This window comes from Haemaphysalis longicornis, unplaced genomic scaffold, assembly GCF_048455015.1.
Source record: "Haemaphysalis longicornis isolate Haplotype H1 unplaced genomic scaffold, Haemaphysalis longicornis Haplotype H1 scaffold_9, whole genome shotgun sequence".
Taxonomy (NCBI): Eukaryota; Metazoa; Arthropoda; class Arachnida; order Ixodida; family Ixodidae; genus Haemaphysalis; species Haemaphysalis longicornis.
The window spans coordinates 158082385-158154473 of NW_027526460.1; the positions used below are offsets into that span (position 1 = coordinate 158082385).

Genomic DNA, 72089 nt, shown 5'->3' on the forward strand with positions numbered 1-72089 from the left:
ATGAGGCAGGCATGCGCGAAGCGGGTAGCCAGAAGAAGGCTGAGCCAGGGAACGGAGGCGATGGGGGCTGTCCAGCGGAGCCAGACAACACGCCACCGATCAGCAACAACTAGGCAATAAATGGGACGGGCTTGGTGAGCACAGTTAATTTCAATTTGCCGTGCCCACTGAAGTAGAAGCGTTGGAAACCATGCTTTACAGCTGCTGTCATTGGTGACGTAGTCGACCGAGGCGTCACGTAGTTTTCGCACGGTTGATAGGCCAGTTGATCAAAAGGTGCTTCGATTCGGGGGGAAGATGAGCGAGGCTTGCGCGAAGCGGGTAGCCAGAAGAAGGCTGAGCCAGGGAACGGAGGCGATGGGGGCTGTCCAGCGGAGCCAGACAACACGCCATCGATCAGTAGCACCTAGGCAATAAATGGGACGGGCTTGGTGAGCATAGTTAATTTCAATTTGCCGTGCCCACTGCAGTAGAAGCGTTGGAAACCATGCTTTACAGCTGCTGTCATTGGTGACGTAGTCGACCGAGGCATCACGTAGTTTTCGCACGGTTGATAGGCCAGTTGATCAAAAGTTGCTTCGATTCGGGGGGGAGCATGAGGCAGGCATGCGCGAAGCGGGTAGCCAGAAGAAGGCTGAGCCAGGGAACGGAGGCGATGGGGGCTGTCCAGCGGAGGCAGACAACACGCCACCGATCAGCAGCACCTAGGCAATAAATAGGACGGGCTTGGTGAGCATAGTTAATTTCAATTCGCCGTGCCCACTGAAGTAGAAACGCTGGAGACCATGCTTTACAGCTGCTGTCATTGGTGACGTAGTCGACCGAGGCGTCACGTAGTTTTCGCACGGTTGATAGGCCAGTTGATCAAAAGGTGCTTCGATTCGGGGGGGAGGATGAGGCAGGCATGCGCGAAGGGGGTTGCCAGAAGAAGGCTGAGCCAGGGAACGGAGGCGATGGGGGCTGTCCAGCGGAGCCAGACAACACGCCACCGATCAGCAACACCTAGGCAATAAATGGGACGGGCTTGGTGAGCACAGTTAATTTCAATTTGCCGTGCCCACTGAAGTAGAAGCGTTGGAAACCATGCTTTACAGCTGCTGTCATTGGTGACGTAGTCGACCGAGGCGTCACGTAGTTTTCGCACGGTTGATAGGCCAGTTGATCAAAAGGTGCTTCGATTCGGGGGGGAGGATGAGCGAGGCTTGCGCGAAGCGGGTAGCCAGAAGAAGGCTGAGCCAGGGAACGGAGGCGATGGGGGTTGTCCAGCGGAGCCAGACAACACGCCACCGATCAGCAGCACCTAGGGAATAAATGGGACGGGCTTGGTGAGCATAGTTAATTTCAATTCGCCGTGCCCACTGAAGTAGAAACGCTGGAGACCATGCTTTACAGCTGCTGTCATTGGTGACGTAGTCGACCGAGGCATCACGTAGTTTTCGCACGGTTGATAGGCCAGTTGATCAAAAGTTGCTTCGATTCGGGTAGGAGGATGAGGCAGGCATGCGCGAAGCGGGTAGCCAGAAGAAGGCTGAGCCAGGGAACGGAGGCGATGGGGGTTGTCCAGCGGAGCCAGACAACACGCCACCGATCAGCAGCACCTAGGCAATTAATGGGACGGGCTTGGTGAGCATAGTTAATTTCAATTCGCCGTGCCCACTGAAGTAGAAACGCTGGAGACCATGCTTTACAGCTGCTGTCATTGGTGACGTAGTCGACCGAGGCGTCACGTAGTTTTCGCACGGTTGATAGGCCAGTTGATCAAAAGGTGCTTCGATTCGGGGGGGAGGATGAGCCAGGTATGCCCGAAGCGGGTAGCCAGAAGAAGGCTGAGGCAGGGAACGGAGGCGATGGGGGCTGTCCAGCGGAGCCAGACAACACGCCACCGATCAGCAGCACCTAGGCAATAAATGGGACGGGCTTGGTGAGCATAGTTAATTTCAATTTGCCGTGCCCACTGAAGTAGAAGCGTTGGAAACCATGCTTTACAGCTGCTGTCATTGGTGACGTAGTCGACCGAGGCATCACGTAGTTTTCGCACACTTGATAGGCCAGTTGATCAAAAGTTGCTTCGATTCGGGGGGGAGGATGAACCAGGCATGCGCGAAGCGGGTAGCCAGAAGAAGGCTGAGGCAGGGAACGGAGGCGATGGGGGCTGTCCAGCGGAGCCAGACAACACGCCACCGATCAGCAGCACCTAGGCAATAAATGGGACGGGCTTGGTGAGCATAGTTAATTTCAATTTGCCGTGCCCACTGAAGTAGAAGCGTTGGAAACCATGCTTTACAGCTGCTGTCATTGGTGACGTAGTCGACCGAGGCATCACGTAGTTTTCGCACGGTTGAAAGGCCAGTTGATCAAAAGTTGCTTCGATTCGGGGGTGAGGATGAACCAGGCATGCGCGAAGCGGGTAGCCAGAAGAAGGCTGAGGCAGGGAACGGAGGCGATGGGGGCTGTCCAGCGGAGCCAGACAACACGCCACCGATCAGCAGCACCTAGGCCATAAATGGGACGGGCTTGGTGAGCATAGTTAATTTCAATTCGCCGTGCCTACTGAAGTAGAAGCGTTGGAAACCATGCTTTACAGCTGCTGTCATTGGTGACGTAGTCGACCGAGGCATCACGTAGTTTTCGCACGGTTGATAGGCCAGTTGATCAAAAGGTGGTTCGATTCGGGGCGGAGGATGTGCCAGGCATGCGCGAAGCGGGTAGCCAGAAGAAGGCTGAGCCAGGGAACGGAGGCGATGGGGGCTGTCCAGCGGAGCCAGACAACACGCCACCGATCAGCAGCACCTAGGCAATAAATGGGACGGGCTTGGTGAGCATAGTTAATTTCAATTCGCCGTGCCCACTGAAGTAGAAACGCTGGAGACCATGCTTTACAGCTGCTGTCATTGGTGACCTAGTCGACCGAGGCATCACGTAGTTTTCGCACGGTTGATAGGCCAGTTGATCAAAAGGTGCATCGATTCGGGGGGGAGGATCAGCCAGGCATGCGCGAAGCGGGTAGCCAGAAGAAGGCTGAGCCAGGGAACGGAGGCGATGGGGTTGTCCAGCGGAGCCAGACAACACGCCACCGATCAGCAGCACCTAGGCAATAAATGGGACGGGCTTGGTGAGCATAGTAATTTCAATTTGCCGTGCCCACTGAAGTAGAAACGCTGGAGACCATGCTTTACAGCTGCTGTCATTGGTGACGTAGTCGACCGAGGCATCACGTAGTTTTCGCACGGTTGATAGGCCAGTTGATCAAAAGGTGCTTCGATTCGGGGGGGAGGATCAGCCAGGCATGCGCGAAGCGGGTAGCCAGAAGAAGGCTGAGGCAGGGAACGGAGCTGATGGGGGCTGTCCAGCGGAGCCAGACAACACGCCACCGATCAGCAGCACCTAGGCAATAAATGGGACGGGCTTGGTGAGCATAGTTAATTTCAATTCGCCGTGCCCACTGAAGTAGAAACGCTGGAGACCATGCTTTACAGCTGCTGTCATTGGTGACCTAGTCGACCGAGGCGTCACGTAGTTTTCGCACGGTTGATAGGCCAGTTGATCAAAAGGTGCTTCGATTCGGGGGGGAGGATCAGCCAGGCATGCGCGAAGCGGGTAGCCAGAAGAAGGCTGAGCCAGGGAACGGAGGCGATGGGGGCTGTCCAGCGGAGCCAGACAACACGCCACCGATCAGCAGCACCTAGGCAATAAATGGGACGGGCTTGGTGAGCATAGATAATTTCAATTCGCCGTGCCCACTGAAGTAGAAACGCTGGAGACCATGCTTTACAGCTGCTGTCATTGGTGACGTAGTCGACCGAGGCGTCACGTAGTTTTCGCACGGTTGATACGCCAGTTGATCAAAAGTTGCTTCGATTCGAGGGGGAGGATGAGCGAGGCTTGCGCGAAGCGGGTAGCCAGAAGAAGTCTGAGCCAGGGAACGGAGGCGATGGGGGCTGTCCAGCGGAGCCAGACAACACGCCACCGATCAGCAGCACCTAGGCAATAAATGGGACGGGCTTGGTGAGCATAGATAATTTCAATTCGCCGTGCCCACTGAAGTAGAAACGCTGGAGACCATGCTTTACAGCTGCTGTCATTGGTGACGTAGTCGACCGAGGCATCACGTAGTTTTCGCACGGTTGATAGGCCAGTTGATCAAAAGTTGCTTCGATTCGGGGGGGAGGATGAGCGAGGCTTGCGCGAAGCGGGTAGCCAGAAGAAGGCTGAGCCAGGGAACGGAGGCGATGGGGGCTGTCCAGCGGAGCCAGACAACACGCCACCCATCAGCAACACCTAGGCAATAAATGGGACGGGCTTGGTGAGCATAGTTAATTTCAATTTGCCGTGCCCACTGAAGTAGAAGCGTTGGAAACCATGCTTTACAGCTGCTGTCATTGGTGACGTAGTCGACCGAGCCGTCACGTAGTTTTCGCACGGTTGATAGGCCAGTTGATCAAAAGTTGCTTCGATTCGTGGGGGAGGATGAGCGAGGCTTGCGCGAAGCGGGTAGCCAGAAAAAGGCTGAGCCAGGGAACGGAGGCGATGGGGGTTGTCCAGCGGAGCCAGACAACACGCCACCGATCAGCAGCACCTAGGCAATAAATGGGACGGGCTTGGTGAGCATAGTTAATTTCAATTCGCCGTGCCCACTGAAGTAGAAACGCTGGAGACCATGCTTTACAGCTGCTGTCATTGGTGACGTAGTCGACCGAGGCATCACGTAGTTTTCGCACGGTTGATAGGCCAGTTGATCAAAAGGTGCTTCGATTCGGGGGGGGAGGATCAGCCAGGCATGCGCGAAGCGGGTAGCCAGAAGAAGGCTGAGGCAGGGAACGGAGCTGATGGGGGCTGTCCAGCGGAGCCAGACAACACTCCACCGATCAGCAGCACCTAGGCAATAAATGGGACGGGCTTGGTGAGCATAGTTAATTTCAATTCGCCGTGCCCACTGGAGTAGAAGCGTTGGAAACCATGCTTTACAGCTGCTGTCATTGGTGACGTAGTCGACCGAGGCGTCACGTAGTTTTCGCACGGTTGATAGGCCAGTTGATCAAAAGGTGCTTCGATTCGTGGGGGAGGATGAGCGAGGCTTGCGCGAAGCGGGTAGCCAGAAGAAGGCTGAGCCAGGGAACGGAGGCGATGGGGGTTGTCCAGCGGAGCCAGACAACACGCCACCGATCAGCAGCACCTAGGCAATAAATGGGACGGGCTTGGTGAGCATAGTTAATTTCAATTCGCCGTGCCCACTGAAGTAGTAACGCTGGAGACCATGCTTTACAGCTGCTGTCATTGGTAACGTAGTCGACCGAGGCGTCACGTAGTTTTCGCACGGTTGATAGGCCAGTTGATCAAAAGGTGCTTCGATTCGGGGGGGAGGCTGAGCGAGGCTTGCGCGAAGCGGGTAGCCAGAAGAAGGCTGAGCCAGGGAACGGAGGCGATGGGGGTTGTCCAGCGGAGCCAGACAACACGCCACCGATCAGCAGCACCTAGGCAATAAATGGGACGGGCTTGGTGAGCATAGTTAATTTCAATTCGCTGTGCCCACTGAAGTAGAAGCGTTGGAAACCAGGCTTTACAGCTGCTGTCATTGGTGACGTAGTCGACCGAGGCGTCACGTAGTTTTCGCACGGTTGATAGGCCAGTTGATCAAAAGTTGCTTCGATTCGTGGGGGAGGATGAGCGAGGCTTGCGCGAAGCGGGTAGCCAGAAGAAGGCTGAGCCAGGGAACGGAGGCGATGGGGGTTGTCCAGCGGAGCCAGACAACACGCCACCGATCAGCAGCACCTAGGCAATAAATGGGACGGGCTTGGTGAGCATAGTTAATTTCAATTCGCTGTGCCCACTGAAGTAGAAGCGTTGGAAACCATGCTTTACAGCTGCTGTCATTGGTGACGTAGTCGACCGAGGCGTCACGTAGTTTTCGCACGGTTGATAGGCCAGTTGATCAAAAGGTGCTTCGATTCGGGGGGGAGGCTGAGCGAGGCTTGCGCGAAGCGGGTAGCCAGAAGAAGGCTGAGCCAGGGAACGGAGGCGATGGGGGTTGTCCAGCGGAGCCAGACAACACGCCACCGATCAGCAGCACCTAGGCAATAAATGGGACGGGCTTGGTGAGCATAGTTAATTTCAATTCGCCGTGCCCACTGAAGTAGTAACGCTGGAGACCATGCTTTACAGCTGCTGTCATTGGTAACGCAGTCGACCGAGGCGTCACGTAGTTTTCGCACGGTTGATAGGACAGTTGATCAAAAGGTGCTTCGATTCGGGGGGGAGGCTGAGCGAGGCTTGCGCGAAGCGGGTAGCCAGAAGAAGGCTGAGCCAGGGAACGGAGGCGATGGGGGTTGTCCAGCGGAGCCAGACAACACGCCACCGATCAGCAGCACCTAGGCAATAAATGGGACGGGCTTGGTGAGCATAGTTAATTTCAATTCGCCGTGCCCACTGAAGTAGAAGCGTTGGAAACCATTCTTTACAGCTGCTGTCATTGGTGACGTAGTCGACCGAGGCGTCACGTAGTTTTCGCACGGTTGATAGGCCAGTTGATCAAAAGTTGCTTCGATTCGTGGGGGAGGATGAGCGAGGCTTGCGCGAAGCGGGTAGCCAGAAGAAGGCTGAGCCAGGGAACGGAGGCGATGGGGGTTGTCCAGCGGAGCCAGACAACACGCCACCGATCAGCAGCACCTAGGCAATAAATGGGACGGGCTTGGTGAGCATAGTTAATTTCAATTCGCTGTGCCCACTGAAGTAGAAGCGTTGGAAACCATGCTTTACAGCTGCTGTCATTGGTGACGTAGTCGACCGAGGCGTCACGTAGTTTTCGCACGGTTGATAGGCCAGTTGATCAAAAGGTGCTTCGATTCGGGGGGGGAGGATCAGCCAGGCATGCGCGAAGCGGGTAGCCAGAAGAAGGCTGAGGCAGGGAACGGAGCTGATGGGGGCTGTCCAGCGGAGCCAGACAACACTCCACCGATCAGCAGCACCTAGGCAATAAATGGGACGGGCTTGGTGAGCATAGTTAATTTCAATTCGCCGTGCCCACTGAAGTAGAAGCGTTGTAAACCATGCTTTACAGCTGCTGTCATTGGTGACGTAGTCGACCGAGGCGTCACGTAGTTTTCGCACGGTTGATAGGCCAGTTGATCAAAAGGTGCTTCGATTCGTGGGGGAGGATGAGCGAGGCTTGCGCGAAGCGGGTAGCCAGAAGAAGGCTGAGCCAGGGAACGGAGGCGATGGGGGTTGTCCAGCGGAGCCAGACAACACGCCACCGATCAGCAGCACCTAGGCAATAAATGGGACGGGCTTGGTGAGCATAGTTAATTTCAATTCGCTGTGCCCACTGAAGTAGAAGCGTTGGAAACCATGCTTTACAGCTGCTGTCATTGGTGACGTAGTCGACCGAGGCGTCACGTAGTTTTCGCACGGTTGATAGGCCAGTTGATCAAAAGTTGCTTCGATTCGTGGGGGAGGATGAGCGAGGCTTGCGCGAAGCGGGTAGCCAGAAGAAGGCTGAGCCAGGGAACGGAGGCGATGGGGGTTGTCCAGCGGAGCCAGACAACACGCCACCGATCAGCAGCACCTAGGCAATAAATGGGACGGGCTTGGTGAGCATAGTTAATTTCAATTCGCCGTGCCCACTGAAGTAGAAGCGTTGGAAACCATGCTTTACAGCTGCTGTCATTGGTGACGTAGTCGACCGAGGCGTCACGTAGTTCTCGCACGGTTGATAGGCCAGTTGATCAAAAGTTGCTTCGATTCGGGGGGGAGGATGAACTAGGCATGCGCGAAGCGGGTAGCCAGAAGAAGGCTGAGCCAGGGAACGGAGGCGATGGGGGTTGTCCAGCGGAGCCAGACAACACGCCACCGATCAGCAGCACCTAGGCAATAAATGGGACGGGCTTGGTGAGCATAGTTAATTTCAATTCGCCGTGCCCACTGAAGTAGTAACGCTGGAGACCATGCTTTACAGCTGCTGTCATTGGTAACGTAGTCGACCGAGGCGCCACGTAGTTTTCGCACGGTTGATAGGCCAGTTGATCAAAAGGTGCTTCGATTCGGGGGGGAGGCTGAGCGAGGCTTGCGCAAAGCGGGTAGCCAGAAGAAGGCTGAGCCAGGGAACGGAGGCGATGGGGGTTGTCCAGCGGAGCCAGACAACACGCCACCGATCAGCAGCACCTAGGCAATAAATGGGACGGGCTTGGTGAGCATAGTTAATTTCAATTCGCTGTGCCCACTGAAGTAGAAGCGTTGGAAACCATGCTTTACAGCTGCTGTCATTGGTGACGTAGTCGACCGAGGCGTCACGTAGTTTTCGCACGGTTGATATACCAGTTGATCAAAAGTTGCTTCGATTCGTGGGGGAGGATGAGCGAGGCTTGCGCGAAGCGGGTAGCCAGAAGAAGGCTGAGCCAGGGAACGGAGGCGATGGGGGTTGTCCAGCGGAGCCAGACAACACGCCACCGATCAGCAGCACCTAGGCAATAAATGGGACGGGCTTGGTGAGCATAGTTAATTTCAATTCGCTGTGCCCACTGAAGTAGAAGCGTTGGAAACCATGCTTTACAGCTGCTGTCATTGGTGACGTAGTCGACCGAGGCGTCACGTAGTTTTCGCACGGTTGATAGGCCAGTTGATCAAAAGGTGCTTCGATTCGGGGGGGAGGCTGAGCGAGGCTTGCGCGAAGCGGGTAGCCAGAAGAAGGCTGAGCCAGGGAACGGAGGCGATGGGGGTTGTCCAGCGGAGCCAGACAACACGCCACCGATCAGCAGCACCTAGGCAATAAATGGGACGGGCTTGGTGAGCATAGTTAATTTCAATTCGCCGTGCCCACTGAAGTAGTAACGCTGGAGACCATGCTTTACAGCTGCTGTCATTGGTAACGCAGTCGACCGAGGCGTCACGTAGTTTTCGCACGGTTGATAGGACAGTTGATCAAAAGGTGCTTCGATTCGGGGGGGAGGCTGAGCGAGGCTTGCGCGAAGCGGGTAGCCAGAAGAAGGCTGAGCCAGGGAACGGAGGCGATGGGGGTTGTCCAGCGGAGCCAGACAACACGCCACCGATCAGCAGCACCTAGGCAATAAATGGGACGGGCTTGGTGAGCATAGTTAATTTCAATTCGCCGTGCCCACTGAAGTAGAAGCGTTGGAAACCATGCTTTACAGCTGCTGTCATTGGTGACGTAGTCGACCGAGGCGTCACGTAGTTTTCGCACGGTTGATGGGCCAGTTGATCAAAAGTTGCTTCGATTCGTGGGGGAGGATGAGCGAGGCTTGCGCGAAGCGGGTAGCCAGAAGAAGGCTGAGCCAGGGAACGGAGGCGATGGGGGTTGTCCAGCGGAGCCAGACAACACGCCACCGATCAGCAGCACCTAGGCAATAAATGGGACGGGCTTGGTGAGCATAGTTAATTTCAATTCGCTGTGCCCACTGAAGTAGAAGCGTTGGAAACCATGCTTTACAGCTGCTGTCATTGGTGACGTAGTCGACCGAGGCGTCACGTAGTTTTCGCACGGTTGATAGGCCAGTTGATCAAAAGTTGCTTCGATTCGTGGGGGAGGATGAGCGAGGCTTGCGCGAAGCGGGTAGCCAGAAGAAGGCTGAGCCAGGGAACGGAGGCGATGGGGGTTGTCCAGCGGAGCCAGACAACACGCCACCGATCAGCAGCACCTAGGCAATAAATGGGACGGGCTTGGTGAGCATAGTTAATTTCAATTCGCCGTGCCCACTGAAGTAGAAGCGTTGGAAACCATGCTTTACAGCTGCTGTCATTGGTGACGTAGTCGACCGAGGCGTCACGTAGTTTTCGCACGGTTGATAGGCCAGTTGATCAAAAGTTGCTTCGATTCGGGGGGCAGGATGAACTAGGCATGCGCGAAGCGGGTAGCCAGAAGAAGGCTGAGCCAGGGAACGGAGGCGATGGGGGTTGTCCAGCGGAGCCAGACAACACGCCACCGATCAGCAGCACCTAGGCAATAAATGGGACGGGCTTGGTGAGCATAGTTAATTTCAATTCGCCGTGCCCACTGAAGTAGTAACGCTGGAGACCATGCTTTACAGCTGCTGTCATTGGTAACGTAGTCGACCGAGGCGTCACGTAGTTTTCGCACGGTTGATAGGCCAGTTGATCAAAAGGTGCTTCGATTCGGGGGGGAGGCTGAGCGAGGCTTGCGCGAAGCGGGTAGCCAGAAGAAGGCTGAGCCAGGGAACGGAGGCGATGGGGGTTGTCCAGCGGAGCCAGACAACACGCCACCGATCAGCAGCACCTAGGCAATAAATGGGACGGGCTTGGTGAGCATAGTTAATTTCAATTCGCTGTGCCCACTGAAGTAGAAGCGTTGGAAACCATGCTTTACAGCTGCTGTCATTGGTGACGTAGTCGACCGAGGCGTCACGTAGTTTTCGCACGGTTGATAGGCCAGTTGATCAAAAGTTGCTTCGATTCGTGGGGGAGGATGAGCGAGGCTTGCGCGAAGCGGGTAGCCAGAAGAAGGCTGAGCCAGGGAACGGAGGCGATGGGGGTTGTCCAGCGGAGCCAGACAACACGCCACCGATCAGCAGTACCTAGGCAATAAATGGGACGGGCTTGGTGAGCATAGTTAATTTCAATTCGCTGTGCCCACTGAAGTAGAAGCGTTGGAAACCATGCTTTACAGCTGCTGTCATTGGTGACGTAGTCGACCGAGGCGTCACGTAGTTTTCGCACGGTTGATAGGCCAGTTGATCAAAAGGTGCTTCGATTCGGGGGGGAGGCTGAGCGAGGCTTGCGCGAAGCGGGTAGCCAGAAGAAGTCTGAGCCAGGGAACGGAGGCGATGGGGGTTGTCCAGCGGAGCCAGACAACACGCCACCGATCAGCAGCACCTAGGCAATAAATGGGACGGGCTTGGTGGGCATAGTTAATTTCAATTCGCCGTGCCCACTGAAGTAGTAACGCTGGAGACCATGCTTTACAGCTGCTGTCATTGGTAACGCAGTCGACCGAGGCGTCACGTAGTTTTCGCACGGTTGATAGGACAGTTGATCAAAAGGTGCTTCGATTCGGGGGGGAGGCTGAGCGAGGCTTGCGCGAAGCGTGTAGCCAGAAGAAGGCTGAGCCAGGGAACGGAGGCGATGGGGGTGTTCCAGCGGAGCCAGACAACACGCCACCGATCAGCAGCACCTAGGCAATAAATGGGACGGGCTTGGTGAGCATAGTTAATTTCAATTCGCCGTGCCCACTGAAGTAGAAGCGTTGGAAACCATGCTTTACAGCTGCTGTCATTGGTGACGTAGTCGACCGAGGCGTCACGTAGTTTTCGCAAGGTTGATAGGCCAGTTGATCAAAAGTTGCTTCGATTCGGGGGGCAGGATGAACTAGGCATGCGCGAAGCGGGTAGCCAGAAGAAGGCTGAGCCAGGGAACGGAGGCGATGGGGGTTGTCCAGCGGAGCCAGACAACACGCCACCGATCAGCAGCACCTAGGCAATAAATGGGACGGGCTTGGTGAGCATAGTTAATTTCAATTCGCCGTGCCCACTGAAGTAGTAACGCTGGAGACCATGCTTTACAGCTGCTGTCATTGGTAACGTAGTCGACCGAGGCGTCACGTAGTTTTCGCACGGTTGATAGGCCAGTTGATCAAAAGGTGCTTCGATTCGGGGGGGAGGCTGAGCGAGGCTTGCGCGAAGCGGGTAGCCAGAAGAAGGCTGAGCCAGGGAACGGAGGCGATGGGGGTTGTCCAGCGGAGCCAGACAACACGCCACCGATCAGCAGCACCTAGGCAATAAATGGGACGGGCTTGGTGAGCATAGTTAATTTCAATTCGCTGTGCCCACTGAAGTAGAAGCGTTGGAAACCATGCTTTACAGCTGCTGTCATTGGTGACGTAGTCGACCGAGGCGTCACGTAGTTTTCGCACGGTTGATAGGCCAGTTGATCAAAAGTTGCTTCGATTCGTGGGGGAGGATGAGCGAGGCTTGCGCGAAGCGGGTAGCCAGAAGAAGGCTGAGCCAGGGAACGGAGGCGATGGGGGTTGTCCAGCGGAGCCAGACAACACGCCACCGATCAGCAGCACCTAGGCAATAAATGGGACGGGCTTGGTGAGCATAGTTAATTTCAATTCGCTGTGCCCACTGAAGTAGAAGCGTTGGAAACCATGCTTTACAGCTGCTGTCATTGGTGACGTAGTCGACCGAGGCGTCACGTAGTTTTCGCACGGTTGATAGGCCAGTTGATCAAAAGGTGCTTCGATTCGGGGGGGAGGCTGAGCGAGGCTTGCGCGAAGCGGGTAGCCAGAAGAAGGCTGAGCCAGGGAACGGAGGCGATGGGGGTTGTCCAGCGGAGCCAGACAACACGCCACCGATCAGCAGCACCTAGGCAATAAATGGGACGGGCTTGGTGAGCATAGTTAATTTCAATTCGCCGTGCCCACTGAAGTAGTAACGCTGGAGACCATGCTTTACAGCTGCTGTCATTGGTAACGCAGTCGACCGAGGCGTCACGTAGTTTTCGCACGGTTGATAGGACAGTTGATCAAAAGGTGCTTCGATTCGGGGGGGAGGCTGAGCGAGGCTTGCGCGAAGCGGGTAGCCAGAAGAAGGCTGAGCCAGGGAACGGAGGCGATGGGGGTTGTCCAGCGGAGCCAGACAACACGCCACCGATCAGCAGCACCTAGGCAATAAATGGGACGGGCTTGGTGAGCATAGTTAATTTCAATTCGCCGTGCCCACTGAAGTAGAAACGCTGGAGACCATGCTTTACAGCTGCTGTCATTGGTGACGTAGTCGACCGAGGCGTCACGTAGTATTCGCACGGTTGATAGGCCAGTTGATCAAAAGCTGCTTCGATTCGGGGGGAGGATGAACCAGGCTTGCTCGAAGCGGGTAGCCAGAAGAAGGCTGAGCCAGGGAACGGAGGCGATGGGGGCTGTCCAGCGGAGCCAGACAACACGGCACCGATCAGCAGCACCTAGGCAATAAATGGGACGGGCTTTGTGAGCATAGTTAATTTCAATTCGCCGTGCCCACTGAAGTAGAAACGCTGGAGACCATGCTTTACAGCTGCTGTCATTGGTGACGTAGTCGACCGAGGCATCACGTAGTTTTCGCACGGTTGATAGGCCAGTTGATCAAAAGTTGCTTCGATTTGGGGGGGAGGATGAGCCAGGCATGCGCGAAGCGGGTAGCCAGAAGAAGGCTGAGCCAGGGAACGGAGGCGATGGGGGCTGTCCAGCGGAGCCAGACAACAGGCCACCGATCAGCAGCACCTAGGCAATAAATGGGACGGGCTTGGTGAGCATAGTTAATTTCAATTCGCCGTGCCCACTGAAGTAGAAGCGTTGGAAACCATGCTTTACAGCTGCTGTCATTGGTGACGTAGTCGACCGAGGCGTCACGTAGTTTTCGCACGGTTGATAGGCCAGTTGATCAAAAGTTGCTTCGATTCGGGGGGGGGGGGGGGGGGGGAGGATGAGCCAGGCATGAGCGAAGCGGGTAGCCAGAAGAAGGCTGAGCCAGGGAACGGAGGCGATGGGGGTTGTCCAGCGGAGCCAGACAACACGCCACCGATCAGCAGCACCTAGGCAATAAATGGGACGGGCTTGGTGAGCATAGTTAATTTCAATTCGCCGTGCCCACTGAAGTAGAAACGTTGGAGACCATGCTTTACAGCTGCTGTCATTGGTGACGTAGTCGACAGAGGCGTCACGTAGTTTTCGCACGGTTGATAGGCCAGTTGATCAAAAGGTGCTTCGATTCGGGGGGGAGGATCAGCCAGGCATGCGCGAAGCGGGTAGCCAGAAGAAGGCTGAGCCAGGGAACGGAGGCGATGGGGGCTGTCCAGCGGAGCCAGACAACACGCCACCGATCAGCAGCACCTAGGCAATAAATGGGACGGGCTTGGTGAGCATAGTTAATTTCAATTCCCCGTGCCCACTGAAGTAGAAACGTTGGAGACCATGCTTTACAGCTGCTGTCATTGGTGACGTAGTCGACCGAGGCGTCACGTAGTTTTCGCACGGTTGATAGGCCAGTTGATCAAAAGGTGCTTCGATTCGGGGGGGAGGATCAGCCAGGCATGAGCGAAGCGGGTAGCCAGAAGAAGGCTGAGCCAGGGAACGGAGGCGATGGGGGCTGTCCAGCGGAGCCAGACAACACGCCACCGATCAGCAGCACCTAGGCAATAAATGGGACGGGCTTGGTGAGCATAGTTAATTTCAATTCGCCGTGCCCACTGAAGTAGAAGCGTTGGAAACCATGCTTTACAGCTGCTGTCATTGGTGACGTAGTCGACCGAGGCGTCACGTAGTTTTCGCACGGTTGATAGGCCAGTTGATCAAAAGGTGCTTCGATTCGGGGGGGAGGATCAGCCAGGCATGCGCGAAGCGGGTAGCCAGAAGAAGGCTGAGCCAGGGAACGGAGGCGATGGGGGCTGTCCAGCGGAGCCAGACAACACGCCACCGATCAGCAGCACCTAGGCAATAAATGGGACGGGCTTGGTGAGCATAGTTAATTTCAATTCGCCGTGCCCACTGAAGTAGAAACGTTGGAGACCATGCTTTACAGCTGCTGTCATTGGTGACGTAGTCGACCGAGGCGTCACGTAGTTTTCGCACCGTTGATAGGCCAGTTGATCAAAATTGCTTCGATTCGGGGGGAGGATGAACCAGGCATGCGCGAAGCGGGTAGCCAGAAGAAGGCTGAGCTAGGGAACGGAGGCGATGGGGGCTGTCCAGCGGAGCCAGACAACACGCCACCGATCAGCAGCACCTGGGCAATAAACGGGACGGGCTCGGCGTAGTGTAGTGTAGTTCGGCGTAGTGTAGCTTGAACGCTACAGACGAAAGCAGGCAGAAAAAGCAGGTAGAGAAAGCAGTGCGAAAATGTTTTTCCGCAAAGGACTTCAATTTGCCCAAACAATGGGACCCTACTCTGAAAAAGAGCTGTTGCTTCGGTATTCGGTACAGCATGCAAAAGCAGTTTTCTTGACCCTAGAAAGCTGTAAGCAAGCTGCAAGCTTAATTACAATAAAAAGACGAAAGTCTTAAACGACCATTGGTGATGTCGCCCCGTAGAACAATACAGGGAGTGGGGAGCAAGGAAAGGCAATGCGTTTTTCTTTATTTTTGGGTTTAACTTACTGGTGTTGAACTCGTTTTTGCGTTAAACTTATTTGAACTTCTATGAAGGCTATCTTTTTGACTGCCTGAATGCTGTTTGTTGTCTTCATACACCTTTCAGGGATACTCCGTTTGTATACATTCGCAGGACTCCACTAGCGCACGCCAGAGATCCCACCTGTATGTTTGGCACAAAAACCACAGTTTCATTTTGAAAACATAACAGCCATTTCCCAAGCTTCCGCATCTTGGCTATGTAATTTGTGTGCGTCTTTTGATCTCACTGTTATCATAAACAAAGCAAGACACTGAGGAAGTTTCGCTGGATCCCAGTATGCTCAAGAAACACAGCCTTGGTGTGTTCCTCGGTGACGAAAAACCTGGAAAAAACTCCTGCGCAACAGCTGGAGTCGATAATAAATGAAGCGGGCCGCCACTTGTTTTCCTCGGCTCATCTCGCGTAATCTGAACGCGGCTGCGGGCGAGTAAACACCGGACACGTGCGGCTGCTGGCGATGAAAGGATCAAGGGACGCGGCGGTGATGCCGGCCTGGAACGGAAGCACGTGACGGGACTGCCCGGATGTGGAATGTTGTGTTAGCCGAGTCAAGGTCATGCCATAGATTGCTTTGAGGGGTGTCTCGGTTTCTCAGTGTTATTCGATATTAAACGAACGAGGGCTGTCACTCTGGCTGCTCTGATTATTGCAAAAAGGGTGTTTATTATCACTATGAGGGTTTGAGCAACTTGAGATCAAATGGCGAAGAGTTTTCGTGCACCCGTGAGCTTCGTTTAAACAGGGTAGCGGCAAACACATTTTCGGAACATTAGACCACTGACCACCAAACACTCTTGCTGCCAACTTCAACTAACCATGCCGCCACATGAGATTTAAAGCATTGGTAACTTCCCATTTCGCAGTGACGTCATACAACATGTCACTTGGGTAAAATCCTGCTACATCAAAGCAATCCACACGATTATTCCGGGGCCTGCACGGCGTCTGGGAAACCGTGGCGTGTAAAGTAAAGCCCGGGAAGCAACGCCGGTGTTTAGAGCAGCTTCTCGCCCAATTTCACCGGAGCGATTCCCGATCACTCGTTCACGCAACCAGCACAGCAAAGGAAAGATGGTTTGCAGTCGCCCGTTATAATAGCAGCCGACGTTCTTCTGTGTACACCACTTTTTCCAGCTCACCTCGTTTTACTTTCCGCTCAGCCACTGGCTCAGCTTTAGGCTAGGATGAGCCGCGCACTGCGGACACAAAGGGGCTGGGCGAGTTATAGATTAACCTTTCACGTTAATGCCACGGCGCAAGGAAGTTTCTCTTGGTGAATGTTACTAACAAGCGTTACTAACATGAAGGCCTCACTTGACATCCCCCTCTTGCCTCTCGCAGAAAGCTTTCTCGACTATGCCTCTTTCACAAGATATATTATCACAATCATCTGCTCTGATCACGTTTCATCGCATCCACTTCCTATACTTCTACCCGTGTAGACCACCACCATAAAGTTTGCATTCCATTTCATCCCACTACAACATACAGTAACTCCCTTCTTCAGAAGATGTGCGCTGATTGGAATCACTTTCCAGCCTCACTGGTTACTATCACAGACACTCACCTTTTTCGCGTTGCACTTAGAAACCTTAACTAAAACGTACACCCCTACGCCTTATCTGCTTAGCTTTTTTCCCTTAGTGTTGCTGACGTGAAAGCGCGTGCACTAAAATCAACTCTGAATTTTTGCACAGAGATCTACTTGTGCGTTCTTGCTTATGTTCACTTCGTACCTGTATTGTTGCCTAGCAGTGTGTTTTTCAGTTCTTGATCATATTCACTTTATACTTGTTATTGTACCGTAACGTGCGTGTCTTGGCTCATGCCTTCTTGCTGTTGGTTTATTTCTTTGACTTCTGTTTCTTTTACGAGCCTTGTATTCCACTATTGATGTAGCCCCTCCCCTGTATAACGCTTCCTGTACGCCCTGAGGGTATAAATAAATAAATAAATAACTTTGCGGGTGTTCAGTGAATGCCACCAGCATAGCTGAACCCTCATGTCTTACGACCACCGCAGGAAACATTATTTACTTTGTACTACCAATTCCTTTTTACAAGGTCCTAGATGCCTTAGGAATGCTGTAATAAATATCTAAACCAATAAACAAATCCCCATTTTTACACAGGTAGCATTGTGTGCGCTTGTGTGCTTGGTCTCTGTTGTTTTGTTAGGCAACTTCAACTGCTCCGGCCTCACCTGAGGTAGAGAGATGTTTAAAATAAAACTTAAAGGGACAGACAGCCGATTTTTGTCGAGTATATATTCTGTATCCCAAATGAAAGGGCATCACTTAAAGCACCTTGACGAGAAACGGTTTTGCTGATAACGCCCTAGAACTTTTAAATCGAATTTTTTGATCTACGAGTCGTATGTGTCCCTCCCAAAACTAATGCTGTCAACCATGACATGGAGTAGCTCGGCAACATACTTTTGTCTGTATGCGAAATAAAAAACGATATTTAAAAACTTGTTCCCAGCTAAAAAAGTTTGAATCGCAGGCTTTCCTGTTCCTTTATGTGTTTTTTTAATGCAACGGTCTATTTTGCACGAATGCGCCATCTGTTGGGATAGACGATAGGTAGAATTTGGCTTCACGTTGTGGAGGCGGGAAGTTGGATTTTCTCCGGGCGCGACGTTTCTTTTTTTTTTTTTTTTTAAGCTGCCGTTGGCGTATTTGGAAACTGAAATCAAATATTTTGGCAGAACAAACGCCCCTTACTCAGGCAGAATCGTCAAAGCTCCTTCGCTGGGTCTGTTTACTGAACGCTGCCGTTGATTCCGGGCATGGATGCTCAGTTAGCCACACTGAGACGCATGCTGAGAAGCACCCAGCGACGGCAGGCGGCGTTTCTTTAAAAATTTCAGAATAATGTTTAGAAATACATATGCAATTTAACCTTGTACAAATACTTGTGTTAAAAGGTTTTCAGTACGTAAATAAACGTTTCAGCAGTTATAGTAGCTGCTAGGTTTGCGGGTCACGTGACAGGGACACATATTGTAGTGTCAAGTTTCGACACTATGAACCGCCACCCTTCCGATTTCAGGAAGTTTGCTGCCAAATTAAAATTATTTCCGCCAGTTTGTTTAGAAATTGCTTGTGGTTATCGGGCTATATAAAACGCTGGCTTTCATATGAGCTAGGGAACATATACGCGACAAAAATCGGTTGTCTGTCCCTTTAAAGCCATTCCACTCAATGGGAAAGCTGTCGCTAGTGCAGAGCAGTGATTTCCATATTGGGCTACGCCGCCGTTATCCACTCACTGCTACCACTCCATGCAATTCAAATTTCCCGCCTTCTCAGTGCTAGCGCGCCCCCTGCAAGAAAGTGCGCCTGCGGGACTTCTGTTCTTTTTCTTCTTGCTTTAATTTCGTATGCTGGAGCTGTTTCGCGTGATTTAAAACGCGTAATTTTTTTCTTGCGCGGGTGTAGCATTTCTGCTTCATTTCGAACGCGCCATTTTTTCTTGAGCGGCTGGAGCCTTTCTGCGGCATTTCGAACGCGCCATTTTCTTCTTGGGGGTGGAGCCGTCCTGCGTCATTTCGAACGTGCAATTGTTTTCTTTCGGGGCCGCTTTTTCCGCTTACTATAATAAAAAACAGCCCAACGAGGGTTCCAAACTAAATGAACGTGGGCTCTTCCGGTTAATTACGTATATTTTGCCTCAAATGTACCTATAGATTTATTTGCGCTAAACAACTGGGAGATGTAGGACGAGCGCCAGCGGTTCCCGAGTTTCCACCGCTGATGACTAAATAAACCAGTTCGCTTTCGAATCCTCTGCGGTACGCCGCGACGACAGTGCTACAACGGAACGTCCTGTTGCATTACTTTTTTCCAGCAAGCGAACTACGACAACAAAGAGAGCGCCTAAATTTCTGCGCACTTAAAAGTACCGTCTGCGTGTACCGGACTTCGCAGGACGATAAAGAACCTCAGTTCTTCAGAATTATTCCTCCCAACTCAACTCCATCACGCGTAACAGCACAGGAACGGCTGCGGGGTGCTAACAGACATTTTGTGGCGATTCACCATATTGCCCTTTGAGACATAAAGCTGGCGTGGGCGCTTTCTGCAGCAGCAGTATGTCGCCTAAATTACGAGTTCCTGCTTCGCATAATCTGCCCCCGTAGCAACGTCGTCGTTGCTGAGTGGCGGCGCTGCAGGAGGAGGGTTGTACGCGGGTAACCAGTGGCGTTATTGTGCGGCGTGGTAAGGTCCCTAAAATTAATAAGGTAGCGCCAACTGCTCCCTCCTTCTCTGCTGCCCTCCTCTTTTTTCTCTCCCCTCACCCGCGGCGCCGCGGTCCGTTTAACTCCGCGGCGGGGTCGCCATTTTTGTTGGCTTCCTCAGAGCAGACGCCCTCGCAACGCTTCGGGCCAGAAGCGGACTAACAAGCGCAATTGTGAATCCTTTTTATGCTGTACAGCTAAGATTGATTCATGTGCTACAGTCGAGCTTGCCGTGACTGCACTGACCTTATGCGAGCAGCCGAAGGCACAACAACTCGGCATCGCAAAGCTACGTAAAGTGACGCCGACGCAACACTTGTTTGAAACGAGCAGCTGACTCTTCGGTTGTTATCGGTTGTTATAAGCTGGCGGCTTCGATAAGGCCTGCTCCGAGGCAGCTGAGCCTAAAATGGTGAATTTAAATGGACAGTGGCGGCGAAGAGAAGAAAAAACAAACAACGCGGGGACGAGGTTCTTAGCCGTTGGCCAATGGCGCGCGGCGTTCGCCGGCGAAAAAGAAAATGGCAAAAAACGAAGGAGGAAAGGGGCGCGGGCGAGGGTGAAAGGCGGCGAGATCTAAAGATGGCGCTACCTCAGTAATTTCAGGGACCTTACGGCGTGACAGTCACCAGCGCCACAGGTCGCCTTGCGTGGCGCACGCCGCTATCACAGCCGCCGCTGTGGACGTCTAAGACATCGGCCGCAAACACGGGATGTCCGTTCGGCGCCGCGTCAACTGGAGAGTGTTCTGATGGGCATTAATTAAATGCAACTAGTCTCATGTACGTTGTAGGATGTACTGTTGTTACTAAAATTTTGTGAAGAATGCGATGAATCATTTAAGTTATAGAATGTAGAAGAATAATATATTATTTTTTAAATTATTATGTAAATGTTATATTATTTTTAAGTCATAGAATGTAGAGGCATGATATATTATGTTTGACATGATGGCTGGTATGTCAGATTTCTACCCCACCTCTGTAGCGGACAAATCGGCCAACAGTACGAGGAAAAAAATAAATGAAAACAGCTATTTCGCATTCCCAGCTGCAAGAAGTGCTTACGTATCCTCGAAGATTGGGGAATCACTTGAAGCGTTGAATCACATTGTCTCTTTTCAGAGCGCAGAAGTTTTAGGGCCAACACCCTGAGATCAAATATGGTTATTTTCTACGCTTGTCTAATGAAAGAGGGGAAGGAGCAGGAATGATTGTTTTTTGCAACCAGCGTTAGGGATGCTGGAAAGTGGCGCCAAAGCTCATAAACATACGTTCTACCTCATCCTCGCTGTAGCTAGGACCCTGCGCAGGCGCAGCACATAAATCGTCCGCGGACTGCCCGAGACGCGATCAGGCGCTCGATTTTTTCATGTTTTCCTAAAGGACTTGTGGTCGGGAGGTAGTCCAGGGAATGCCCGCGGACCGTACAGGACTGGTGAATCGAGGATTTCCAACATTTAGGCACCGTAGCAAACTAAAAAAAAAAATAAAGCAGTTCCACGCAAAGTGAAAGCTGTCAAATTCGGAGCAGTGATTCCCCAAGATTGGAAGTGGCGCCTTCTCTGGACTACAGTTTCAGTATTAGCCTGCCGCTAGTACCGAAAGTAGTCGAAAGAGGGCGTCGCAGCCCCTGAAATAGCCTATAAAGACACACTGGATTGAGTTTTCGTTGATTTGCGTCACTTAAAAGGGCCCTGAAAGGCATTTTGAGCACACAAATGAACTAGCGCAATGGTTAGGTTGGGTCGCCAAGGTCAGCTGTGCCAAGTATTACTCTTTTACGCGCAGCGGAAAGCTCACACTTTTGTTGCAAAGTTTGTCGCCTTTTCTCACCCTTCCCTCCGTGTTTTTCGACGCCGCCATCTTCACATGTCTACGCCATCGATTCCCAGATGTTTTGCTGAGGTAGACATCCTGCTATTGGGCGGCTTTTTCACGCACTTCCGGAAGAGATGTGTCGTCTGCTCAGCCGTCGGCTCGCCGGCTGATCTGCCACCGGAGTGCCGGAGTGCTTCGACATTTTACGACAAACGAAACAAGTGTAAACAAACGCTTAAACGTTTGTACTGAATGCAACACGGCCATAACACGACATGGATATCATCTTACGTGAGTGCGTTCCATAAAGAAAGCGTTGAAGCCCCGCGGCACTTCCTTTGTGCAATCGCAGAAAACGCCCTGAGCCGAATGCCCGGGTTTGACGCATACATTTTATTCAACTTCAAAACAATCCAGAGATTCGTTTCGAACGAACACAACGTCACAGAACGCGTTGCGAGACTGATCCGCGATTGACAGATGATCCGTTGCTTCCTCCTGCCCGTCGCGAATTCGGCGCTCACCTCGCGCCCGGTTTGCGGGGACGAACAGCAGGCAACTTAACTCTGGCGAGCAAGCAGAGAAGGCTTTTAAGCCAGGCACACTGCACATACCCCATGCGAGGTTGAGTGGTACGTCGTTCGAGAAAGATAATCCACACCATGGGAAGCACTATCCACCCGCAGAAGTACAACGTCGCATTTCATCGCGAAACGAACGCGTCCACAAAACAGGAGGCGATGCACACTCACACACAGCTTCGGACGGTGCCTTGGCTTAGCTGCAAGCTTCGTTCGGACAGTCAGCGATGTTACGACAATACAGAGCTGCGTGAGGGCGACGTTTTAACCACTTGACGTATTTAAAAACACAGGGGCAAAGAACTTGGTTCATCGGAAGCAACAAAATCTCTTCTCCATCTCGCGCTACGGCGCTACTTGCCGCCATGTTGCGGCCTCACGTACGCACGCTATTTTGATGCTAATAGAGACTTTTGGTGCAGCGTTTGTTGCCTTTGCACACGCTAAACGCTAAATTGTTGCGTCACGCTACGTAAACACCGCGAGGGGAGTTTTAGTAAAGCGTCTCATAAGTTTTTCGTAGCCACACGCTAATGCATACGGCGCCATCTGTCGAATGTTTTGCGAAATGACTCGCCGGCTGATCTGCTAGTGGAGTGCCGGAGTGCTTAGACATTTTACGACTATCCAAACAAATGGCAACAGACGCTTTCCCGTCAGTGTTGAATGCAATAAATGGGTGCAGTTTGTCAGAACACGGGTGCTCGCTGCTCGATTGCGGCGCTGTTTTTCTCTGCGCCTTCCTGTTCATCGCCACTGATAAAGCGATCCGATCCGGCACCTTTTGTGCACGGGTTCTGTGTCGGTTTAAAATGTCGTTTTCACATGCCGCCGGTAGGAATTACCACCGCCGCAAAATAAGACCCGGCACCAGCGGGGCCACATCTTAGACGGCTTTTTGGATAAATAGTGCGCGGCGCATCAAAGGGAACGAGCGCACGATCCTCCCCGTGCGGCTGCGAATTCGCCGTCGATAAAACGTCACGTGCCGCCGATAGCAATTGCAGCAACGTATGTACACCGCGAAAGGGCAAGGCCATGCCGCACACATGCGGCCAGGTCTTTCGTTCGTTTTTCCAGGATCCATGGTGTCAACAAAGATGAAAAAGCCAAAAGAGCTTGCCCGTAGCAGACGGCAGTCTGAGGTGCGCAATAGCGGAAGTGCGTCACCGCTGAGGAGCGTAGCATCATGGGAAGGAAGGCTCTCGCGCCGTCAACAGCGAAGAAAAAGTGTAAAGGAGGAGGAAATACGGCGCGACGATAATGCGTGGTTTTTGATTTACGATTTCTCAGCTAATACTCATCGCTTTAACAAAATTCTTGCAGGGACAGAGGGCTAATACATTGCTTTATTTGGGTAAATGTGCATTCACGCATCCGCGGAAGTTATTTCAGGACCGCTTTAATGTGTTGATTCAGGGCATTTTTCCTTGTTTTATATTGCTGTGTACTGATTTCCCGCCTATCAACGACTGCCCCCATGGCAACAGCGCAGCACGAAGATCACCCCAAAACTTCGCATATAAGGAACGCGTGCCTGCGTGGCGCAATGGGATTCAAATTGGCCTCCTAACGCGAGAGCCTAGGTTCTATCTCGTTGAAAGGAAAGCGACGATCTTTTCGAAGCGTCCGTTTCGGCGCGTGACTTCGCGTTATGGGGGGGGGTGTAACATCTTTATTTGCCTGCTTTTCGGCTGCAGGAGCTATCCCCCTCTTAGGAGGGGGCAACTACCCGCGCTTGGGCGTTGGACCGCCCTCAGCGCAAACTGCGCGGCGGCCCGTTGTGAGTCCAGATCTCTTTCGCCTACCGCACGGGCGAGGTGAGGCGGGAGCGCCTCGGATGAGTCAGGGTTCACGTCGCAGTTCCACATCATGTGGGCTAGGGTGGCCCTCGCGGCCCCGCACACCGCACACATGTTTCGTAGAGCTCCGGGCTCGCGTGTACGGCCCACACGGGAGTCCACGTTGCTCTCACTTGCAGTTGGCGGAGGAGCACCGCCTCCTGCCTGGTGAGGTCGGGGTGCGGCCCCGGGTAGCGTCTGCGACGCTCCCGGTACCACTCCAGGACCCCTCCGTACGTGGTCACCGGGGCGGGCTCCTCCGCCTCCGTATCGTCGCCGTCGACGTCCTCGCCGTCGTCGTCGTCGATTCCGTCGTTGCCGGTTTCGGTCGTTCGAGGCACAGCGGGTCGCGGGTCGGCTGGGCGTCCTGTCAGCGCTTTCGCCGCCCTGTCCGCGTCCTCGTTCCGGTTGGTCTCGGGTCCCACTGCGCCCATGTGGGCCGGGAACCACCGTACCGTTATCGGCGCGCGCATTGGGTCTGGGGCCCCGCACGCCCTCACCGCACTCGCGCACACTTGATTTCTTGCAAAGTTGGTGACTGCCGCTCGGGAGTCGCTCAGTACTGTCGTGCATTCCGGGATCGAGAGGGCCAGCGCGATGGCCAACTCCTCCGCCTGCTCCGCTGACCTGGCCCGCACGCTGCCGGCCGTGACGAGCTCGCCCGTCGTTGCTCTGACTGCTGCGGCCACGTACGCGTGTCGTCGGCCCGGGTATCGGGCCACGTCCACGTACACGGCGCCGGTGTCGTTGGAGTACGTGCCGGTGAGCGCTCGGGTTCTGGCCAGCCGTCGTTCCTTGTTCTCTTGTGGGTCCATGTGCTGCGGGAGCGGTGGGACCTGCAGTTTCTCGAGCAGGACCCGCGGAAGCGGCAGCCGGTCCCTACCCTCCTGCAGCCGCGGCCTGTGTCCTAATCGTTCTAGGATCGCCCTGCCCGTGCGCGTTTGCTCGAGGCGAGCGGTCTGCGCTGTTTGCTGCGCTTCTGCGATCTCTTCTATAGTGTTATGCATTCCTAGCTCTAACATCCTTTCCGTGTTAGTGTGCGTGTATAGACCTAGCGCGACCTTGTGTGCCTTGCGTATGAGAGCGTTCAGCTTGTTACGCTCGGCGGCGTTCCAGGTGTGGAAGGCGGCGACGTAGGCCAGGTGACTGACGGCGAAGGATTGTGTCAGTTTGAGTGTGTTGCGCTCGCGCATGCCGGCGTACTTGGTGGATATCTTCTTGATGAGCCCCATCGCCCTGTGTACCTTGGTTTGGAGCTGTTGTACCGTGTAACCGTTAGGCGCGTGCTCTCGATGTGAAGTCCCAAGACGCGCAGGGTGTCGACCTTGGGAATGGTGATACCGTCGCTCGTGCGCACGTTGATGTTCGGCTCGTCGTTGTCGGTCTTGTAACTTCGAGGCGGCCGCAGCAGCAGCAGCTCCGACTTGGCCGGGGAGCATTGGAGGCCTGTTCCTTGAAGTTGTTCTTCGACCGCTTCGACGGCCTGCTGGAGCGATTCTTCGATCTCGCCGTCGCTGCCGCCCGTGGTCCAGATGGTGTGTCGTACCCTTGGGAGGGAGCCGAGGCGTTCGGCCACCCCGATCATAACGACGTTGAACAGCGTCGGCGAGATCGCCGCTCCCTGCGGCGTGCCCCTGCTGCCGAGCGTCTTCGTCGGTAACTCCACGTCTCCCGCCACGATGGTCGCGGTTCGCTCCGTGAGGAAATCCTTGACGTATTGGAAGGATCGCTCGCCCATGTTCAGGCGCGACATCTGCCGCAGTATTGCCGAGTGCTGTGTGATGGTGGCTAGACACCGCTACTTTAGACAAACTACGACAGAAAGTCGGCCACTGAGTGCTCCGCATTAAAAATTTCAAACCGCGTCCGATACTGGAAGCAGGACGTCGGGGCTGAAATTAAATTTACTGCACAACGGACAGAAGGGGCTGTTTTATAAAACGACACACGCCCTGTAATTATGTTCTACTGGCACGGGTAAAAGACAGCGAAACTCCTATAAACCATCAATTATGTCACAATGGCGTCGGTTTCTACAGCTTCACAGCCGCCTCCTGTATTTTCTTGTGTCCCAAATTTGAAAGATATAGCAAATAGATTGTCGTGAAAAAGTAGGAGTGCAATCGCACTTTATTGTAAACACCCGACCATTTTTTCTTGGCTGGTGGTGTCCCTAATCCAGGATGCCATGGGCCCTGGCCGTCGTCCTCGCACGGTCCACCAGCCGACCAAGTGTAAAGTTACTCTAAAAAAATAATTTTCTGCCACGGTTATTTCTTTCTTCCACCATTCCAATGGATGCGCCGGAGCAATCCTAAAGATAGACGCCGCAATTACTTCGTTCAGCCCGAGAACAGTGGCCTTCGGGAAAAGGCGAGTACGCGCAAAACCTTCACATGATAGTGCGTGAAAAGAACCAGTATGCACAGAAGCGAGCCGCCGCAGCTTTAAAATGCTCCGAGGTCGTGCCGGCTGACCGGTCTGCCCTCTCTGCACCGAGATGGAAATCAAAGCTTCAGCGTTGAGTAAAGGAGCAAGATTTGACTTTCACCTTTTTAAACCCCGAGCGCTGCACTCATCGCTTCGCCAGTTCAGTGCTGTCGAGAAAGGTCGAGGCCATAATTAGTGAGGCGTTGAAACGTTAGAAATCCCGATTCAGTGGGGCCCGGCATCAGGCACATTAATTATTCTGACAAAAGAGGAGTACTTCTGCTCGTTTTCATTGCTTAAGGACCACTTAAACGTGAAAATAAAAATGTATCCTCGGTTTGAAGGGTCATGAAGCCTGCTTTGGGTGCACTGAGCATGCCGAAAAAAACATTTACGACGAGTTTCACTTTAAGATACTCTATAGTTCCCAAGCTCCTCTCCTCCAAGGCAAGAGAGATCGGTACCCTCTCGGACTCTACTTTTAACGCCGAGCATTTCACTGAGCCTTTGAAAAAATCTCAGTTATGTATTCTTTTAAGTGATTTTATTCAATGGATTGCAAGGATCGAAGTAATTGGCATTTTCGCAAGTTTTATTTTTCTTGTTTCGTTGTCTTGTACAAGGATTTCGAAAAGGTAAAGAAAAAAAGATGTTGCCTATTTGAGCGTTCACTCGACATTTTCAACGAAAACAAGTTTGGTATTTGAAAGATTGAGCTTTTTCAAAACATATTGAATTCAAAAGATAGTTAAGGACAGGAACACGCTATTTCCCCTTGCGTTCTCCACCACAGCTTTGATGCGACGGCCCCATGAAATGTTTAAACTACAGGGCTATCGGTACATGTTATCAATCGATGGTGAACCTAAAAGCACGCCATAAATGTATTTATTTTCCTTTTGGCAGGGGAGGGGGCGCAGCAGAAGAATGAACAAACAGCTTTCCTAGCGAGCAGGGGTGGCTGAGCCGACACTCGTAGGGGCGGGTTTTCCTCAGTCCAGGTAACCTTGGGCCTTGGCTGCAGCCCTTTTTGCGGGTGGCGATAGAGATCTGGTCAGCTGGGTTTGAGCTGATCAGCAGACCCTCCCGCTGCTCGGGTTGGCATAGGGCAAGAGAGGGGTGTGTTACAAGCCCACTCGTTGTTGTAGGTAGCATTACAGGGGAAGAGGTGACTGTTAAGGGGGTGTTGGGCGGGCGAGATGGAGTAGAGGGTGGGTGCGTTGTAATAGGTGTTCGTAAACCATGCCAGATAAAGGCTTCCTCCTAGATTACTCGAGTGTAAGGTTGGGGAAGGGTACGGCGAAGGTTACGAAAATGATGAAGGATGTCGTGGTAGCGTGATGAAACCGTGAGAGGTGGAGGAGTATGGTCAGTGGGTTATGACCCTCAGGAAAATGCCCGTTATGGTAGTGCGAGGAAAGTGGCTTGAGCCGTCTCATTTCTCTCGAGGGACAAGTGGCCGGGAATGCAGACGCTGGAGCGGTCGAAGACGAGGTCGACAGATGTGAGTATCCGTGAGGCGGAAAGTGAGATATATGTCCACGTATGTTGTTGCGGCAGGCTTGCTGGAGATCTGTAGTACTGGTAATATATTCGGAGGCAAGTAGCGGCGACGGTTAGGCAATTCCTTCAGGAGTGGTGGTTTATGCGTAGAGAGTGGGGAGGGAGATGAGGAGAGCACCCTCAAAGTTTACCTCCGCCAGAGCTTGAGCCTCGCGTGAGGAGTTTGGGGAGGGGGGGGGGTGTTATCAGTCATGGAAACTGTAGGGAAGTAGACCAAAGTCGGCATTTCGGATGTAGGGGCAAATTTGATACTGTGCCGGGTACACAGTTACTCTACGTAGCAGAGCCTGCGTCACGGCGGTAAGGCAGCGACGGCGAGCAATGCCCTCCACTGTGGAGTATCCGTCATGTTCTACGCGTGAGCGGGATGTCAATGGTGATGATGACGGTGGTTGGAGGATGGTGATGACGCCGCTTTAAAGACAATAGTTACGTGGAATTGTTTTATTTGAAACAGTGGTCCACACTTTGAGTTAAGCTCGCAGTACGTAATCCAGTTATTAATTTCTCAAGTGTACTTGACAACTGAAAGTATGAACAGCGTTGTTGTGGTTTGAGATATCCCCGAAAGTTACATCAACTGGATTGTAGTTCTAGGTTACGTTTAGGCATGGTCGCCGCAAGGACGAAATCCCGCTCCACGCGTCTCTCTGCAAAAGCTGACAAACTGTCGTTCTGCAACCGCACTCTGAAAAATATATACTCCCTAGAGGTTTTAAATCACCTGTCCTCTACACGATTTTCCCACGGGAGCCTTCTTCATGTACCGTGAAAACACAGTCGATGACAAATGACACAACACAACTTTAACGTCTAAAACGCACTCGCAAATGCCCAAACACGCTCTTGACACACTGAATTGGACGATTTCTGATAAGCGCCCGCCGTGGACACTCTACCCAGCCGTAAACAAAAGCCACATTTGGTAGTCAGGAGCAGGGCGCGTTCCGTTCGCTACAGTGAGCTCGTTCGCTTACTTGGTTTGTGCTTGCACAGAGCTGCCCTGGGTCTACCTGCCACGGCGAAACAAACAATTCAGTGGAAGAACAGAACACTGAGAAAAACGGACCGCCCCGCGCCGGGCGTGGCCAACAGCCATGCTGGGGATTTCAAAGTAGCAGTGGGGTTGTCTACTTTATGATAGGGAATGAGGATTGCAGATCAATTTCAGATAGCTCTACATGCTGTTGATATCACAAGAATTCCTTTATCAACGTAAGCGGCCCCAATACGGTGCGCTGATTATGCCAGGCGTGCTGCGCGCGATTGCGTCGGTTTCGCTTGAGGTGTATCGGATGCTCCACTATCACTACTTTCATATCCCAAGCAACCGGATACTCGGGAGTAGACAAACCTCGGGCCTTCTGGAATATCACCCCAGAAGCGATATTTTTCCCGAACCAGAGGCATAACTGGAAAACCGAAAAAATAGGTGACGGTTACTGGTGCACGAAGAAAAATGGTTCGATCATTCGTTATTGGTACAGCGCGGTCACTGTCATTCAGGGATTTTTCTCCTTTCGCACGATCAGCTTCGTGATCATCCAGGAACTTTAACCCCTTAGACCAATCAAAACGGTATCAACGCCCCGACTACTCGCGGTCGCAACTCGTGGAAAGAAATGCGCGGCAATATTGAAATCGTACGTTGCTCCTTGTCGCTTACTCTCGGCTGCATGCAGGCGATATGAAACATACGCTTTGCGCTTCCAGGTGCAGCTCTGCTGCTCTCGCTGTGGCCATTCAACTATTGTACATCAACACAAAATGAGCTATAAAATAACGCAAGAATAGATTTTTGATGATTATCTTCTGCTACATTTTACTTTTCTTCGTAGAACAAAAAAAATTCCCTCGCACTTCCCCGAGGGGGAGAGTGTGTAAGTGCGAATGCACGGTTGTTGATTGCGCGATTACGGTGGATATCGTGATCTTAATGAGTAGTCGAGAGATTACACACACGCACACAACTACAAAGAAAGATATTTTACTCGTTATTGCTGGTACCGTTGCCCGGTCCGCCATCATCGTTATCGAGATGCAGGACCAGCGACCGCTCTCGACGACGGCGCGCGCTCGACTAATACCCTCCCGCGCCACGAGGCCGCTACACGAGCGCCCTCACGCGTCGGAATGCGGAGCGCCCGCTACGCGAGCGAGAGCTCTCCCGCCCGAAGTGGAGAGGAGGCGCCCAACACCCGCAGTCACTGATCGGAGAGAGGAGGAGGAGAGTAGCGCCCGCCATTACGACGAGGGCTACACGAGCGCCCTCACGCGTCGGAATGCGGAGCGCCCGCTACGCGAGCGAGAGCTCTCCCGCCCGAAGTGGAGAGGAGGTGCCCAACACCCGCAGTCACTGAGCGGAGAGAGGAGGAGGAGAGTAGCGCGCGCCCATCTCCCCCCGTTGCTAGGGAAGACGAAGAGCGCGCGCACACGCAGCTGTTGCTATGCGGACGACGGCGGCGGACGATTCAGGCTCGCTTAAGAAGTGCATTCGCACTTAAAAAATGGCCGCGTATCTGCTCCTTTCCTTGCAAATGCCGACGAAAGACCATAGTCGACTAGCTCCCGTGCAATGCAAACGCCTCCTGTTGTGACTTCCTCTTTTTTACCCCTTCCACCAGACGCCGCTGATCACCATCATTTCATTGTGCTCGTCACGAGATGTCGCCTCATTTCGTGGCTGCGCCTGCTCGCGCCGGCTTTTCCTAGTACATTCCATTAAAGCTCCATCCCATGAAGACGTGTCGCTCCGCTTTCTGAGCATCGCGCTGCAGTTACAGGACCCAGAGGTCCAACACCGCCCTTCTGTTTCCCGCTCACCTCTCATGCGATTCATCTCCCGTCTCGTTCCTCCCAAGATAACACACTTGAGGTTTCGTCAACTCAAATTAAATTTATCGCTTTCTACTGCTCCAGGGTGGGTGCCTCGATGCCAGCGCTGCCGTACGGCGGAGACGCGCGTGATTCGGGGCACCCTACTACAATGTGTACAGAACGACGTAGCCCTACTCCGCGTGCATTCAAAGAGGAACGTGAAACCTACCCAGTGGTACGTTTCGTTACTGTAGCCGTTTGATTTTTTTTCCACCAGGAGCTATAGTGGGCGGGCAACAGCAGGCGACGATTTTGTGCAGTTGATGTAGCACTTATTTGATATCGCGAAAAACAAGCATACACGAATTTTTAATAAAGGAACACTGCAAATATCACTTATGGATTGATTTTCTGCCTCACATTTGTGTAATGTTAAACAATGTTAACAAGTATGAAGACTGTCACCGGACTTACGCGTTTAGGTTTGGGTGTGGGTATAAGAATACTAAGCAGGTTGTTTCACTTTGGCCGGGTGGCTGAATCGAATAACAGACAGACACAGACAGACAGACAGACAGACAGACAGACAGGCAGACAGACAGACAGACAGGCCAAAATTTCTGCGTTTAAGTAGCCGAAGAAAGACTATCGTCTTTAAAACAAAAACAAAAAGAACAAAATTTTAAGATACAATCTTTCTTACCCCGCTACAGTCGAGCCCGCTTATAACGAACCTGTAGGCAGCCGATGAGACGGTGTGGCAGGGCCTACATTTATTTAGAGTTGCGTGGGGACGACAGCATGGGCCGAGAATCAGGGAGCAGCCCGTGGTGTGCGGCCGAGCACTGCGGAAGCCATGATGTTCTGTGGCGCGTGGCTCGCCGTGTGTCGAGGCCACGCGCTGCTGACGATGGAGGCAGCGGCCGATGATGATGATGGTGGGCGCTTGCTGTTGATGACGAAGTGGCCGCTACAAACCTAAGCGTCACGCGGCCTCCGTTCGTTATATCCCGAAGTTCGTAGTAAATGGACCATAGTAACAAAAATGTCAAAACACAATTTATTTTTTCGCCAAACAAGTCCGTGATGGCTGTCGTTTCTGCAGCGAAGACTTGATTATGGCGGTCTCCAGTTTATTTAGAGCAGCCGCATGATCTTCGCCGATGCCCTTGGCGTAAACATGTTGTTTAAGGTCCTCTGTGTAGCCCATTGCAACAGGCGCGCTTATAGGCGGAGGCTCAGAAGTTTCATCGTCGTTCGTGTCTGATTCCTCCGCATTGCTTCATTAACGATTAGCATTAACGATTCCTCCGCACGTCATTACAATACCCCTCGTCCGTGCGCGGTTCCGCAGTGTGCGGAACCGCGGTTCCGTGGTTCCGCAGTTCCGTGTGCGGAACCGCAGTTCCGCGGTTCCGCACAAACGAAATCGTCCCAGTCGAGGTCATGGCCACCATGTCGGAGTCGATGACTCGCTGCCACAAATTGCCGCCGGACTAACCATCGGAAACATCAGGCTCGGCTTTAGGTTGTGTGTCGACGAAGCCGGCCTTGCGGAAACAATTCCGCACGCAAGTGGCTGTGACATCATACCATGCAGCCTTCATTATCTCTACAGCTGAATACAGCGAAACTCCAAACGGCAAGTTGCCTTCCGGGCAGTCAACAGCTATATGACCAAGCGCTCCACACGGCGGGGCCTATACGATGCCTTAACGGCACGTATTATTCCCAAATCAAGGGGCGCACTTTCGAAGTGGTATTGGATGGCAGGAAAAGCAGAGTCACTGCCATCATTTAAGTTTGCACGTGGTGCGCAGAGCAGTTATCCATTCCGAGCAACACGCGCCTGCCTTGCCTCTGCATGTCACGGTCGATCGAAACACCGTAGAGCGCAGTAGGCAAGACAAAGGACGAAGGGGACACGGACGAGCGCTAACTTAAACTGAATTTTAGTACCAACTAGCTCGTACCCGTACGTTGTTAAATTACGGTCGATCGGGATCAGCCAATCCGCGAATAAATCGCGCAACATCCAAGACTTACCATTTTGTCTGTAGCGCACGGGCACATAGCTCCTAAACCAACGCGGCTTTTTTTACTTTCTGATGACGAAGGGCACGCGGCGGTCGCTGCCATCCATGTTAGTGCACACCAGAGCTGTGACGTGCACTTTGCTATGCTTCCCGCCAGTGCATGTGTCATCTTTCATAGCGGGCGTTTTATCCGGCAACATCTGGTAACATAACGCAGTTTCATCTGCGCTGTAGACGCCGCGCTCCCCATAGCTTGAAATTACTTCTCCGTTTTTTTCAAGCCCCGCTGCAACATATTTATTTATTTATTTATTTGCAATACCCTCAGGGCCAAAAGGCATTACAGAGGGGAGTGGTTGCAAAAGAAAGGACAAAAGTTTGACAAAATGCAGCTGTGAATTTTACATTGAGCAGAAGTTCCTAATTATAAAGTTTTAGCTAACAGGCTTTATAGCAAACAAAGGCGCGGGTATTATGAAAATTTGACCAAGAAAGGAAAAACGACAAGAAAATAAATACTGTACCGGAACAACACAACATCAGGTAATAGCATACTTTGATGACCTAAATTACACATAATTAGCTAACGCACTTTTGAAGTGAAGGTGATTTTCAATGATTGCCACTGATGCGGGAAGGCGGTTCCAGTCCTCAGAGGTGCGTCGTATGAAAGACTGAGAGAAAGCGTGAGTCTCGCAAAGGGGCAACCCGACTTTATGGGAATGATCCTGGCGAGGTGAAATATAACTAGGAACCATGATAAGACCGTCCCGTAGCGATGGGTGATGAAATAGCTTGTGAAACAAGTGGAGACGGAACATTTTACGACGGGATGAAAGTGAAGGCAGGTTAAGGCTGGATTTCATGGCTGTTATGCTTGCTGTCTGGTTGTAGTTACAAAGTATAAAACAAGTTGAGTTGTTCTGTACCATTTCAAGAGAGTGTATTAGGTTAGCATGACTAGGATCCCATACTGGAGCAGAATATTCAAGTTTAGATCGTATTAATGTAGTGTAAAGAAGAAGTTTCAAGGAAGAAGGGGCCGTTGAAAAGTTGCGGCGGAGATAACCTAACATTCGGTTAGAATTTTTAATTACGTAATTACAGTGAACAGTCCAGGTCAGGTCAGTTGATATATGCACCCCAAGGTATTTATAGTTTGTCACGGATTGAAGAGGTGTGTTATCAAGGTAATAGGTTGGAAGTTCATGGTTTGCTCTCGAAACGCGTAAAAATTTAGATTTCTTGCTATTTAATTCCATGAGCCATGTTTTACACCAAAGAGAAATGGAGTTAAGATCATGTTGGAGAGAGGTTATATCACCATCACAAGTTATCTCCCGGAAGATTACTCAGTCATCCCCGAACAAATGAATATTAGAGGTAATGCAGGAAGGTAAATCATTAATGTATATAAGGAAGAGCAGTGGACCTAGTGCGGAGCCTTGTGGTGCGCCGGAATGAACGGCACTTGGCTCAGAGCTTACGTTATTAACTGAAACAAATTGAGAGCGATTTTTTAGAAAGCATTCGAGCCATGTTAGAAGCCTGGGATCTACATTAAGTTCATTTAATTTGTGCAACAGTAAGTTGTGACAGACTTTATCAAAAGCTTTGGAAAAATCTATAAATATGCAGCCAGCAGAGCTAGATTGATCAAGAATGACGTTTAATTTGTGTGTAAAGACTACAAGCTGAGTTTCGCACGAGAATGTTTTCCTAAAGCCATGTTGGTGACGCGTAAAAAATGAGTTAGACTCCAGGAAGCTTGCAAGGTTAGAGAACAAAATGTGCTCAAATATTTTGCATGGAATACTAGTAAGCGAGATGGGTCTATAGTTTAATGGGGAATGCTTGTCACCCGACTTGTGAAATGGTACAATTTTGCCAATCTTCCATTCGATTGGTAATATGCCTTCATGAAGCGACTGTTGAAAAATTTTAGCAAGAATAATGGATGAGTAGGAGCAGGTACCTTTAAGGAACTTGGTGGTAATCAGGTCGCAACCGGGGGCGGATGAAAGTTTCAGGGCCTTAATTATGTTTTCTACACCAACAGAATCTATCATTATTGGGAACATGACTGGGTAGTTATAGCATTTCTTGGGAGGCACAGGAACATTAATGGTGCGACAAAAATTACGAGTGAAAGAATTCTTGAGAAATAAAGCGCACTGCTCGGGGGCTGCAGCGTCACCAGAGCTATCGGTAAGGGTTACCGTATGTTCACTGCTTGGGTTTATGACGCGCCAAAACTTTTTAGGATCTTTAGGTAGCATGGATGGGAGAGTGGTATTGATAAATGTGTCTTTAGCAGATTGAATTGCTTTGATGTACTCAGCAGACGCTAATTTGTAGGAATTCCATCGGGCAGCGTTGTTGGAACGCTTTGCTAATCTGTATAGACGCTTCTTCTTATTAGATAGTCGCTTAATGTGGTTATTATACCATGGAGCGAGTAAGTTTGTAGTGATGGAGCGGACGGGAATGTATTTGTTGGTTAGTTCATCTACCTTACGTACAAACAGATTGCAGTTTGCACAGTGCGCTCGTCAAAACCCTCCAGAAAAGTGTCAAGAAAATTGCACAGGTCATGATTAATGCCTTCAAAATTTGCTTTATTATAATCACGAATTATTTTGGTGCTCTTAAGCGGTTTCCGACGCGCGAGCTTAATGTTGAACGACAGCAATGAATGATCACTTAAACCTGGTGCGTAGGTAATGTTCGAAACAACGTCAGGTCTGGTTGTTAGTACGAGGTCAAGGGTACTGGTGGTTGAAAGTTTTGTTCTTGTTGGTTCATGAACTACTTGACAGAAGGAAAATACAGAGCACAGGTCGACGAATTCTTTGGCTAATGTTGATGGTGGAAGGATGGTAGGTGGCTCGGTAGCCCAATTTATATTAGGAATGGTAAAATCACCCAATAAAAATAAAGGCAGGTGAGGATAACGAGAAGAAACTGTGTGTGTTATGTCATGAAGGTCGTTTATGAAGTCGGAAGTATGATCAGGGGGCCGATAGCAAACGCTCACGATTATTTTCTGATATCCCAGTTCAATGATGGCCCGTATAGGTTCTAAGTTGGTTGGGATATGAATACAGTAGGATTTGAAGCCTTTCGAAATGGCCAAAAGGATACCACCCCCTTGGCGGTTATTTCGGTCGCAGCGATAAATTGTGAAGTTATGAGCGGTTTGGAAAATTTTGTTGTTTTGTACGTGCGAGTGCAGCGAAGTTTCTGTTAATACGACTATATCGGCGCCAATCGTATCTATGGCAGAAGCTAAGATATCGCGTTTGTTGGTAACACTCCGAATGTTAGTGAAAAGTACTGATACGCAATGAACGTGGCGACAACTGCCCCTCACGCCCCCCTATGCGCTAGACGGATGCGCAGCACTCCCGTTGTGGTTTGTTGGCGCCACTTGGGGAGCGATTGCACTCACGGTATCAGTTACAGGATTGTAGATGTACTGTTTTTTGTTCATTACGAGCTTGTTGTACCGAATCTGGAAATCGTCAGTCTGAGTCTTGGCAAATTCGTATAACTTCTTTCTTGCGTGACGTGTACTGGGCGAAAAGTCTTCGCTTACTGAGACATCTTTTTCCATCAGTTAATTGCGCACAGACAGTAGTTTGTTTTTAGTCTTAAAATTTGAGAATCGAACACTAATTGGGCGACATTTCCCTGGATGATATTGCCCCAAGCGATGCGCACGCTCAATTGCAGTCTCGGGTAACGGGTCTAAAACGCCATGTAAAACCTCCCTTACGCGTACCTCAGATTCCTCCCACGTTTCGCGGTCATCCGGTATACCTCGAAGAATGATGTTATTGCGTCTCGACCTGTCCTCCAGATTATCAACGCGTGATTGCAGGCTATCTTGTTGAGTTGTTAATGTGTCGACGGAGCTCTGAAGGTGTATCATGTCCTCATCCATGCGATCAAATGCTTTCATTTTAAATGCAGAGCATTTCTTAGCCTCGCCTGTTCCTGCGTCGGACGGTGTCAACAGTTTCGCGTCCGCAGCAGGTGCGCCTCTCCTTCCCTCCTGTCTCTCAACAGCAGCTGGCGCGCGCATGCGTCGTAGTCAGCCCGTTCGTGATAGCAGCGCGGTGGGGCGTTGAAGGGCGCGCGCTGCTTGCGCATGCGCGCTCTCCCCCCCGTACTGCTCTCCCTCTACTGCGCGCGCTGCAAATATAGCGGCTAGCGGTCGCTCGTGTTTCAGTCACTGCGTTGCTCCTTCCTTCCTTGGTTGACGCTCGTGCCCACGTTTACTCGTGTCTGCTACTCCAGCATCACGGAAGAAGCGATGGAAGCAACACTGCCTTCAATCAGTACTGAGGCCCCAACGCTCTGCATTTACTCGTGTTCCCCTCGCGGGAAGGCGCGGAAATTTTTTTTCTTCTACGGCGTCTAACCTCTTCTGAATAGCGCCAATTTTTGTTTCAATGCTTTTCTGCCCTGTTTTTATAGCTTTTATGTCGGCTATCAGCTCGGCGTGGTTCTTTGACGATTCCGTCTGCTGTGCATGAACATCCTTGAGAAGACGAAAAAGAATATCTGTATGCTGTGCAGGGTCCTCGGTTAAATCCTCTAGATCAAGCAGGGCCTGGGAACAGGTATTTGTCTCCCGGGATTTGTCTCGACGTCACCAGAACAGAGCAAAATGAGGATCATAGAAAAGCACTCGGAAAACGTTTCACATAATACGTGTGGGCAAGGGAGCAGCAGTAAATAACGGTTATCACTTCGCTTAGCATGTAGCGAAAACCGTTTACACACCTGCGAAATGCAGAATCGGGATGCGTGAGACATGATGCCGGCGCTGCTCGCTTGCCCACTGAAGCGGTAGTCGTGCCAGCAGCTGTTTAAGTTGGCCGCTGGAACTGGCGACGTCACCGACGATGGTGTTCCGCAGGCATCCCGGCGCACCGTGTCAGGCGAAGCGTAGAAAAAGCCGTGTTCTTGATTGTGGTCGTCAGAAGGTTGGCTCGGCGGTGGCAGCGAGACCGGAGTTCCCGTTGCAGTGAATATCGTCGGTGGAGACGGCAGCAGTAGCAGCGTAAGCAAAGCCTGCGAAATGCAGAATCGGGATGCGTGAGACATGATGCCGGCGCTGCTCGCTTGCCCACTGAAGCGGTAGTCGTGCCAGCAGCTGTTTAAGTTGGCCGCTGGAACTGGCGACGTCACCGACGATGGTGTTCCGCAGGCATCCCGGCGCACCGTGTCAGGCGAAGCGTAGAAAAAGCTGTGTTCTTGATTGTGGTCGTCAGAAGGTTGGCTCGGCGGTGGCAGCGAGACCGGAGTGCCCGTTGCAGTGAATATCGTCGGTGGAGACGGCAGCAGTAGCAGCGTAAGCAAAGCCTGCGAAATGCAGAAGCGGGATGCGTGAGACATGTTGCCAGCGCTGCTCGCTTGCCCACTGAAGCGGTAGTCGTGCCAGCAGCTGTTTAAGTTGGCCGCTGGAACTGGCGACGTCACCGACGATGGTGTTGCGTGGGAATCCCGGCGCACCGTGTCAGGCCAAGCGTGGAAAAAGCCATGTTCTTGATTGTGGTCGTCAGAAGGTTGGCTCGGCGGTGGCAGCGAGACCGGAGTGCCCGTTGCAGTGAATATCGTCGGTGGAGATGGCAGCAGTAGCAGCGTAATCAAAGCCTGCGAAATGCAGAAGCGGGATGCGTGAGACATGATGCCGGCGCTGCTCGCTTGCCCACTTGGTCACTTGCAGACGCCGCCTCGTCGACAATCAACTTAAAAACAATGCCGTGCCGCACCTTGAAGCGATGTAGCCAGCCCACATTTCAACCCACATCGCTGCGCCGGCTGTTCGCTGTAACCGACCGGCAGAGCTCAAAGACGTTCGTTGTACGTGGGAATTTATGCCATTGAAATAACGTATATTTTGACGGTCACGCACGTTTTGTTCGTTATAAGTGGAAGTTCCTTTTAAGTGGGGCCGTTATATGTGGGCTCCACTGTATTATAGTTGGTAGGGGGCGATTGTGTCTGGTGTATTAGCCCGCCTAATGAATGGATGAATAAAACTTTAATGTCGTCAAAAAAGGGGCAAGCGATAATGAGTTATGTGTCTCGGGGGTGGGGGGGGGTGGGGGGTTGGCAAGACCATGCTTACCTACAACCTTAAGCGCTCTGGTCACGGTCTTGTCACCGACAGCGCTGGTGTCGTCCATACTCTTCTTGCCCCGTTTTCGTCTGAACTGACCATGATGAAGTTTTCCCGCTCGCCAGAGTGCACATATCTAGGCAAGGATTGGAGAAAGGGGGAGGTATTTAAATGACAGGCTATATTCTCAAATTCGACAACAAAGAAAAGTACAGTTTATATACAGACTATTTACAATAGGCTATGTACATATTATGGAAACTGCCAAGTATGTACAGCAAGTTATGTGCACAAATACACGCACGCACGTGGTTCTCCGGCCTTCGAAAGTTGAGAGGCTGGTGTAAGGCCCGCTTTTTCGAGGCACATGTAGACGTGTAGACTTGCTCTTTCTTCTCCTTCTCTCCTGGTATCCGCTGTCAGTGTGGGCAGAAAGTGGGTCGACTGCCACCTCCCCAGTTAATCTCGCCTGGCACCACTAGTAGAAGCCGCACCAGTTTTTTTTGTCTACTTTTTTTTTAATCGCAACGCGTGAGCTTGGAAAAATGGATTTAAGGCTAATGCCTCAATAAATACAAGTTGTAATTGTGCATGCCCTGACTCTTACGTTGTGGCGAGAATGTGGAACCCCGTGCTGATCGTGTGCAACTAAGAGCGTGATTGCTTGACATTTAGAGTGAATTGATTCTAAAGGTGGCGGAGCCGGGGCCTGTGAAAACTATACTCATTTTCTTTGCTGTGAAGTGTCCTGGAATTCAATGCACATGAAGTACAAAGTGACTTATTCACACACCGAATTCGTGGCCGCAATGCACGCTGAGGTTGTCATGAATCCGAATAGCAAATACGTAAGTGCATGTACTAAAGTGAGCATTTTGGTTCGGATAGAGAAGATGGTGAATAAAGCCTGTAGTACAGTCCCCGATAGCCTAGTTGGCATTGCACGCGACCAGTATTCCGACCGTAGATGTTCGGGTCTACCCAGTGAACATGCTTTTCTGCACTTTTTTTTTAAACAATTTAAATCTATTTCAACACTAAGAAATTGTGGAATACTTTGTCTATGGCTTTTTCGCTTTCTTTTATATTGTTATTCGTAACAGCAGAGCTTTTAAGCTTTAGCTTAGTCCGGTGGCGCCCGCCAAAAGTGGCGTCCACCAAAAAACACCAAGAATAAATACCGAGCGCAGGTAAGCGCGCGCCTTGTGAGGAGCTCCCGTCAGTGTCCAGGCTTGCGCGTGGGATTGCGCACGTGAGGAGCTCGCAAAAATACCAAGAAAGCCGTCCACGTGCGTCCGCGCGTTAAGTGCAGAACATATCGCGCTACAGACGCTGATTTAGCGAAGCCAGTTGCCGCCGGTTTTAGCGCGTGCTAAGGCGGTGCACTTTGGGTGAGATGTGAAAGGCTGCGGAAAAAGCGATGCGGGCTCGCCAGTCATAGAAAACTTTCAGCGGCAAGTTCGGAAATCCATGTGAGGTGCAAAAAGCCTTGTCTTTAACGAAGGAAGGGGGGCAGTCGCTATGCTGTTTCTCCATCCTTGCACCACTAATGCAAGCTGCGCCATTTTTGTTTGTTTGTGGGAAACAGGTCCCGTCGCAATGCGATAATGCTGCCTTGTTGCGCATTCTGTGCACTCTACTTGAGGCGATAAGAACAGCGGGAAGGAGGGAGACAGAGTTTGAGAGTCCTTGAAAGCATAAAGCCATTCCTTTGGACTTCGCGGTAAGTGACTTTTTGATGTCCCGGCGCTTTCCACGGACGTTTTGCCTCTGGGCGTGCGGGAAATAGTTGCCTTAAATCTTCTCGCTTCACATTAGGCGTCTCGCAGTCACGTCGTGTTTCTATATGCCACGAGGTTTCCCACGTCGCATGGCTCAATCCTCTTTGCGGAAGGCCACAGGCGGCGTCTGTTTCGAGCACCAACCCACTAGAACGAGCGTTTCGTAATCTACCAAACTTACAAGTGATCCATGTGCCGAAAGAGTATGGCATCATCTATGGCGTTCAGGAAGTCTGTTCATGGTCTGCAAGTACTAACAACGAAGTGAAGCTCGGAGACTAAGCACAAGCGTCAGTTATATAGTTTGCAGCAAAAAAATAAAAATAAGAAAGGGCACTATGCCAATGATCAGGGGAAAACAAAAAAATGGCGTGAACGCGACAACTTAATATTTTCAGAGAGAGAGAGAGGGGGGGGGGGGGCTCTTTAATGTGGACTGGAGAGGAGGCCAGCCCTCATAGTGACGAGACTTGCTACGCCAGATGGGAGCTGACTACAATGATGAGCGGGGAATATTTTTATAAAATTATTGGAGCATATGATCGTGGGTTTCCGGTCAAAATAATTAAGAAGAGTAAGAAAGCAACAATACCCTGGATAACCCACTAACTATTGCATCGAATAAAAGAAAAAAAACTATTTCACAAATATATAGGAAACAGGGACTTGAGAATACCTATACAAAGATCAGAAATAAGATGAGCTCTGTGATTAAAAACTCCCGGATTACTTACTACACTAATAAATTTGCCGAGGTATATTATGACCTTCCCAAAACTTGGCGCACTATCGAACATGTACTACGGAAAACGCGAACTGCCGCTCCTAAGGAAACTAAAACAGATGGTCAGATACTGAAAAAATATTGATGAAAGAGCAGTTTTTGTGGCCATTAAAAACAATACCCAGGTATTGATTCATCGGTTTCGTGTGTCCTTTCGCCAACCATTATTTAGATTTCTCTTTGAGATAAAACTGAACTCTGTGCGGCATTTGTCGCTCACCATCCCACGCGTAAAGCTTGGTGACGTCAGGTGTGATGGCACAGTTTGTAATCCCCGGGTTTTAAAGGGCGCTTTAGGTGCAAGGAAAAGGTAACCCGACCGTAGTGCATGCACTAGGGGGGGACAAAGGGCCTAGCGAAATGCGGCTGTAAATCAATGATTCAGCGAACACCGCCCGGCCCACATTGCGGACTCACTTACGCATCGTCCATCTATTTCATCGAGGGCTCTTTCATCGGCTACGTCAGCCGCGTAGCCGGAGGACGCGTTTAGGGAATGAAAATCCGTTAACGGTGACCTGACGTGGAAAGAAAGGTAGCTGGGCTGGGCCTACGTTCAAAGCGGGCCTCCTCTCGCAAAACACCCATGCATACCGCCAGCTGCCCTTGCCTTGACGTTGTCCATTGAACAGAAAAGAAATGTCTTGTTTTCATTCCAACAAAAAACCTAAAAAGCTACGAGAAATAAAATAGGGTGACCAGCCATGGGGACCCGGTAACGGAACAAAGACGCACGTGATCCGAGCACTTAGCTTTTGTGTGAGCTGAATGAATGTGGTTCGACGAAAAAAAGGTTGGCCAATTCATGCGGGGCAAACATTAAGTGAAGGCGAGGTGCTGGAGGATAGCGACACTCTGTGCTTCACGGCAACACCCCTGACGACCACCAATTTGGTTTCGCTGATGGAACAACCAATTAATCGTTTTGACGCAGCTGACTCAATTCCACCGGTCGAACAGGCCACACATTGCCTCCGGAAAAATTTCCTTCATGGCGTCGGCCTTCTACCAGGCAAATGTAGCTAATATTTCCTCCTTTTAGTGGAAAACACGCAGCATGAAGACTGTATGTTAGCGCATCAATAACCCTGTAAACCGCAAATGAGTGTGCTGTCGTGAAGACAATAGTAATCTCCCCGGAAATGGTTCATATATGTACAGATACCGGACATAGCAGGAGTGACTACATCATTTAGTAGAGCGAACATGGGAACATCGAACCTGCAATGCATTTGAAATTAAGCACAAAACGTTGTTGTTCAATACTTTCACAAGCTGTTCATTTGGCTTTTCCCGCACTCTAGTCTTTTCCAAATATAATAGATGCCTGGAAGAAATTGCTGAAATGGAATAATATTCAGTGGCTGAGTTAGGATTACGGCGGTTAAATTGACGGGCCGAGGCCATAAATTTTAAGCTAAATGACATTCGTGAAAAAATGCAGGCAAAATAAGAGGGCTGGATAGTTTGTTTGGAACTGCTTCAGCTAGTGTCTACTCATTTGAGTTACAGTTTTCGGTTTAACAGCAAAGTCCACCATCAATCGCTCGCACTGCGAGCGAAACTGATCAGCATAAGTGATGCCCGAAGCGCCTAATTGCAGCTCTAGCTCAGGAATGAGCCAAATCAAAGTAGAAAATGGCGTCGCATATCACGAAATTCAGATCAAATACGCGCTCTTGGCATGAGACTGAAAAGTAAGAATGCACAGGTGCCGTCAGAAGTAATTGGAGCACGGAAGCTGTGGCCAAACCGCATAGGAGCGCCGTGTAGCTGCATCGGCGGTACACACTAAACTTTTTAACACCCTTTAAGGTGCTAAAAGGGTGCACGCAACATTTTGCACCCTTTTTGCACCTTTTAGGGACCAAAACATTGCTCCGGCACCCAATCATGAGGGTGCCACAAATTAAGGGGTGTAAATCTTAACATTTTTACACCCTTTAAGGTGCTAGAGGGGTGTACTGAACATTTTGCACCCTTTTTGCACCTTTCAAGCACCCAAATATTTGTCGGGCACCCCATCTCGAGGGTGCCAAAATTCAGGGGTGTAATCAAAAGTTTCAAAGGGTGCTATGACCGTTAAAGGGGTGCTAAAAAGTATTTCTTCTCGCACCCTGTCGTTAGGGTGCCTAAAAGAACGGTGTGTGAATGCAAGCATGCAAAATTGCACAAAAACAGGCTGAATGTTTAAACCGCACATTGCACTATTTCACCTCCCGTTGAGAGGTTTAGATATGAACTCTCCACATAGACCAGGGGAAATGCTCTAAAATTGCTGTTCGTAAATTGAACAAAACGTGCTGAATGCTTAAACTCCACTCTGCACTTCTATACTTCTTCGAGTGTATCAGAAGGTTCGTTTCGATGTCTGGGTGCACGGGAAGGGAAGGCTACAAAATGCCTCTTGTAGTCCTATAAATAAAACTTTTACGCAAGGCATCCGTGTCCTCAACGAAATCGAATTTACCTAAGAATTTGTTCCCATATTATTATGCCCCGGGCAAAAAGTCCAACAAGACTTTCTTGTTGGGCTCACAGCACGCCTGTGGGGCTAATACGAAGTTCTGTCGGCACTCTATCGTTCCAATAGCCTAGTCTTCCAACAGGGAGTTTAACCTTGATGACGTTTGTGGGGCCAATAAGAAGCTCTGTCGGCACTCTATCGTCCCAACAGCGTAGTCTTCCAACCGGGAGTTTAACCGTGATGGCGTTTACCGGCTCGCCAACACGATCAGTGAACGCCAACAGACGCCTTGTTCGTAATCAGCGGCGCGAGCGCGCCATCAGACAGAACTGACAGACGCCCTGAAGGTGGTTTTTAGGGCCTAAACCGCAGCGTCTATGTCTGGCATAGACGCTAGACGTCAACGTTTGTGTTCAAAATTTTCCGTTCAATAACATAACGATGTGAAGATATGCTTTGGCTCATACCACGGCAAGCACAATCGTTTGTGGCTGCAGTCTCGGTTGCTCTTCGTCCACAACAAACTGAATCGTCTGTACAGCTTTCTTCGAGGGCGTGTATGCAGGGGTTCTATCTTCCTTTTTTGCGCAGGCCGACGGGGGCGGTCGTGTAAAATCATTTTCGTTCGTCGCTGCCGTAGGGTTGCCACCTTCCTGGTTATGGACCGGCCCGACCGGTTTTTTAAACAGCGGGCCGGTTGCCGGTCCATTTCTAAAACCGGCCGTCATCAGCCGGTTTTTTGGCTTTTGTGCCGTGATTAGGTCCGTTTTGGCGTTTTATAAGCGTCAATTCAACAACTAAGACGATAAATACGTGTCGACAAGCTGCGCAAAGACACGCGATCAGAGAAAATACGCGGGCGAGCACGCTGCCTCAGATGGAGGGGGACCTAAGGGAAGAACAAAATAACGAAATTCTACCGCCGCGGTCCGCAATTGCGGTTACGTTTCACTGAAGCACATGCAGAGCGATTAACCAAGCTCTCAATCACTTTCAGTACAAACGTTATGTTGATTTCTCTCTAAGAAAACACTACAATAAATAGCACTGCATGTTAAAAATCATGGCGTCTTTTTTCAACACATATCCCCCCTCCCCCCCCCCCCCCCCCCCCCCCCCCGGAAGGCCCGTTTTTTCTTTCGGGGAAAGGTGGTAACCCTACGCTGCTGTTCTGCCTACCTGCTTGCTGTACCTATTACGTCGCCGCCACCGCATGCTTCGGTCGCTTTCTAATAATCCCCACTTGTTACAAACTCAGAGGTTTTCGCACTGTTAGCAGTCGTTCCACACGATGGGTTTAATTCGCCTGACATGCCAGGAGTGACATCGCTTGTAGTATTAGAGCGACGTTGCTTGTATGCAAGACGGTGCCGGTCAAACAAGCGTTATCAACGCCATAATTCTAACGGCACATTTCATTTATTTCGTGCCTACCGTGGCTTGCGCAGAAAAGGTCGGGTTGACTGCGATAGCTTTTCTTGAGTCAAATAATGGAGCTTTGGCTCAATCGCTTGCAGCGCTAGCAATGCGGCCTCGTCTGCAAGACCGGTGCGTGAGAAACAAGCGTTAGGACAGCCAGAATTTCAAAAATGCAGCATAAACTATACACAAGCGACAATATTCGTTGACAACTTACGTAATTATAGAGTTGTTTAAGGCACCCCCGAACACCGAGCCTCCCCCAAACCTTTTTAAAACTAGCCACGCTTAACGTAGTCAGCCTTGTCTCCGCTAAACGGAGACTTTGGCTATTAGAACTTCTGAATCAAGAAAAAATTGATGTAGCCTTTCTTCAGGAAACAAAAATCGGAAACCCAGACGATGCAAAAAATTTTGTACGCCTGTTCGGCAATTAGTTCTGGTGTTTTCACACCCTGACCGAGACCCGAGCAGGCGGCGCAGCCATTCTCGTTAGGAAAAATGATTCGGTCAAAATCGTGGACTGCGAATTGGGCAAAGATGGCCGCTTCAGCCTAGTGGACGCATTTGTGGGAGGGGAACTCACCCGTTTCCTGTGCATGTACGCTCCCCATGACCCACCATCACGAAGTGAGCTCTTCACCGCCACCCGCCCTCTTTTGAATGTCCCATGCACCGTGATATTTGGCGGTGACTTTAATTGTGTGACGGAAAAAAGTGACAGAGCAGGTGGGTGGAGCAGCACCGATGCCTCGTCGCGAATTTTAAAGTCAGTAGTTCGTGACTGTGACCTGACCGACGCGGCCTCGGGGCGGAAGTGGGCCACCCCACGATACACCAGATGGAGTGGTGTGTCTCAGGCCCGGCTGGACCGGTTTTATGTCTCAGGAGACTTACTTTCACGAATACAAGACTACGCCGTGACACCCGTCCCACTGTCTGACCACGGCTTAGTGACATGTGAAATTAGGTACGATGTAAACCAAAAGCATGGCAAACTAAATCCGCGTTGGATAATGAACGCATCCATCATGCAAAACCCAGAATTCGTAGAACGCGTGCGGGAAGAAATAAAACGCTTGGGAACCCGCACGATAGGGTCCAGCGAGTGGGAATCTTTCAAAACTAAAATCAAAGAAGTTGCAACCACCATAGGCAGGCGAGAGGCCGCGCGTGGTAGAGCTACCCAAAACCGCCTCATGTCAACGCTCCGAGACCTCATTGAGGCGGATGAAGAGAGGCCTGGGGAATTTCGCGAGGACATCCGCGTAACTAAAAAAGAGCTTTTCAATGAACTGGAACATCGCTACTGGGGTGCCTTGGTCCGCAGCAGGGAGCAGAGAGTTGAGCATGAGGCACAGCCCTCGAAAATCTTCCGCACGCTCGAGAGAGAGAACGCTACCCGGAAAAACATCACCGAGGTTCAACACCAAGGGCAGCTCGCGCGGGGACCGCGTGAAGTGGCAAGCGCCTTTGAGGACTTTTACTCCAGCCTGTTTAATTTGCAGATTGGATTAGACCCCGTGCCCGAGGAAGTTCTGAGCGAGCTCCCAAAGGCATCGGAGGATTTGAGAGAATTAATTAACTCTCCAATAACTGCAGCGGAGGTAGAATCCGTAATCAAACAGCTACCCAGAAACAAGTCCCCAGGTCCAGACGGGATTGTCTCAGAATTTTACATGACTTTTCAAAAATGGTTAAGTCCAATACTCGCTTCAGTTTTCGAGGAGACAATGCACAAAAAGCTACTTTCTCCTTCCATGCGAAATAGCCACCTGGTCCTCCTGCCGAAAACACCACAATCCGGTCCAATTCCAAGCACATCCGATTTCCGCCCGATTTCCGTTTTGTCGTCAGACTACAAAATCCTGGCTCGGATACTGGCTCATCGACTCGAAACGGCCCTTAGTACGGTGGTGGGCCCACACCAGACTTGCGGCTTCAAAGGGCGAACAATAAATTCCAACCTTCACTGGATGAGGACCGCTTGTGAGGCGGGAGAGCTAGGGTTAACACCACTGGCTGTGCTACAGCTCGACCTTAAGAAGGCATTCGACAGGGTACAACGGCCTTTCCTGTTCACACTCCTCAGGCACTGCGGAGTAGGAGACACCATGATGGAGTGGATCCAGATATGCTACACTCAAATCACGACGAGCATAATCGTTAATGGGCAAGTAGGAACCCCCATCATGGTACAAAACTCTGTCCGCCAAGACTGTCCAATGTCTCCACTACTTTTTGCTCTTTACCTGGAGCCGCTGTGTCGCATGGTTGCTGCGTCCACCAAAATCGAAGGACTCGTTATGGGCGGACGGGAACTCCGAGTGTTGGCATATGCCGACGACGTTGCCCTTATCTGCACAACAGCTGCCCAAGCCGGAGAAGTACTCCGACTGGCACATCAGTTCGGCGGTTTCTCCGGTGCAGAGCTGAACCTTGAAAAATCCGAGGGAGCCTGGTTGGGGTGCTGGGAAAGAAAGCCGCGCAAGTGCTTCAACATGCGGTGGTCGAACCGCGTTGAGACATATCTAGGGGTAAAGATCGGAGTGGGCCAGGCGGTGGCGCCTCGATGGAAATCAAAAGTTGACGCGGCCGAATGGAAGCTTCACCCCTGGAGGAACCGTAACATATCCATTTATGCAAGGTCCCTCTTGTGCAAAATGGTAGCCTACCCCGCAATTCTGTACGCAGCGCGCATTACCACCATCGATGCCGGCTCGATACAGAGGCTACACCGGTCATGGGCAGTTTTCGTTTGGCGGTCGCAATACGAGCACATGCGCCGCACCAATCTCTTCTGGAGCGTGGAGGGGTGTGGCATTGGACTGATAAATGCAGAACTCAAGCTCGTAGTCCAGCGCTTCCTTTTCTTCCGCGACCAGGTCGACCCGTTTCTTCAGGCGGCCATCCAATGCATAGGCTCCTTTCACTTGCCGCCGTGGCTTGCCACATCAGCGCCTGTCGATCACGGCTCTCGCATCATCGGGTTCTACAGGGAGATTGCGAGCGCGGTGGCTTCACTTCAGACGTGTTTTTCTTGGGAATACCTGCTCGCTGTGAAGCCGCGAAAGTTATACTGGGACCTAGTTGCTTAGACTCTGCCACCACCCCTGTACCGTCAGCCACCGGTAACTCAGGGTGGAGGCGATGTTCTCAAGCGAGTCAGGCAATCCCCCATCCCAGTCGACACAAAAGATTTTTTCTTCCGTTTCCACGCGGCAGTGTTGCCAGTCATGGCGCGTCAGCAGGAGCGGGGCTTCTTCCTCCCCTGGGGCGCCGGATGCCTCCTGTGTGGCAAACCGGAAACCGCCGAACATGCATTCCTTGACTGCAACACGGCGATGTATTTCTGGCACGAAATACAAGCGTGCTTCAGAACATCGTGGAACGTCATTTGGCCGGGCCTCAAGTTCCTGTGTGTGGACACAGAGCACCCCGCTTTCCGTGATTGTGTCCTAGCCATCGGACTTCACGCCCTCTGGAAAGCGAGGGTAGAAGCAGTGGAGTGCGCCCTCCACCCACAACCCGCATGGCGACACTTTCTGCGGGAGGTCCAATGGACGGTCAGCGCATTGGGCACATCTGACTGCGACCTGGAACTGCGAAGGAAGCTCGCCCGAGGCAGCCATGCGCTGAAGCGCTACAAAAAAAATGAGGAAAGGCGCAGGCAGGGAAACGCCTAAGCCATTGGGCTTCACCAGGGAACTTGTATGCATTGTTCTGTGATGTTTGCAGTTCTTGTTATTGCTATGTGGGGTCATTTAGTCTAAACGTATGGTTATAAAACTCCATATACCACCAAACCTTGCACGTGCTGTACCATGTGAATATTTTTTCGTAAAGCAAAAAGAATAATGCAAACGAAAATAAATGGCTGTGGTACCCAACTTTTATAAGTAGATTATAAGCCGCAGTAAGGAGGGAACTATATTATGAGCCGCAGTACGGAGGAAACAATACATTTTGCATTTGGTCTTCCTTCATATTGAACCTTCCTGCTCAGCTCAAGAATAAGGCACTAAACATTGCAAGTAGCTACCGTGATTGGAAGTTTTATGCAATACTGAGAAGCCAAGGGTTTTAAGGTTCAAGGAAGTTTTGTGTGGTTGAAGTGTTGCACACCTAATTGCTTTCACTGCATAGCTTGGTTATGCTGTGCAGTGAAGCTCGAAGGATGTGTACTGCAGTTCGGCAAAGTGAACATATAATTGGTTTTTTACGATGTTTTGGATAATCAACTACCTCTAAAGTTATAACTCTGTACTGAGATGTGGCTTCTGACTCTTTAAATATATGTTTTAACAATCGGTGACACAAGTTCAAGGAAATTATCAGCTGACGTTGAGCTTCAATAGAATGTCTCACTGAACCGAGCTTAGAAAGCACGAATGTTTCATACCATAATCGTGTGTCATATTGTGCAATATGTGGTCTCACACCTGCTGCACCATTTGTGAACCGAGGATGACGCACCCTTTTTGTACCCCTTTAGGTGGGTGCTTTTGCAGAAGATGCTCCTACAGATTGGGGTGCTATGTAGCACCCTAGGATACTTTTAGGTCGAAAAGGGTGTTATAAGGCACCTGTCTTCTGGTGTGCTTCACAAAGGGTGCTCCTGCGGCGACAGAATCCAAGCACCCTAAAGGGTGCAAAATTTTCAGTTTTTAGGGTGCTCCTGCGGCGACAAGCTGAAGCACCCTTTTGGGCGTAAAAATTTTTAGTGTGTAAAAGAAAGGTCGAGAACACGCATGCATGCCTGCCGACGGCGATGGCCCACCTATACATCTCGAACCACTTCTTTTAACCTGCTTTGAAAATTCTTCGCCGCATACTGAAGTCCTATGCTCGACTGCACAAATTGCTGACAATTCGCTACGTTTGCCGGCAATTTGCCGGAAGTATTTGCAAATATTTGCAAGTATTTGCTCGAGCAGTCGGCAGGTCGCGGGAGTTCCTGCTGCTTTAAGAGCTGACCCTCTTCTCCGCCGCCGCCTCCGACGCTTTGTGAGTTTGTTGTCCCTCACGTTACGAAATAACCGTTGGCTGAGAGAGCGAGAAAGCTTTGCTTGGAAACATAAAGATACGTGACAAGCACACACAAAATCAGGGGAAACACTTTTGGGATCAAGCATTTACAATGTTCTATCCAGTCCCGCGTACTGTTCGCGATTGGCCTAATTAGTCTGGTTGGCCTGAAACTCCGCTTTGCGAGAGCTTTCCCCTGGTTTACGCACAACAGAGATAAACTCAAAGTTGGTTGTGACAAGGTTTTCAGAAGCAATGTTGGATAAGGTCAGTTATACTGGCACCACAACACATTATGCGACAACGACAAGCTTGAAGCACGCTGCACAATACTTTGCAATCTGTTTATGTTAAAAACACGAAAGCTTTTCGTTGCCGCAGTAGTAACGTTCTTCCTACAGGATAACAACTTAATCATTCTGAATTTGGCTACAGGTCATATAAACCTTCACGCTCAGTACCACTGCAGCGGTTGCCAACGAACCCAACACAGTGCTTTAGAATGTGCAGCCACTCAGCCTCGCTAATTATAGTTGGTAATAAACCTTCTTATTCAAAAACGTATAAAACAATTTGGTCAATCAAACACGTTTTACTTACGCTATTCCTAGTCAATATGGCAACAAAATGTATCAGTACTCACCAGTGGATAGGGGGGGGGGGTTGTAGTAGCTCCAGCCTGGTGTGCATTATTGCCTGTTGGGCAGCGCCTTATCACCGGGAGCTGAACCTATAGGACAGGCCTTTACAGGCACGCAGGGGGGCGTGGTCAGTGCGATATAAGCCACTTTACAAATTAGCACTGAAATGGCTGGTTCTCTTCGCTTTGTGTTCGCACGGTTCTCACACTGAGACACCGATCCCGTTGCAACGGGAATAAGTTGTGATAAATGACTTCCTTTCCACACGCCTCTAACCCGGATAAGCAATGCGGTAGTTGGAAAGATTGCGGCATTCTTTATCGAAACAACTGCCCTCAGCCGCTCAACAACGTTAAGTATGGTTAGAAGAGAGCTAATGCAAATGCTGCTGCAATAGTTCGTCTCTACTTGCCTTGGTTCCGACGAGTCGCTCATCCAGCAGCCCGTTCATTCTAGGACGCACATTTATCACAGTTAATACCAGTGCGCACGTACAATTTCGGGGAAGATATGGTCTTACGACGGTGTGTCGCTGTCTAGTCAACAAGGTCATTTATAACAGGTTATACCGATGTTTACGTACAACTTGGGGTAAGATTCCGGTTCACGGAAGTCTCGTGGTTGACACGTCAGCCGGGTTTGTTACCTGCATAGCTATTTCATGGGAACTTATGCGGAAAACAAAGTCTCCTGGGAGCATTAGCGAGAAAGTAACTAGCGAGAAGTAATTAGCGAGAAAGTAAATATCTCAAAGAATCATTCTAGAATCCCAGGTAAGGATTATCGAATAAACCCAACTATATTCAATACGACGTCTTTCGGGTGCATGCCGAGTAATTACACAGACTAGAAAGGGTTTACGTTCTTCTATGTGCCTGAGAACAAGAACAAAAGCCATTATCCGCAAGATGTGCACCCTACTTGTAGTTTTTAATGCAATATAAATGGCATAATCCTTTGGAAAATATGTGACGCGGAGCCAAATATTGCGCTCTGGTGAGTGGTGGTGGTGCTCGCGGCGAAGCCGCTTGCTGCATTGTAACCACCGAAAGTCTCTCCCTCATTACAGATCATCACCATCAGCATCATCATCGTCGTCGTCGTCGTTTTCGTCATAATGTAATGATGTCAATCATCAGTGTGATGATGACGAATATGATGATGATGATATCACTGACACAGGAATAGCATTGCCTCCAAAATGGGGAAAATGCAAAGCATTTACTCACCTTTCAAGCTGTGTTTGTCACGTTCATTGCAAAAAACGTGTATTCATATAGCACTAACACACATGGTGACAGCGGTCCCAATGCTCCGCATAACAGCGTGTGAGGCCAGGTTCAGACTGCTGCCGCAACTGTCGGAGTAACGTTCATGAGTGACGCCATTTCACCTCTCAGCCAACTGACCTTCGTGACACATTGTTTTTTACGTCCATAGATCCCGATATGGCTTTTGCGTCGGTAGTATGAACATAGCCCGAGTTTCACAACACTGTAAAAACTGTACAAGCTTAAGAAATATCCCATTTTTTAAATGTGGAGCGATGCTTGGGGCAATCTGGGAACGTGTTTTGATCATTGGCTTCTAGGTGTCTCTTTTTCGTACGGATTATATTCTTGAAACCAGAGACCCAAGCGGGCCTGTAGGTAAATCAGGGAGCGGTAGGTAGGCTTGCCCTAGGGGCCCACAGCGAAACTACGAATGAAGGGGTACAGGGTGATATGGGCTGGTCATCCTTTTAGGCAAGGGAGGCGCAGAGCAAGATAAAATTTGAGGAGGGGCTGGGTGACATGTAGGACGAAAAGTTGGCCGTGAGAGTGTTTAGGTACCTGCATACGAGGAGCATGGACACGCGGTGGAGACGGAGGACCAGACAGCTGACGAAGCCATACGGAAATTCGGTAGGGGAAGGTGGGGTATACACAACAGGTAAAAAGCAGGTAAAAGCAGTAGAGACGACGAATTGGGTGCAGAGAATGGAAGGAAAAAAACTCTGGAGACTTATAGAACAGAGAAACTAAAAATCAGAAATGAAGGTTTCTATGGCAATACGCGAGGCAGTGCATTGCTTTTTGAAGCACGGGCGGGGGTGTCTGAGAACACGGGCATACACGGCTAACTACAGGAAACAGGACGAAAAATGTGCATGCTGCGGCAGGAATCGGGAAACCGTAGGGCATATTGTCATAGAGTGCACGGATATCAGCCCGCGGCGGGACAATGGGGAAGTGACGTTGACGGAGGCTTTGGGATTTCGTGTGAGGGGGACCCTCAACTTCAGGGCAATAGAGGTGATGAAAAGGCGGCTGGAGTTGAGGCGGAAGAAAAGTAGGTAAGAGATTGGGACGTAGGATGAGTATTATACCGAAATAGAATCAGAAGGGGGTGCAAGGGCAGGAAGGGGGGGAAGTGATGGGAGTTTAAAACCGGGGAAGGAAGGGACGAGGGATAACCCATTAGGTTAGTGAAGGGTAGTGCAAACAAGTAGAATAACACAGGCAAGTAGGTTGGTGACAACCGACGTCCCGATACAAAGGGAGGGCCTCTAATGATCATCATCGTCATCATATATGGCGACACTTTTTTCAATCCGAGTTCCGTTTATGGGGTTGAATGGGGTTGGAGCAGTTGCGGCAAACTGCAGCAACTCTTCAATAAAGGTCACACACAACAACAACACTATGAAGAAGCTAGCATAATATGGGCTGCCATTAAGTGGTCCAAGTACATAGTAGCTTTAATAGCAGTTTCAAAAAAGACGTTCACTTCTACATTCTCGTCATTTTCTGCAATGCTTCCGGACATGGTTACGAAAAAAACTACAACTGTCCTTGTTGGAAAAATAAAACGTACTCCCACGGTTTTTTCGGGAATTGGATCGCGTGTTCTCGGCAAATCACAGGGCGACGAATATCCTGCATGTCACCCTAGATCTCGAGACATGAAGCTTCGTCATCCTTCTTGTTTGGGCAGCTGTGCCTACGTGTGCAACTGCAAGTTAGATACGGTGCAGCGGTGAGCGCTTGGCTCCCGCCGCTGCCAGGGAGAGTCGCCGCACCCCTCCCGCAAGGTTGCCCCTACTGCTACACCCATTGCACGGTGAAGCTGGACCATTTATTTGGAGATGCTACTTTCAACGACGGTCGTGCGCGACTTCTTTAAGGGACGGCTTGCCACCTCCGTCAGAAGTAGCACAGCTGTGGCGAGTAAGAACACTGCTTGTTTTTAAATAAAGTTAGCCGAATACGCCTTCGCCGAAGATCTAATGATCTGAACCAATTTGCGTTGTGATTGCTGCAGTTCCTCCACAAGATGTCATGTGAGACCTGTCAGTACTGAGTGAAGGTGAACACGAGCAATGACATTTTGTGTGCGTTTGTGAATGTCCGACCTTCCCGTACAAAATACGTCCGCATCCTCCCCCCACACACTCAGGCCGTTTGTGGCCCTTTTAAAATAATTAAGTAACTACTACTACTACTTCGACAGCGTTTCTCAACCATGAGTGAGCTGCGAATTCCTTTTGACCTTGCGGAAGCTTTTGAGGAATCGCACTATGAGTTATGCTAATACATGGCATGACGTCAAACAATTTTCTATTACAGTTAAAATCACACATACGCCCACAACGTACGGCCACACTTTGTGTCTGTCTTTCTTGCACAACTCGAGTGCAGCGCGGTAAAGCCGACACTAAAACGCTTCTTTTTTTAATTTTTGCGAAGTCACGAAAAGAAGAAAAGCAAGTCATGCAACGAAGCCAACTTCCGCGCTGCCGCCAAGAAAGGCAGAACTTTCTTGTTCAGGAGATGGTTTGCAATGCTGATTTGTAAACCTCTGCGGTTTGCAAATTGGGATTCGATTAGCTTAAGCAGTAATAAAAGAGACCAACAATACCCGCCGCTCAACGGCGATCATCGCGAAGTGACCGCCGTAACAGCTCCTTTCTGTGCGAGTAAATAGGGCATTGAGTAAATGAGGCAAAATAACATAAAAAATAAATTGCCTCGACCGGCACTACCGAAGCATAACCGGTTTATGGCCAGTTGTCAAAAAGTGAGCCGCCATTGATCGAATAACTATTCCTATCCCCGGTGCCCATTACCGCCAATGGGAAGATAGATAGTGATGACGATAAATGGAGGGTGAAAAGGTCGAGGAGCGGAAGTTCTGAAAATAGCCCGTAAGTTGTAATGTTGCGGAACCAAGCGATTGTTTGTGCATGCATGCGAACAAGTGTTTTAATTGGCACCAGTGCCGCTTCTTCAACGATGAAGCTCTCGTTCTCTCATATCCTATCCCACAATGGCACTGCCCTTTTCCACAATGGGACTCTTCTTATACCATCCCTTAGGGACATCGTCATCTGACAAGTGTTTCCTTTCTTTCATTTTTGCGCGGCCAGCGACGACTGGGGCTTGGAAGGGGTTATTGAACCCATAGAAGGTAATTGCCACGGTTAGAAGTACGTCCGTTGATGCGGTTAATGAGCGATCAGACTCCAAAGAATAGGCTTTTAAATTACCACCCGTGGGGCTGAAGACCCCGGAATAACGTTTATGCGTGTTTTCAGAGGCTGCACTGGAATTCTCTCGAGAACGTCTGGCCTTCGGCACGCCTACTGCATTTCAGTTGCCGGTAAGCGTTGCTTAGGGTGTCGCTAGTGTAAGCTCAAGAGTCTGGAGGGCAGTCACTTGGGGCGAAAACGGGGAGATTACTATTGAGGAGTAAATTCAGACGAAAATACGCCAAGCCTGAAAAAACAAACATTTGCTAGGGGATGTTTTGCCAGTTCAATGCAATGATTGGTTGGCTTGAGGCTTGGCCCTGAGAGTGCGAAGAGCCCTTGCAAGGGGCCAGTGGCCCCCCAAATTACCGCTCTGGATGAAACCTACGAAAAGAAATTTCGCCAGTTTTCGCACTTCTGTGATGGGATAGACCGTCCCTTCCAGAATACACCGTTAACACCGAGTCGCTTGCAAAGAAAAGATTGGGAGCGTCTTCGCAGCTGTTAAGCATGGCATGCAGAACGTGTCGTTCGCTAAACCGAGCACCTGGCTCATGAGTGTCATATATGCCAAGCATTCCTTCAGGTTGACTGCTGTCGCTTTTGTGAAGCGAATTTCCGCTAACGCGGACTTCAGTGATGCAACAAACAGTGTTTTCTTAGCAGTGTTCACGACAAGAAGCCTATACGGGCAAACTAATGCCCCAACTAGCACTGGTATTACTGTTAGTCATGCCAAGTTTCTCAGCGTAAAGCAGACCTTGGACACTTTTAGGCAAAATGAAAGTACACAATCGAAAGTGAGTGGTATATTTTCATTAAAGTACATATGGGATTCGTTTGCGCACATTGTTTCCCGCATAACTATTCCACTTTTGATGTATTATTACTCTTTTGGTGGAAGAATACATTTATTAATCTCAGGTTATTTGTTTTTTCAAAGAAGACCAACGCATGACCTCGGCTGTGTAAAGCAGCATTGGGAAGAATAAATTTCCTCACTTCTGGAAAGGGGATTAGCAGTGTGTAACCGCGAACTTTCCCCGTTGCAAACTTAGCGCGGCTATAGAGCAGGAGCTGTACTAATTACCATGCGTGCTTCTCGTGCACATCTACTCTGTGCGAGCATTTTTTCAAGAAATCAACAGCGTCCACCACTCGCATCGGTCCCAGAAGAAGCGAACATCCTTTTCAAATCAATATCGCAATAATCTCTAACATGGCCAGCTGAAAATACGTTTGCACATTCATATACGTTTTCAGTTTCCGGAGCATGTTTGCTTTGTTTTAATAAGGGGGCGTTGCAACTGCAGTCCCTGGTCTTTTCTGAAGTCGTACCCGGATCTCGGATGCATTACGCGGAACTGTTAACAAGCGGGAACGCATCTCCTTCCAAGCTGGAAAGAAGGCAGTTTCTGACGTTACGAGGTCAATTAAACATTGCATGGCTATAGATCCATCCTTTCACAAGACAATTTAGGTATATTGTTGTAAACTATCCGCATAGCACGATATCTAAAGCCGTTTCCTGCAAGGATACGTCCCTTGCTGAGATAATAGCAGGATTAAACTTCCGAGAAGCGAAAACGTGGGCCGTAAAACCTGCCGGGTTTGCGAAGACGTGCTTCGCTGATCACGAAGAGGGACTTCATCCTTTACAGCTCGGATGCGAAGTTTTGTATTACTGGAAATAATTTGCTGTTTCTAAGTAAACTGCTATGCACAAGGATTAGGGTGGGAGGCAACGTTGTGGGTGTTTCCTGTTGCATGCAACATCTGCGTAAATTTGATATGCAGCGCCCAAAAAGTCGCTGGAAGGAGTCCGTTTATTGAACACAGTGGGTAAAGAACCACTCTGTCTTATATAGTCTGTTAGGAGCCATCGTGAGCCACGCAACCCATGCAAACAAATGAAAAGATGGCACAACTAAGCGCACACACGAACAAAATTTAGTGGCCCCGCAAACGAGAAAAACGAGGTTTCGACTTCTTGACTCGAGTATGACTCGAGTATCCTACGACGTGAGCAGGCATCTGTGCGTTTCCAGTACACAGAAGCAACAACATAGCCTTCAAGGGACATCGTCGCGACAACGCAAGCCATGTGGTTTCAGGTATTTTAGAGGTCTGAATTAGCTACGTTTATTTGGTTATAGTGAAAGCTATCACAATGTTAATAACTCACCAGTTATTGCGCTGCTTCGTCATTTGGCGTTCACTGGCTGGAAATCAAGGGCAGCTTAGTGATGTACCCTGTCAAAATATTTTTGGGCCTGACCACTTTTCCGTTTCATTTGCTTCCCATATTGCTGAAACCAATCACGACTGTGCAGCGTGCGCTCCTCCGAGGGAGTGCACAAAACTGCTCCGTCCTGCCGGCCGGCAACACGGTGTATCTCGACATGGCGGTGCATCTCCCTCTTGTGTTCGCCTCGTTAGCGGCGCAAGCTCCCAGACGACAAATGCGATGGCCAAGGCGACAACACACAACGCGCGACGCGGTCGCCGTGAGCGACGAGGAGTTTGTGCGCTAATTTCGCCTTTCCAAGAGCGTGGTGTGCACTCTCTGCGGAGAGTTGCGGCTCCGTCTCGAAACTGAACGGGCAACGTTCTCTAGAAGTCTTTATAGAGACAACGCTAGGGAACGTAGCCTGCTCTTTGATTGGCTAGTTCCTCTCCTCCGTTCTCCGAGACCATAGAGTTTCTCACATATTGAGAAACTATATGTCCCAGACACTTTGCAAGGCCGGTCCTGCTCGAATTTGACGCCAAAATGACGTCACAGCCCAGTCGAAAAACACAACAGAAAAATACGACAGAATGATCCTGTGAGGGAATGGGACATTCTGTAGTCTGTAGTAAATCCTGTCCTGTAGTCTGTAGTAAACCCTGTCCTGTAGTCTGTAGTAAATCCTGCCCTGTAGTCTGTAGTAAATCCTGTCCTGTAGTTTGTCGTAAATCCTGTCATGTAGTCTGTAGTAAATCCTGTCATGTAGTCTGTAGTAAATCCTGTTCTGTAGTCTGTAGTAAATCCTGTCATGTCTGTTTTCGTAGTAAATCCTGTCATGTCTCGAATTTCAACTTGTTTTGCATAATAAACTTACTTCGCGTGATTTTTTTTCTATTAAGTACCTGAAGTATGCAGGATATGCATAACAATTTCAATAAAAATATGACCAACAAACATAAGCATTCGGGGGAATTCTTGCCTTTCTGGAACAAGCTTAAAATTGTTTTCAGTGAATAACTGATTTCAGAAAGCTGTTCCAAAAGGCAATGTAAGCATTGCAACAAGTGGTACATTCATGCATGCAATACAAAAGTTTGATGTTACGCAGATTGCACATGCCTGATGCATGTGCAGTCGCAGAAACTCGTGGACACGCACACTGCACACGCGGAAACTCGTGGATGCGGCAGCCGCAGAACGTAACGCTGGAACACGCCGGAGACAACGCGGTCTCCAGCGAATAGCCAGGCCGATGCTCGCGCTAGGCCTTTTTTCTTTAATAGCCGTGTAATTACAAACCCGCGTAGCTGTTAAGAAGAAATACAGAAGTCTTTCCTTCAGGAACACCTAAGTAACGCTACAAAATTTAGCTAGACTCATTTGGGCACTTTTCAGCTGATTTGGCCGTGCTTCTGAAGCAGGGCCAAATCGCGTCCCATCATCGCGTTCCGTCAATGACGCTCAATCTGTTCATGAAAGCAAATTTATTCTCCCGGATAGAAAAAAAACTATTAAACGAGCATGGACGATAACCGTTCGAAAATTCGTTCCTTATACTAGTTAGGACCATTAAAACACTAGCAAACAAATATTTCTTGAACCTGATTTATTTAAACAGCAAAACTCGAGAGGACGTGAGAGAATTAAAATGGAAAGTCAATATTTAGCTGGAATGCTTGCCTTGGTGAACCTTGATCCGTTGACAATGCATTCGCACAGCAAAACGTGGAGGGGTATCTTGTGGCGAAAAGCGCACGTCTCTGTGGTGATGCACTATCTCGAAGAGTATGCACGCCCGATACCTGCCGAAGTCACGCAGGGGTCATTGCAAGTTCAGTCGATTGTCGAAGCACATCGCACGCATTCGAGATCACACTGCCTGCGAAATTCGTCGTATTCACTCGCATCAGTGTGCCGATAATCCCAAGCACCACGGTTAGTCGTGGCTAGAGGAGCCCTCACTTCGAGATGCTTGAAATGCGGACCACTGATCTTGCTTTTAGCACAGCTTCCGAAGCTTCAAATGTTGCGGCTGATACTTCGCGGAGACATAAGATGCACGTTTTTACAATAAGTTAGGCGTAAATTCAGCTGGGCAAAGCGCCGATGTTAAATGTGAACGAGCCACTCGGCCACTCGGCCACTCGGCCACGCTGCCACCGCCAAATTTTGACCGAAAGACGAAAAGCAGGAGGGAACAAAGGAAGGGTAAGGAGGGAACCGGCCGATCACGAGAAGTTGTTTTGCGACCCCTCCTCACCCCTCGCGATTCTTCGTATTGGGGTCTTCCCGTCCCGCGAGGGCTGTCGCGCCCCGACATGCCTTCAGTGGTGACGATGCTTCCCCGAACTTCTTCCGAAGGGTCGGGCTAGAGGGAAGGCGCGCGTTTTCTTTCTTTCTGCATTTATTTTTTTAACACATCTCAGTAATGCAACGAGTTCACTGGCGCCGTTTCTTTTTTTTTTCACACAGACAGCGGCAACTGGTTCGTTGTTTTTAAAATCTTATTTTAACTATTTAGGCTTGATTGGACACATGTTTCGCGTTGAAATAAACAAATTGCGTGCTAAAAAAATAAAACAACAGCACGCAGATTGAAACAATGCGGCTCTCGACACCCAGAAATACGTGTCAGAATGTGCGCTGCAATTATTACACCACGTCTTCAAAAAGCATGTCTTGCTTGTCCTTTATGCGTCCGCTTTGCCGATGGGCTACCCTTATTGCCTCATTCTTTTATCAAAGATAGTCCACAGTACAATATATGCAATTGCAATTCCCTCAAAGAATTAAAAGAATTTGCAAGTTCTTTATGTATCCATTTCTTTGGTTATGGGGCTACGCTTAGATGTTGCAACATTACAGTGATTTGTGCTAAGTTGCGTTGTTAATTGCAAATTTGTAGCGAAGGTTTTTTCAAACACGGCCGGAGTGCTAATGGCAGTAATGCAACAAACGTTCATTACAACCGACGCTTGCGATGCAATTCAACGAGATGACCGTCACTCGCACGCACCATTGTTTTCGTGCAGCGCACGCTATAAAAGTGGGAATTCGCTGCACCGCAAAGGCCGAAAACACCAAGTTTCGGAGCATCTGCGTCGATCGCGGCGCTGCAATACAACCAGTTCACCCCTTAAATGGCGCGCGGCATTCCCGTGTCCAGCCAAGCAGCGGTACCACACTAACTATCCTGTTCGTGCTATCGCGTTTGGCCTGTCTGAAGCTCTGTCCTCAAAGGCAATGGCCCCGTGTTATTCGATGCTCTCCAGCAACCACCCCGCTCGTTCAGCGCGGCGTTTTCTGTTTTCTGTTGTTTCCAGCGTATTACATCGCTCTCTCGATGGAAAATGTGGTCCCCGCGTTGATGTTTTCCAGCTCTGCGTTTTCCAGTGTAATCCGTTCTTTCCGGCGTATTCCACCGCTCTCCTAATGCTGGAAAACGCGGGGTTTGCCGACAGGGTAAACAAGAGATTTTGTACTAATACTGAACGGTCTGTCGTGTGACACTTTTGCAATGAATCTAAAATTCTTTTTCAGCCTGTAAAAATCTGCAGGGACTACAAAATGTTCGGTCGCATGGCAGATAATAATAGCAATTACGGAATCCAGTCGTAGTGGCTTAAGGACAGTCTGTGGTGCAACAGAAATTTTTGTAGTGCCTACAGGGTGTTGCACAACAGAAGTTTCTGTAGTACAACAGAAATGTCTCATGCAAAAGACATTTTGTTGTTCTACTACAAAGGTTTTTGTAGTGGGGCTACACAATGTCTGCCGCATGATATATATGTGTGTTTTACTACGTAAATTTCTGTCGTACGACAGACATTCTGTCGTCCTACTACAGAGATTCCTGTCTCACAACAGACCATCCTGCATTCCCAACAGAAATTCCTGTTGTGCGACAGAAATGCCTGTCGTACGACAGATTTTCTGTAGTTGTACTACAAAAATTTCTGTCGCACGACAGACCATCCTGTAGTCCCAACAGAAATCCCTGTCGTGCGACAGAAATCCCTGTCGTGCGACAGAAATTTCTGTTGTGCGACAGAAATTCCTGTTGTGTTTTTCGACTGGGAGGCGAAACGACGGCGCCGTTTTGGAGCATTGGGCCCGTTGTGCACCCGGTGCGGCAAGTGCGCTGCCGGCGCTCGCTCCTGGGGCCGAATTCTCAAAAACGACGGGGCGTCGCTTTGAAACGACGGAGTAGGTCCATGGAAATACATGTGTTCTGGGTTTGGGGCCGTCGCTTTGAGAAGCTGTGCACTCAGTGTGAACCGCACAAAAGCACTGTGGCAGGGACGCGAAGCGACAAGTGAAACGATGGGGGGCAGTGGGTGTCGCTTCGCGGCCTTGCCACAGTGCTTTTCTGCGGCTCACACTATGTGCACAACTTCCAGCGACGCCCCAACCCCAGAACACATGCATTTGCGTGGCCCTACTCCGTCGTTTCAAAGCGACGCCCTGTCGTTTTTGAGAATTCGGCCCCAGGTATGCTTCGCACAATTAGGGCGCAAACGGTCTCTTGTTACTGCCCAGGCGCTGAGAGGTGTCCACTGCCCCTGAGAGAGAAAGACAAGAAAAATGCATTCGCTAAGGGCGCTTCCATCTGCAACGCGCACCGACAAGAAACTAAACCATGCTATTCCCCCCTGTTTAACAATGATGATCGATGAAAGAAAACGCTTCCCTTGCCGGAATCGAACCTTGGTCCCTCGCGTTATTACGCAGGCGTCAATCACTTCGTAATTCTAATGGCGTCATCCTCCTCTATTACTCTCGCCGCTGCTCCATGCAGCTTTATATATTAGGATGTTGAGGGGCTTACAAAATGTGCATTTAAGGCCACGTATGGAGGGGCCACGGGAGCCTGTGGTAATACCCTCCATACCTGTACGGCCGGAGTCCCATGAAATCATGGCGTGCAGGCGTTGAAACGGAGAGTCCCTCACTGCTACGGCATCTCCGCGTTGACCCAGGCGGCCGAAACGCAACCGTGCAGATGCCCTACAGGAGTGTGCAAGTATTTCAGCCATGGAGCTCTAAACAGGGCGGATTATCCGGGCTTATTCGGATTATTCGGCTCTGTACCAAAACTTTTTCTGTCTTTTTTTCTTCTTTTTACCCGCTGTCGGTGGAAAGTCTCGCCACTGGTTTGTTTTCTCGTTACTTAAAAAGTGTTTGCGTTCGTATATGCCGTATAAATTATTCTTTTTGACTGCCAAGTGTATTTTTTTTTGTTTACGCGTTAACTGTGCACTGAGTTGTAATCTCGTCAAAATATCCCATACGAATTCCATGTCCTTCGATAATGTTCTTTTCGAAGTATTGTTGTGCTTGAAGAGTTTCGTTCTTGATTTTTATTACCCCTCCCCTCTACAGTGTATTTTTACCTGAGGGTACAATAACTAAAAAAAGAAAAGCATCCGTTCAACCAGGCAGAGGGTGAGTTCTCTTCTTGTTTAAACGTAGGGTGTGGCGGGCCGAAGCTACGTCTGGATTTGAAGGCACGTCGTTGGGGAGCGCTGGGAAGCAATTTAAACACCGCGTGTTTTGGAAACAAAACGGCCGCGGCTTTTTCGCGCGATCGATAGTTTGAAACGTTCCGAAGTTTTCGTACGAAGATTTAAACGTCAAGTAGTGTTGCTCGGCACAAAAATTCTCACGACAAACTGGGAAATATAAGCATACCAGAGAGTCCAAGGGCAGCATCACCACATCTTATCAGTTGTGAACGGATGCGGATTACATTAGAATTCCCCATAGTGCATGGTATGTTGACATCGCAGCCAGATTGAATTCGTGAATCTGCCATGAGCCCCTGACGGCAACTGTCGTCGCCAGTGGGCAATCCCACTGAGAGCAGGCGTCAGAATGTGGTTGCTTATGTTGAAATCACACCTAAACGAAAATTTGGGGATCGACCGCGAGCTTCTGGCGGCATTGTCACCGTTATTGGCCACTTCCTTAGAGTGGGTATGTTAGAGTCGCGGGTGGGTATTTTGACATCGCATCAATATAAGTATAGCTGAAACCACCGCAGCTTCTGCCGGCGCACCATTCTAAGTCGGTGCTTGACGGAGATTTCCGCTGCGATGCATAACGTCAATAATACACGGTGATACGCGGTCTTCGTCTGAATTCGCGCTGGTTTTATCCAAGTATACGCGGGGATAGTCTCCTCTCCGTACCTAACCTGACTTTAAAAGTACTAAACCCTTACTAACAAAAATAATTGGTAGAACTGATCTGAAAGAGCATGTTTCTCTTCCCAGAAATCTTGGACATAAAAATATGTAGAATTGCTTAGGCCCGGGCGCAAGCACCGGGGCCCGCTTGTACGAACAAACGTGCTTGTTGGCAGTCTTATTTAGAGTGTAGTCTAATTGATTTAATTCAATAAGTCTGCGAACAATATTCGGACTAGTGCGTTTGCTCGAAAGCACTCAGGCAAGGCTACAAACCGGTCCAATTGAAGACTATAGGGACAGTGTGTACCTAGACGAGCGCTTTAGGGGCCCCTAGGGAAAAGCGCGGAATACGCCGAAAAACTGCTTGTTGCTGTCGCCAGCTTCGGGCAAGCGTTTATTTCGAACCATGATCGAATCAATTAAAGAAATCTTGACCACCAGTGGGCGTATTTGGGCATTATCACAAATGTGTTAAAATGATCCGCCATCCTTGGTAGGCCAGCTAACGCGGCCGGGCCGCTATGCCTTGGTGGCCCGGCTGCTTAAAACGAAGCCACAAAAAAATCGTCTGCTACGAAGCCTGTGCAAGGTAGATATAACTGGTAGCGAAGCTTCCATAGAAGCCCATACGTTCAGAAAATGGCGGCTCTTCAGCTGCTCATGGGGCTTAGCGCCATCTGTGTGAGGAGGGAACAGTTCCGGCGGAACAAAAAATAAACAGGATGTGACGCAAGATCCAGTCAGAAAGTGACGTCATTTTTGTGGCATTAGCGGGAAAATGTGACTTCAAAATAGCCTTAGCAGGCCTCTGATCGCTGAGGGCCATGTCATTGCCATCTGACGCAAGTTGGCGAGCCCTGGGCGTGTGTGCATCAAGTCAACGCCAGCTTATACTCGTGACTAGAGAATCGTACTTTAGCATACTGTCGTAGGATTCGCCTCGCTGTTTATAAAAACATCTTGCATCTTTTCTGAACCTTTATTCTGTATTCATGCCTTCCACTGCTGTATAAAAGCAATCAGTTGTTTATTTGGAGTGCAGTGGGTGGCAAACGTACCCGCCCCCCCCCCGACTGGAATTATTTTTCTGCCTTGGGATACAGAGCACAAAATGACAATTGACCACTCTCCCCGGCCCCCCTTTCATATAAAAAACGTGCCCACTCCTTACCCCGATACCAATTTCTACCAACGCCACTGCTGGGTTTAATTGCTTCGCACATACGCAGGTTGCGTGCGTGCCTTAAGTATAGATCAAGGTTATATAATGCTTGCTCAGTTTGTGTACTTCTGTTCTAAGAGAAGAAATAACGCATAGTCATGCTATAATCAAGACATTTGAATTTTATTTCAGGATAAACATAAAACAAATTTACCACACTGCACAATAAATACAAAATGTTCGTGGGCACTACATGCATTATGATTTTCCTTACGCGCCAAAAAATTGACTTTACCCGTAACACATAGCATTATGAGCAATGAAAGCGTCAACAGCAGAACTACTTCGAAACAAGAGAAGAGAACATGGCACTGCATCTTGACGCAGAAAACCGGGCCGCCGGAATGCCGATTCACGAAAGTGCAGCGAGCACACCGCAGCTGCACCGGCGTCTTATCAAGTAGACATGGGTTTCTACCGAAGTTCACTCAGCATTCACGCCTGCAATTTCCTGGTTGCATTATTAAGCAAGTGTCGCAACAGATAAGTAAAAATAGGAAAAAAGGGATCAATTCAAACGAAAGCGACGGCACTGTGTAAAAGCACATAGCAGGAAAGATCTGGCAGCAGCGCAGCACGGAGAAGCACAACACAGTACTGCGATGGAAATAATGCTTGCGCATACAAGTGCGGGAAGCTTACTACAAGCGTTGTAATGCAATAGAGAAGACACTGAGATAGACAATTAAAGCGACTCGTTGAAATTGGAGTGGTACTACGCTGAGAAGTCCTAGAAAAATTGACACCACTAGCTCCGAGCCAGCCTGAGGTGAAATCAAGAGATAACTGTGACATAACAAAGCTTTAGACCATTTTTTTTTCGAAGCACCACCACGTCCCCTTACACAACCCCCATGCACGTATTAACAGTACTATAATTTCGCGTTACCTGTGGAAATGAGAGGAAAACGGTGCAGTAAAACGCCAGGCGTACGGGAGTTGCTGTTGCAACTTTTTGCAGCACATCGTTTCCGTAGGTACCGAGGAAAGCGCTCCGCTCCAACCTTTGGCAGCATCGTCCCGTAGTTCACCGTGCCCGCCGGACACGGTACTAAACGTGTTCACCGACGATACAACGCACCTCGCAAGTCCACGCACAGCGCAAATTAAGAGCACACCAAATTAACAAGGAAGAACGAATGCAAATGCGCACCACCAAAACACGCGAGGGGCGTTTCCCAGCAGACGAACTTTAGGAGCGCCTTTCCGAGCACTACAAGGACTGCATCACAAAGCAATGACATGTGCCATTCTTAAGAGGGCGCTACAAAAAAGGTTTTTGGGAATGAACAGCATTTTCATACATTAGTTGCACACTAGGCCTAAATAAATGTGATTCAGAAATAAATATCGTTCGTAAAATATAAATGTTGTTTTGTTGTAGAACAAAACTTGGTTTTTTGTTACAAGTGTTTGTTCCCTCCTCACCTAGTCGCGCTTGAATCGCCACTCCCATAAGCCCCCATGCTGATGTCGCTGGCAATAGGTTCTGAACCGCTTTTCGCCCGAAGCTTCGCTACCATTTATATTTACCTTGGCCTGTGGCCGATAAGCCCACTGGGGCGGTATTCTCCAGTTTGGCCGTTGTGAAAACGTCCGTTTTGCGCCCGGTTTATTGTGACGTACTTCCAGTTGTAGGCGGGCTATGGCTTGACTTTTGCGCAACTGTTTTTACAGCAAAGCTGTAAATGGCTAGGATCCAGCAGATCGTCTCCGGTCCCAGAGCGATGTAGACAGGAATCGCTAGCGAGCGTAGTGCCACGTTTCGGAGCCAACTCAAATCCCCAGAATCGTAAAACTGCGCGCCACACTCCCGGGGCATGAAAAAAATTATACAAAATTAAAAAGGTCCTAGGCCCGTCATAGAGCATTCGCCGTGATTACCATACCCGCGCTATAATAAATTTCTACCCACGATTCCTGTGTGTTTTGTAGCGTATGCTGCACTGGCCGAGGTGTAGGAGTTCCGCGTGGGCCGTGAAGGGCCGTTCTGAGCAAGTGCGAGGGGCATTGGATTGCATTCAGTTCGATTGGATTGGATTGGCTTGGCTTGAATTGAATTGGCTTGGATTGCATTGTATTGGAATAAAGTGGATTGTGTTGGATCGTGTTGCGTCATAGCCGCAGCAGACGCACTGGCTCCGGCGCGGGCCCAGGTGTGCGCCTCAATTGCGCAGTAGCCAAGTCTGACGCTGTGTCGGAGCGGCTTGATAGCCGTTTCACGGGGCTCGTGAAGAGCCGTGCTGAGCATGCGCGAGGAGCAGTGACTCAACAGGACTGAACTTTCAGTTAGTAACCAGGAAGAATGCTCAATCACAAATTACAAACAAACGTCTTTTGCTTCATGCACCCCTTGGACTACCACCCAGTCAAACCTCACGTTGAGGCTCGGCACCGCAGCTTTGCTGGCCCTTCCACCCCCTTCACGGGGTGGAAGGGCTCTGAATTTTTTATTAAGGTCAATAAATACTAATTAATGCTGTATTTTAAGCTTGTTTAAATCGTGTTAGTTTATTTTGTACCACTTTTATTCATTATACACCTCTTTTTGACCATCGTTTGACAACTTTATTTACCGTGAAGACACAAGACTGAAAACTTCCTAACTAAAAACTAACAGAACAATTCCTGAAAACGTATTTGTAACATGACTGGAACTGCGCCCTAAAAACGCAACCACCGAAGAGAACACACACAAAGCATGTATTTCCTACCGCGCCGTGCACAAAACAGCGCGGTTTACGCAGCCAAATTACTATCCTGAACATGCTGACGCCATCAGCAGGCTTGCGTACGACGTGGTTAACGTCTCACTGTTGACGTGTTGCGCTTATCCAATACGCGCTCGGGAACACCGGGCTTTGCCCGAACTAAGACGCAGAAACACTGAAGGGAAGCAACGCACGGGACTGGGCTTGCTTCCTCGCTGTAGTTTAGGGCGAGCGCCCTGGTTTCGATTAAACCCGTAGCTCTGGTTTGTTCAACACGACGTCAACACGGAAACCATGTCTCCCCCCGATTTTGTGGCTGTACATGCTTCGTTAAACCCGCAGACGCTCTAAATATTGAAGAGGATTTTTGTTGTTTCTTCACGGACATGATTTCCCAATAACTTCATGAACCCGTAGCCTCGGTAACTTCAGGGCGAGACGTAAATATTAAACCGTGTGCAATGAAACTTTTAGGCAATTCCTTGGTCTTTGATTGTCGAGAAGCTTCAAGAAAGAAGATTCTTTCCTTGCAGTGCGTTTTTTTAACCAACGCTAAGAAGCAAATAAAAAAATTGTCAGACGATTACGGTACTGCCTAATGCGAAATTTGTGCGCAGGGTGAACTGCAGTCTTCCGGGTGACGGCGCATACCTGCGGCGCCTCACGAATTGAACGCCGTATGGGAGAAGGCACGAAGGCGCGGAATTTACCCTGGCGTTGTCTCGTAGCGCGTCGCCGCGATAGCCATGTCTGGCACCTTGCGCCGTGCTTCCATCCTCTGCTTTCCTGCTTGCTGTTTCTTCGGTAGCCTCTTCGTGCTCTCGGTTACCTCGTAGCGCGTCACCACCGGAGGGAAGGTCTCGCGCCGTCTCGACATACCGCACTCCCTCTCGCACTTTTGCCATAGTTTTCTTCTCCACTTTTCTGTTAGTTTTATCTCGTTCGTCTTAGGTGACCCCTTCGTTCGCTCAATTACAATGAGGGACGGCAGCGCCGTGGGAGCACAGGAACAGGAGCGTAAGTGCTGCGCACTAAAATGAGACAAAGTTTCATAGGTGTATCTCGGTTTCTCCGGATGTAAAGTTTTGTTCAAGTGAACCCGAAACATAGGCCGCATAGAATAACGGCTCGAGTCACCGGACACCACTTCATGCGGGGGTTGAAATTAGCGGTCTTTGCCGCAATCGGGTCTCATATTTATTCGTGTCGATGAGCAATACAAATGCAGATAACGCGAATATCTACGTTGGCTGCAGTTAAGCCCTTTTGGCTTGCAAGTCGTATGCCGTTTTACAGATAGCAACCCGGTTTCCGGCCTTCTAGACATAAAGGCTGAACTCACATCCCTGCCCTCAAACTTATGTTAACAAATGTTTACTACTATTACAACACTGCTTCCCACGAACAACCAATTTATAGGTAAAAAATCACAGCCCCTTTCTCAAGAGACAGATGGTTAACGCATGAAGCTTTCTCTCATGCAACCTCAGTCAGCGTCAAAGTCCACAATCCAAATTGCTTCGACCGTGTCGGACCGGCGCAACAGGAAAGACTTCACGACGCTGGGGACCCAGGATCCATTCCTACCACGGGAAGCGTTGTTTTCGTGAGGCGCCTGATGTGACTCAGCTCATCCCCTCCAATGTTTTGCGAAGCCCCTTGTGTGAAGTTGGCATTCCTGCAGGTCATTTTCAGCGTCATCGAACGCCGACAGTGAGGCATAGGAAGCTTCGCTTGAAAGGGTGTGTTATCTTGGGGTGGTCGTGGCGTGTTTCCGAAGGGTGTGAAAACGCTTTAAATGACCTCTTACACGCCACGACCACATGAGTGTGCGCACAACGCGGCTCGAGGTTTCGTTGAAAGAGCCGATGCCGGAAGTCTTAAAGCAGGCGCTCACTCAATACGATGGTTAGGCAAGGACAGACTGGTGTACTACAGAGATATAGGTGGCCGCTATCGGCTAGGAAAGGCAAAATACTCAGCCCGGACAGGGCACTGAGCAAATGGCAGCGTGGCGACGGCCGCAGAACGATTGTTTCCCCAGTCCACTGGCTTACAGCCGATGTTACCCAGGGCTCTATTCAGACAAATGCAAGGCGTGCGTTGCCAGGGTTGACTTGCTTCACATGGTATAGTCCTGCCATCTCCGGAGAAATGACGCGCAAAGCATTACGCAGGACAGCATGCACTCAACATAAGTTCGAAGGATCTGTGGCAGAGCGCGCTACTCAGCTCTGACCCTGGTGTCCAGACGCGGCTGGTTCGGATGGCCACGAACGCCGCCAGGGACCAAGGACTCCTGACCGACGGCTAAGCGACAAATCTGGGCAAATTAAAGTTTTTCAATCAATCAATCAATCAATCAATCAATCAATCAATCAATCAATCAATCAATCAATCAATCAATCAATCAATCAATCAATCAATCAATCAATCAATCAATCAAAGGGTGTGATGCTTTGTTGCTATCTTATATTTAATTCTCAAATTTCGTACGATAGTCTATTTGTTGTAAAAAGCTGATAAGCAAATCTTTTACTATTTTTTAAAGTTCGCACATTTAGTCAACAACCACGGCCATCCGAGTTTACTGGTTTTCCTTTCCATAGATTTCGGTAACTACTGCTGAAGCCGTTAACGTAATATTTAGTAGCAGTTCGCTTGTAATTCGACAGTAATTCTTGGCGCGATTTTTCTGAAGCAACGCGGACTGATATAAAGTACGTACTGAGAGTTAAATGTATTCCGGTCCCGTTTTACGAGTATCCCAGAGTTTTCTTATTAACAGTTTCTTACTAGAGTAATCGGTATCAGTAACAAAGTTCCCGCATAGAAAATTTTCATATCCTTTATTTTAAAATCACACTGTCTCCAAGTCAAAGCTAAGATCTACGGCATATGTACATTTCTATAGCTTTTTTATTATTAACAGCCTAGTAAAAGCTAGATATGTGTGCAACGGGAATCATTCGACTTCATATCGTCTTTAATCACCGAGCGTTTTATAAAAGCGGCTGGAGAATTTTCAGCGTTGTTACTGTTGTCACCGCTATGACATCTTCCCTGCTTGAGTTCTTATTATTAACGGAAAACGACCGAAGCCAGACCGAAGCCATGGCTGCCCGTTACGGGGATCATCACTTTACTCGCACGGGAAATCTGCAGGATGATGATGATGATGAATGGCGCGTACCCAGCAGGAGATTTAACATACTCCCGCGCCCGAGATAATCGATAGGTGCACAATAAATCCGCAATCCTAAAATTTTGTTTTTTCAGTCTATAAGGTCAATGTTTGCGACGCGGTCGGGGAATGCTTTCCACACTTTTAAAGACGATAGTCTTTCTTGGGCTACTTAAACCCAGAAATTTTGGTCTGTCTGTATGTCTGTATGTCTGTCTGTCCGTATGTCTGTCTGTGACTCGATTCAGCCACCCGGCCAAAGCAAAGCAATGCCTGCGCAATAGTCTTATATAGTCACAGCTAAAAATACCCGTCTATGTCCGGTGTTGTGTTCATACTTGTCAACATTGTTGAAGAAGAACAAGACATTACGCAAATATCAGACAACAAATCAATACAGGAGTGATATTTGCAGTGTTCCTTTATAAAAAATCAAACATGCTTGGCTTTCGCCAAATTAAATACTTCATCAACTGCAAAAAAAAACTCCCCCCACCTCCCCGATTCGCCGCCAGGGGGCCGACACCGGCGCCCGCGCCCCGTTTCGACTCCCGTTTTTTGCCTCCAACGTGCGATTCCTCGATGCGAACGAGACACCTCGCACCACCAAACGCTTCCTGAACACCCAAGGAACCGCCTGACATCTCGTTCAACCTTCTCGGATCAACGGCAGTGACAACACGTCAGCTTGAAAGTCCGACCACGCCGGCGCCGCAGCTAGGCCTACTCCCCTGGCCAAGCGCGAGCAGCGGTTCTCCAGCCATGGCGCAGCAGGACGCACACCTGGGCGCGACGGCCAGCGCGAAGCCCGACCACTCGCCACTGACAACCGCTGCTTCCGATGACATGGAAACGAGCTCCGAACCCAGTGGCGCGCCTACGCTCGTAGGCGCCTCAGTCACGACCATGGAAACTCACCCTGAAAGCCCCGCCGCCCCAACCACCAACACCACAGCCAACCAAATGGAGTACGATCCCCTCAGTGGACGGACCATTCCGCCCGCTAACCCGTGGATTGAAGCCATCTACACCCGACGCAAGAAACAACTTGACTCAGCACAAGGGAAGCCCCAGGCTGCTGACACAACCCCCGCCGCAGTGCGTACTATCCCCCCACCACGTTTCCCGCCAAGCCATTACATCACCGTTATTCGCCCACATGACGGTCTACGTATAAGCGAATGGCAAACTCACGAATTGGCCCGAAGCATCGCTGCTGCCAGCCACATCCCTGAACAACAATTTCGGACTCTCATCAGGATCAAGGCACAACCGATGACCAACCTTATCGTTGCCGGCACACCCGATCTACACGTTGCAGACCGGCTTT

General features: G+C 50.0%; 1 protein-coding gene across 1 annotated transcript; it reads right to left on the minus strand.

The window, feature by feature from the left end:
* Positions 1-25467: 25467 nt before the first annotated feature.
* On the minus strand, positions 25468-38064 carry LOC144153514 (uncharacterized). Its single transcript, XM_077685147.1, has 2 exons — positions 37216-38064; positions 25468-25484 (listed from the first exon to the last, which is right to left on the minus strand). The coding sequence occupies exons 1-2, from the start codon at positions 37862-37864 to the stop codon at positions 25468-25470; spliced, it is 666 nt and encodes a 221-aa protein (XP_077541273.1). The 5' UTR covers positions 37865-38064.
* Between the last annotated feature and the right edge of the window lie 34025 nt (positions 38065-72089).

What these genes read in the sequence shown, in the direction of transcription:
- LOC144153514 (XM_077685147.1), bottom strand. Translation starts at nt 37,864, where the DNA reads ATGTCTCACGCATCCCGCTTCTGCATTTCGCAGGCTTTGCTTACGCTG.